Below are 72089 nucleotides of genomic sequence, written 5' to 3'. Positions count from 1 at the left end.
TCCCTCGCTCTCTGTATCTGGCACCTGTCCATCTATCTCTTTTATTTCGGGTGGAAATTCTCTCAACTTTTCATTAGGAATTTCTTTATCAAGAATCTCTGGGTTCTCTCTTGTTCTGTTGTCTTCAATATCAGATTCAGAGCTTGACTCTGATTCCTCAAAATATTCTCCTTCTTTGTTGTCTACTGGATTTGGAATTCGCAGTGTATGACTAGCATGGGTCCAGTTCTTTATTCCAGCACACTTTACAGCTGTGGTTGTGGTCAAAATCACTTGTCGTGGTTTTCCCCAATGTGGGACCAGACAGTTCCTTCTTCTGTGTACTTTGATTCTCACCCAGTCTCCTGGGCTCAGATCATGAGCTTGCTACTTTTCAAGGGTGGTGGCATCCGATCCAACCTGATGAAACACAGAATGAACTGCGTCAGCCAGTCCCTTACAGTAATCCAACACCAAGTCATCAGTTATAGGCAACAGCTTATTGACTGGAATAAAAACATGTCGCATTGCTCTTCCCATGACAATTTCATGGGGACTCAGACCTGTGGTTCTATCTGGAATAGATCTAATAGTCATGAGTACCAGAGGCAAGACATCAGGCCATTTCACACCTGTGGCTAAACACATTTTTCCCAATCTGTTTTTAATAGTGCCATTCATTTGTTCCACCACACCAGAAGCCTCTGGGCGATATGCACAATGTAGTTTTTGTTGTACATTCAATGCCACACAAATCAATTTCATGATCTCTTTATGGAAATGCTTTCCTCTATCTGATTCAGTTGTCACTGGGAACCCAAATCTAGGGATAAATTCCCTCAAAAGCAATTTTGCTATTGTAATTCCATCACTTCTTCTTGTGGGATATGCTTCTACCCATCTAGAAAATAAGCAGACCATCACTAGAACATACCTCAACCTGTTACAAGAAGGCATTTCAATGAAATCAATCTGCATTCTGGTAAAAGGCCCTCCTTCTCGACCTATTGTTCCTAGACTCACCACTGTCTTTCTTCCAGGATTGAACTGCTGATATATTAGGCATCTTTGACAAAGGCTCTCGGCTACCAGTCTGAATTTTGCATTGTACCACGTTTACTTAAACAACCTAATCATGGCATCTCTCCCTATGTGTGCTTGTCCATGATACATCCGTGCCATGGCAGACACCATACTGTCAGACATGACTGGTCTTCCATCTCGATAAACCCACACATGATCGGGTTCTTTGGGTGCACATCCTGCTTTTATCCACTGCCTCATTTCCTCATCTCCTGCTTCTTCCTGCAACTGCCTCACTTCTTCCCAAGTACTCACAATGTTAGTAAACAGTAGGGGGCAAGAATTCATCTCCCTTTCCTTAGCCCGATTAATCGAATTCTGGTTACGGGCACAATATTGAGCCACATCGTTGGCATATTTGTTACCAACTGCGACATAGTCTCCCGTATTTGAATGTGCAGCACACTTCACAACAGCCAATTGCTTAGGCAGCTGTATCGCCTCTAGCAATTTCCCAACAACTTCAGAATTCTTTATAGGGGTTCCACTTGGAGTCAGAAATCCTCTCTGCAGCCATATCTGACCAAAATCATGTACAACACCAAAGCCATACTGACTATCAGTTATCACAGTCACTCACAATCTTTCCTATCTTGCATGCTCTAGTTAAAGCTACTAGTTCAGCAACCTGAACTGATGTTACTCCCCTCAGGTAGAATGCTTCCATCACTGCTGCAACTATGTATACTGCATATGCTGCACTTAGCATTCCCTCTTCTGTTCTCAGGCATGACCCGTCCACAAACATCACAAAGTCACTTTCTGTCAATGGCACATCTTTTATATCAGGACGTGGTTTGGTACAGAAGTCAAGCACATCCAAACAATCATGATCTACTTAATCTCTGACTTCCACATTCTCTGCGTCAGGCAATAACGTTGAAGGATTTACATTCAAGCATCTCGTCAGCCTCACATTTGTTTTACCTAAAATGACTTTCTCATATTTAGTCAGCCGACTATGCGTCATGAATTGAGTGCGGCTCCTTGTTAATAAAATTGCCACATCATGAGGTACAAACACTCGCACAGGATATCCCATCACAATTCCTTCACTCTGTTCCAGACTCTTACAAGTAGCAGCTACTGCTTTCAAACAACCTGGCAATGCTACAGCTACAGGGTCTAGCATAGCTGAAAACTATGCAATTGGTCTTCTCAATTTTCCATGTTTCTGTATTAGTAAAGAAAGTGTAGATCCATTCCTGCAATACAACTCAAACTCTTTTTCATAATCAGGCATACCTAATGCTGGTGCTTCACACAAACTGTCTCTCAATTGCTTAAAAGCTGCTAACTCTTCTTTATTCAAATCAATGGGGTCTTTTACATCACTTCTTGTCAGGCGTACCAAAGATTTTGCTGTCAGGGAAAAGTTACTTATCCACTTTCGACAATATCCGACCATTCCAAGAAACATTCTCAATTCTCTTTGCGTCATTGGGGCTCTCATTCCTTTTATTATTTTGATTCGGTCTGTAGTTACTTTCCTCAGTCTTTTTTCAATTTTATGTCCTAAATATTGTACTTCTTTCTGACAAAATTGTAGTTTTGATGGGGATACCTTAAGTCCTCCATCTGCCAAATGGTTCAACAATGCTACTGTGTCCATTACACCAGCTTCTCGAGTTTTTGATGCTACTAGCAAATTGTCTATATATTGAACTAGCACTGAATTCTCGGGCATCTGCATATGTTCTAAGGATTTTTTCAAAATCTGATTAAATATCGAGGGGCTTTCTGTATACCCCTGTGGGATTCGGCACCATGCCAAAATACGTTCACCAAAACGGAACGCAAAAATGTGTTGGCTATCATGATGTAATGGGATGGAAAAGAAAGCGTGACACAACTCAATCACTGTATACCATTTTGCATCATGTGGAATCTGATACAAAATCACAGATGGATTTGGTACAATAGGACAACATAACACAAAGATTTTGTTTACCTTTCTCAAATCTTGTACTATTCTGAACTTTCCATTAAGCTTTTTCAGTCCCATAATTGGTGAATTACATGGACTACTCGTTATTTCTCTCAAAATACCTTGTTTAATCATTTTTTCAATTATATTTATATTGGGGAACATTTGGATAGCTTATTCCTTCCTTTAGTGTTATTTTTACAGGATCCACATTTCTCATTAATTCTACATCCTCTCCTGTGAAATCGCAGACTTCTGCTTTTACTGAGTTTTTCAATTCTTGCGGTAGTTCGTCAGGGTTCTGATGTCGTCGGTGGCTGCGATCAGGGCGGTCTTGGTGCTGTGGTTGGCCCGAAACCCGGACTGCGATGGGTCGAGAGAACCGTTCGTCTCGAGGAAGGCGGCGAGCTGTTTGTTGACGGTCTTCTCGATGACTTTGGCAGGAAAAGGAAGGAGCGAGATGGGACGGTAGTTCTTGAGGTCGGTGGGGCCTGCCGTTGGTTTCTTCAGGAGGGCGCTTAGCTCGGCGTGTTTCCAGCTCTCCGGGAAGGTGGCGGTGTGGAAGGAGGTATTAATGATGTCCCGGAGATGGGGTGCGATGATGGCGTCGGCCTTGTTGAAGACGTGGTGGGGGCAGGGGTCGGTGGGGGATCCGGAGTGGATGGTGTTCATCGTGTGGATGGTGTCTTCGGTGCTGATCGTGGTCCAGTTGCCGAGGGTGGTGGTGGCGGGTGTTGGTTCGGTGGTAGGGTGCGTGGTCTGTGCGTCGAAGCTGTTGTGTATGTCGGCGATCTTGCGGTGGAAGAACGAGGCGAGTGAGTCGCAGAGGTCTTGAGAGGGGGTGATGTTGTTTCCGGCGCTGGGGTTGGAGAACTCTTTGACGATGCTGAAGAGTTCCTTGCTGTCATGGGCGTTGTTGTCCAGTCGATTTTTGAGTGCTGTCTTCTTGGTGGCATGGATCAGCTGATGGTGTTTGCGGGTGGCGTGCTTGAGGGAGGTCCTGTTGTTTGTGGTCTGGTCGAGCCGCCAGGCTTTCTCGAGGGTGCGGCAGTTCTTCTTGGAATCCTTGAGTTCGTCTGTGAACCAGGGGGTTTTCTTGCTGCCGGGTCTGCTGGGAGGGTTCTTTAGTGGTGCAATGTCATCGGCGCATGTGGTCAGCCACTTGGTGAGGTTGCTGGCTGCTTCGTTGGGGTCCGTTGTGCTGGTGGGAGGGTTCTGGCTGAGGGAGGCGGTGAGCTGCTCGGCGGTGATCTTGCTCCAGCTCCGGCGAGGAACCTGTTGCGGGTGGTGGTAGTTCGTGGTTCTTCTGAAGCTGAAGTGAACACAGCTGTGGTCAGTCCAGTGGAGTCCAGTGGAGTGGCTGAAGGAGATGTGCTTGCTGGATGAGAAGACGGGGTCAAGCGTGTGGCCGGTGTAGTGGGTGGGGGTGTTCACCAGTTGCTTGAGTCCGAGGTTGGCGAGGTTGTCCAGCAGGGTGGTGGTGTTTCTGTCATTGTTGTTCTCCAGGTGAAAGTTGAGGTCCCCTAGGAGGATGTAGTCAGCGGAGGGAAGGGCGTGCGGGCTGATGAAGTCTGCGATGTCTTCGCTGAACTGTGTGCGTGGTCCCGGGGGTCTGTAGATGAGGGTGCCTCTGAGGGTGGTCTTGGGGTCGGTGTGTATCTGGAAGTGGAGGTGTTTGGCGGCGGTGAAGGTTTCTTCGGAGTTGGTCGAGATGCGGATGGTGTTCTTGTGTACGATGGCGATGCCTCCTCCCGTCTGGAGGTCCTTCCGGGTGATCTTGTATCCGTCCGGGATGGCTATGGCAATGTCGGGCGCTGAGGAGGCGTTCATCCAGGTTTCAGTGAGGAAGGCGACGTCTGGTGCTTTTGTGTCGAGCAGGTTCCAGAGTTCGACGGCGTGCCTGTAGACGGAGCGGGTGTTGAGCAGGATGCACTTGAGGTGGTTGTTGCTGGTGTCTGGCTTGGCGGAATCGGTGCAGGTCCGGAGGCAGGTGAATTTGCAGTCTTGGCAGGTGAAGGGTCCGTGGGTGCGTCTCGGGGTGGCCCGGTAGCAGGCGGGGTTCCGGCCGGTGTTGAGTGCGTAGAGGGTGGCGGGGTCGTAGGTCCGTCATGTTGTCTGGCGTTCTCGGGGGCCAGGGGTCCTGGCGCTGGGCGCGGTCCAGGCACGGACGGGCGCAGACGGGCTTGCCTTTGGCGCGCCCTCCATATAAGTGGGTGTGGGAGGGAGGGGCAGCTGGGAGGCGGGAGCGGGGTGGCGAATGGGGCAGCGAGGGGCGTGGCCGCAGGGTTCAGTGGCGGGTAAGTGGACGCTCGGGGGGGGCGCGGGCTGGAGCGGGGTACAGAATGAAGAGCGGGACAGTGGGGCACAAAGCAGGGCACAACAAAGCGGGGGAGCAGAAATAACGGGGTACAGAAAATCAAAGCAGGTTACTGGGGGACAGAGCAGGGCACAACAAAGCGGGGGGAGCAGAAATAACGGGGTACAGAAAAACAAGCAGGTTACTGGGGCACAGAGCAGGGCACAACAGAGCGGGGGAGCAGAAATAACAAGGTACAGAAAACAAAGTAGGTCACTGGGGCACAGAGCAGGGCACAACGAGCGGGGACTCACTCGGCAGCGGCGGCGGTGAGAACTTGTTTGGACTCATGTGTCAGATGTACACAGGTGACTGATTATTTCCTGTCTCTTCACCTTGCCCACAGCATCATCGGGGGACACCGAGGGAGACACCTGCACGGACGTGGTGGAGGGATCCAGCACCAGTGCCACCACTCCTGGCGAGTCGGAAGCATCGAGTGGCACGGAGGGCGAGGGGAGTGCGGCGGAGGACCTGGGTAGTACCAACACAGACTACGACGCTGACGGGTCCGAGGCTTAACTCCCTGAGGGGGCGGAGGCTGCTCCAACAGCTGGCAGCAGCACTACAATGTCACCGCCCCCTCCATTCCCATCACCGCCCTCCCAGTTGCTCCGGTCCCTTCTGTCTGTGTAGGGCAACATTGTGTCTCCTTCGTGCCAGGTACAGCACCCCCTGCCCCTGTCTCCCCTGCTGCCCTCACTGCCGAGTCTGTGGACATTCAGCGGCAGTTGCAGGTTGGGCAGACATCGATCCTGACTGTCCTCCATGGCCACACCACACTGCTGACACAGATGGTGTCGTGCATGGAGGGCATGTCATCAGCGATGTCTGATCAACGGATGTTGCTGAGGTCCATGGACTCGTCACTGACGGCAGCAGTGGGTCTCCTGCAGCGCTTGGTCCCCCCACCTACCCCTGCACCATCCACACTTCCCACTCCCATGCCTGTCCCAAGCACACACACACATTCCCAGGCAGGCACCACACCAGACACAGCCAGCACACCAACAGGGAAGGGCAAGCACACACCTCCAGTCACGCACACTCAGGGGGTAGAAGGCACACCCACTGGGTCTAGGGCACACAGGCAGACATGCAGCCACAGTCGGAGTCCGCATGCCTCACTCCCCAGTCCCTCCAATGTCACTCCCCTCGTCTCCCCTGCCCCACAGTCTGAGAAGGAGGCCTACTTGGCTGTGCTGGGCCTCAGCCCCACAGCTTCACCATCGCGCAAACGGGCAAGGCACTCCACGGGTAGGGGAGTTGAGTCCCCCCACTGTCCACCACCTCCCCCAGTAGCGCTGCAACCCATCCCTCCGCCCCCCCCTCCTTGGGGCCTGTGGTTCATTCGGGTGCAGGGGAGACGCTGGCAGAGCTTGCGGATGTGTGCAGCGCCATACTAGCCTCCAGCTTTGCCGCGGCCCCACCCCCTATGGTGGAGTCGTCCGTCCCTGCACCCACAACACCTACCCTTCCCCCTCCTGTCCCTGCGGTGCCTGGTCCTTACCCACATGATGACCCCACCCCAGTCGATGAACCAGAGGTTTCGAATGTGCAGGCAAGCTAGGGGAGATGCGTGGACATGTGTCCCCCCCAGGACATCGCAACTGGACTGGCCTATGGCCTTTGTACATAGTGTCCTTTTATACATTTTATTTTACTTCTGAATAAAGCATTTTGTTTTCCCTTTGAACACGATTGCTTTTCAGGTATTGATGTTGGTGCTGATGCTCCATGAGTTGAGGTGGTGATCATGTGTTAGGTGTCTGGGAAATGTTGTAGTATGGTGCTCATGGGGTGGACCCTGGTATCTGCGTGCCATCACAAGGTCTCTGCAAAGATTCTTTGCTCATGTATGCTCTTTGTGTTTGGAGCCATTGTCCCAAGGAGTGTTCCTTCCTCTGGCACCTGACATCTTCCCTGCAGGGAGTTGCACAATTGTTGTGCTGACCTGTGTCTACATTTCCTTGGTGGCTGAAGGATCACTTCAACTAGGCCCATGCCTGCTCAGCAATGTCTCCGCTGCATCGTCTGTGCCATCCTTGGTAGTCACTGTACTTGTGTATAGAGTATGTTGCCATGCCTCCATGTGGAAATTGTCACTTTTCCGCGCTATGCATGTGTGTACTCCCAGCCTAGCACACAATTGGTAATTGTTCTGCAGGGTATTTGGTCACCTGACTGACAATTGTGGTCATTGTATCTGTGGGAAGTCCACCCTATTCCTTCCATGGGAGACAACTACTTGGTGGCTGTGCCAGCACCTGTACATTCCTATCAGTCCTGGAATGTGCGTGACAGTGTGTATTCCCTTTGGCTCTCTTAGTTTAGTAGGCTTTCACATAACTATGCAGTCTTGTGACATATTCTCAGTGTGTGTATTGTGCTGCATCCGCCAGGGGTGGGTATGCATGTGTCATTTGTCCTCACACCCACATGTGGTGTGTCATGCCGTGGGGGAAGGACGTCCATCCTCATGGGAGTGGGACACTGCTGTCAGTGATGTGTTGATATGGCACTCTCAACATTTTCACACATTGGGGATGCGTTCATGAACCCATGGAGTTGTGATCATCTGAGGATGATGCACCCACCACTAATATGTCAGGACTATGCTGGAAATCCTCTGCACCCACCCCCATGTCTCTGTCCACTGCTGGTATTCCTCTACACCCACCCCCATGTCTCTGTCCACTACTGGTGTTCCTCTGCACCCACCCCTCATATGTGTGGGCACTGCTGGGAGTGATAGGCACCCACCCCTCACATGTCTCTGTCCACTGCTGGGAGTCCTCTGCACCCACCCCCATGTCTCTGTCCACTGCTGGTATTCCTCTGCACCCACCCCCATGTCTCTGTTCACTACTGGTGTTCCTCTGCACCCACCCCTCATATGTCTGGGCACTGCTGGGAGTGATAGGCACCCACCCCTCACATGTCTCTGTCCACTGCTGGGAGTCCTCTGCACCCACCCCCATGTCTCTGTCCACTGCTGGTATTCCTCTGCACCCACTACCATGTCTCTGTCCACTACTGGTGTTCCTCTGCACCCACCCCTCATATGTCTGGGCACTGCTGGGAGTGATAGGCACCCACCCCTCACATGTCTCGGTCCACTGCTGGGAGTCCTGGGCACCCACCCCCATGTCTCTGTCCACTGCTGGGAGTGATAGGCACCCACCCCTCACATGTCTCTGTCCACTGCTGGGAGTCCTCTGCACCCACCCCCGTGTCTCTGTCCACTGCTGGGAGTCCTCTGCACCCACCCCCATGTCTCTGTTCACTGCTGGTATTCCTCTGCACCCACCCCCATGTCTCTGTCCACTACTGGTGTTCCTCTGCACCCACCCCTCATATGTATGTCTGGGCACTGCTGGGAGTGATAGGCACCCACCCCTCACATGTCTCTGTCCACTGCTGGAAGTCCTCTGCACCCACCCCCATGTCTCTGTCCACTGCTGGTATTCCTCTGCACCCACCACCATGTCTCTGTCCACTACTGGTGTTCCTCTGCACCCACCCCTCATATGTCTGGGCACTACTGGGAGTGATAGGCACCCACACCTCACATGTCTCGGTCCACTGCTGGGAGTCCTGGGCACTCACCCCCATGTCTCTGTCCACTGCTGGGAGTGATAGGCACCCACCCCTCACATGTCTCTGTCCACTGCTGGGAGTTCTCTGCACCCACCCCCATGTCTCTGTCCACTGCTGGGAGTCCTCTGCACCCACCCCCATGTCTCTGTCCACTGCTGGTATTCCTCTGCACCCACCCCCATGTCTCTGTCCACTACTGGTGTTCCTCTGCACCCACCCCCATGTCTCTGTCCACTACTGGTGTTCCTCTGCACCCACCCCTCATATGTCTGGGCACTGCTGGGAGTGATAGGCATCCACCCCTCACATGTCTCTGTCCACTGCTGGGAGTCCTGGGCACCCACCCCCATGTCTCTATCCACTGCTGGGAGTGATAGGCACCCACCCCTCACATGTCTCTGTCCACTGCTGGGAGTCCTCTGCACCCACCCCCATGTCTCTGTCCACTGCTGGTATTCCTCTGCACCCACCCCCATGTCTCTGTACCCTACTGGTGTTCCTCTGCACCCACCCCTCATATGTCTGGGCACTGCTGGGAGTGATAGGCACCCACCCCTCACATGTCTCTGTCCACTGCTGGGAGTCCTGGGCACCCACCCCCATGTCTCTGTCCACTGCTGGGAGTGATAGGCACCCACCCCTCACATGTCTCTGTCCACTGCTGGGAGTCCTCTGCACCTACCCCCATGTCTCTGTCCACTGCTGGGAGTCCTCTGCACCCACCCCCATGTCTCTGTTCACTGCTGGTATTCCTCTGCACCCACCCCCATGTCTCTGTCCACTACTGGTGTTCCTCTGCACCCACCCCTCATATGTCTGGGCACTGCTGGGAGTGATAGGCACCCACCCCTCACATGTCTCTGTCCACTGCTGGAAGTCCTCTGCACCCACCCCCATGTCTCTGTCCACTGCTGGGAGTCCTCTGCACCCACCCCCATGTCTCTGTCCACTGTTGGGAGTTCTCTGCAGACACTCAGCCACCCACCCACCCACCCGCCCCCTTGGTGCAGTCCACTGCTGTCCTGTGCATACACACACACCAATATACTGCTTATATGCTGCACCAGGCCCTAAGCCAACATTCGTGGCATGTGTACGCCTTGTATCCATTCTGTACTAGTGCCGTAGGGGTACGGGTGGGATGGACCGTACGTCCACATTCATGGGGTGTACGAGCCGTACCCACGCTCTGGGGGCGTGTGTACGGTCCGTACTAGGCGTACCCCTTCATCCCCACTCCAATGGTGGTACGGGCCGTACCCACGCTCTGAGGGTGTGGGTACGGTGCATACCCCTACATTGCCACTCCAATGGTGGTATGGACCGTACACACGCCCCCAGAGCGTGGGTACGGCCCGTACCACCACTGGAGTGGGGATGTAGGGGTACGCGCCGTACCCACGCCCTCAGAGTGTGGGTACGGCCCGTACCACCATTGGAGTGGGGATGTAGAGGTACGTGCCGTAACCACGCCCCCAGAGTATGGGTACGGCCCGTACCACCATTATCGTGGTGATGGGTATGCGTCCATGTCCACTTCCGTTGCACGTACTCCTACGTCACCGTTCCAATGGTGGTACGGGCCGTACCCACACTCTGGGGGCGTGGGTATGACGCGTACCCCTACATCAACACACCAATGGTGGTACGGGCCGTACCCACGCTCTGGGGGCGTGGGTACGGCGCATACCCCTACATCCCCACCCCAATGGTGGTACGGGCCGTACCCACGCTCTGAGGGCGTGGGTACGGTCCATACCACCATTGTCGTGGTGACGGGTGCGCGTCCACGTCCACTTCCGTTGTGACGGTACGTAGGGGTTGGTGGACACGCTCCCCCGAAGTGACCAGACCCTGGAGGTCATGTATGTACAGGACATATTAACATTTTTACTTGGGTGGGGGTTATGTTTGCTGCCCCTGGCCCCCCCCCTTTGCCCCTGGGTGTTGTTCTGACCTTCTGCGGCGTCTGCGTTGGTTCTGTGCACCAGGTCGTAGGCTAGGAGGGCCGGGATGACACGTAGGATGGGGTCCATGGCTGTCCGACGCGTACCGGTGATCCTTTTTCGCGTCGTCCTCAATTTCCCGGGAGTTTTTGGCTGCCGTAAAAAATGAGCGGTGCGGAGTGACGTGGGCACGGATCGTACTTGCTGGTCCGTAAAACGCTGCCTGACTCCGTCCACACGTCACGTACGCGATGTTCCGGATCAGAATTGTGGGTATTTTTTTGCCGGTCGGTGTTTTGTACGACTCGTACGGAAATAGTATTTCTGTACAAATTGTACTTGCGGGTTTGTAAGGTGGTTTTCCCGGGTATGAGTCAGACGTAGAATACGCTCCATACGACCATTCGTACCTGGGTTTTACAGGATCGGAATCGGCACCAGAGTGTTAATACATAAATCAATACTTATCCACAGTCAATAATCAATAAGCAATTTACAAGCAAAAATCACCAAACCAAAACAATAAAAAGCATAAATCTGCTACCAGAAAAACTGTTACAGCGCAAGACCGTGAAACGTGGAATAACCTTTACCGATAACCTCCCTGCGTCGCAGACCCGACGTCACACTAGCTCATTCACACACGCAGTCATTGGTGGGGCCCATAACACCAACACTCTCACGTCTCTCTCACCGAGTCTGCACAGACAGGAGAGATGAGTAATTCAAGCGCTGGACATGTGGGGAAATACCTTATAACCTATAGGGAAGGAAAAGTCATTTACAAATATACATTAACTCCCTTTCGCCTATAGATCCTCAATCCCAAACATCAAAGCACTCCTCCCACTTCCGTCAATAGACCAAATTAGTTGGATTGGTTGATGATGATTTTAGAACCAGCTAAAACACATTTAAGATTCAGAATCCTTTCCTCCTTAGCTGAAAAACCACAAACTCGTTGTTTCTTGTTAATCAATAATAATTTATCTAAATTTCAGAAAGCTTTAGAATGCATTTATTTCGTAAAGTTTATATCAAATTTTCAGCAAGTCACAGAACTTCATATTTACCTAATCTTACTACTCTGGGGTCTTCTAATTCATTGGCTCTGTATAGATCGTCTGTAATAAACCAAAGCTCAGAGTTCTCTGCCTAGCACGTTACAGTTCCAAAGATCGGCAAAGGACCAGACGTGGAAGCGTCGGTCAAAAGTTCGCAGTCGTCAAAGAGTCAGGCAGCATCCAGGTCATCAAAGTAAGGGTAGGAGGTGGCATACGACAAGCGACCCTAGTCCGTATTCTGCTAAGCTTTTATAAAAAAACTTGAACATAGAAGTTACAATTTTAAAGTTTAGAGTGGTCATGATTGGTTGGTTAGGATCGTCCGATGTGTTCCCAGGATTTCAGTACAGTTCAAGGGGTGTGGTCACCGATAAAAATTGTATCAAGTCGTTCCGGTTCTCTGTAAAAGTTATTGTTCCTCTTTCTTGGAAGACGTCCAATGTGTCATCCTTGTTGCGGTACTGTGTTCAGAGGTCACTGCGAGGATCATGGAAGCTCTCGCGCAGGCGCTGTTTACTCCGCGCTACATGAGAAAATGGCCACTTCATCGTGGAGGCTCGGCAGCCATCTTTGATTTATGCCCAAATGCTAATTTAAACGAAACAAACATAAAAGAATAATTAATATAAAGAAATAACAAATCTAATGTTTACTCCTTACTAATCCCTTTATGTGCTTGTATTTATCTAGCGTATAGCAACATTTAAAGCATTTATATTCACCATTTCGATCCTCCTTCTGGGCAACATTACAGAACATTACAAAGCAACATATATCATGCAATTTTCTAATTACCACATTTACTATTGTTAATATGCGTACATATTTTAGTCATAAAAGTTATATTAGCCATGCAATTGCAAATCCCACATGTAATTTATTAATAAGTGTTGGTTAATAAACATGCAAACTCCTTTAATAATATTATAGTTAATAGATTATTTAATTAGTATTTTTAGGCAAAATGGGGGAGGTATACAACCTGCTCCAACAACTGCAAGTGCTGTTGTAAGTCATTGAAAGTTACCAACTCCTCAAAGGAGATGGTAACCCCTATGCAAATGGAAAGTTGTCTTCTCTGGAAAGCTACCCCATGGGAAATTGTGTTGTGTGGCCTGAGGGAGAGGAACCTCCTCTTGCACCATTCAGAGATTTTGTAATTTAGTTTCAATCTGGTCAGTAGTTATGAAGTTTTTAAAGGAAGAAAAATACAGATATCTAGGGGTGTGGAACCTTCGCGGAGCCACTCGGGAGGGGATAAGACGATCCAGGTGAAAAGCAAGGCCCTGATTGGCTGACCGAAACCTGAAAGGAAAGTTGCGGCTGCCATTTTACTTGTCGCTTATATGCAGAAACTATAACTCCTGCCGTTGAGTAACTTTAGGCCACAAGTTATAGTTTCTGAACATAAGTATAACTATAAGTGTACCTATAACTACAGAATTTCCATGGTTTTGTGTGGGTAAAACTTGTACGTATCTATAATATCCACGTAACTTTAGTTTTTTCAGTGAATAAATATATGTATATTTGCTATATTGGTTTCCTTGTATGGGGTGCACCATCCCAAGCACTTTTTCCTTTTATATATTTATTCCTATATATATAAATTTTCTCTCTATATTATCTACTGGCAGTCACCAGTAGGTAGTTATAGTTAGGACCTATTATCCATAGGAAATCCGCAACATTCTATTTGGAATAACTTTGGCGTCGGTTGACGAAACTTCGTGAAATTGTCAAAACTCGTGGCCAGCTCCGGTCCGCTCCTATCCTGAAAGTTTCAGGCTGATTCGTCAAGCGGGGGCCGAGAAAAAAGGGGGATCCCAAAATGTGTTTTCCCCATGCAAATTTCCATAGGGACCTTTAGTCACAGCTACAGCCCGAACTGCTTAACGGAATTACACCAAATATGGCAGAAAGGTAGACCTTGGTTCAGAGTCGTGCCTTTTGCTTGAATGGTGTAAATCCATTCTTGAGAAAATCAAAATCAAAATCACATATATATCTGGGCGGAGCCAAACCACGCATCTCATTGTGAAATATGATTGGCTGTCAGCACTTCATCCAAGAAGTGTTGGCAGCCATCTTGGGACCAATATACATAATAGCACCTCATTATAAAGCATTGCAGTTAATAAAAGGTTTTAAGACTTTATTTACATTATAAATCATTTGTTGATGGTACCATACTCATTTTAGGAATTGTGTTGTGTTCTAAGGCGATTTTACCATGTGAAAAAGGCTTCTGCTGGGATATCATGAATCATGTTTGAGAGAAAAATATGTTCTCATGCTTTTCCCACAGAGGTTTGGAAGGTGATCTATAAGCTAAACTAAGAGCATATTTTCTGTAAATAGACATTATCTTTCTCAGTCATGTGAGAATGAAGTCTGACATTCTCAGTAAAACATGTGCATCCAACAAGGGCATAGACTGTCAGTTGATTCCATTGTGTTCTACTGCAGCTTCCCAGAGTGTTCTAAAGAACAACTAGAGCGCTAACAGGCTTACTTATTGCAAAAGTATGGCACACCCGAAGGCATCTTGATGGAATCAAAGTAAAAAACTGAAAGTATTCCTACTGAGGAGACTGTAGTAAATGAGGAAATTAGGAAACTTCATAACAAATAAGTCTCCCAAGATGGCCACCAGAGACAAAAGAGCCCAAATGTAGCACAAATATCACCCAGATGTAGCCCAAGTATAGCCCAATGACAGAATGTCCCAGAGTGCTCTAAACAACAACTAGAACGCTAACAGTCTTACTTATTACAAAAGTATGGCACACCAGAAGCCATCTTGATTGGAATAAAGTGGTAACATTTAAAACATTTAATTTGCAAAGGAACAAAATGAGGGGGATCATTTTGCCATAGAAATTATGATTAGTGCTGCAGAAAGAAAAATTAGGGCACATTTTGAACTTCTCAAATCCTCTTCTATTTCATTAAAAAATTCTGACATGCAGACTGAAACATGCACTTTGAATACCAGCAGTAGACTTCCCTGGTGAGCAGTAGCTTTACTACAGTGATCTAATGAGCAACTAGAGTGCTAACATTCAGAATTTATGGCAATTGTGTGACACATCTGAATGCCTTCTTGATGGAACCAAAGTATACAAGCATTGAAAATGCAATAGGTCTCGCCCTCGTTTAAGTTAAAGCAATTCTGTTTGTAATTAGGTGGCTTTTTAGCTTTGCTTTTATTAGTGTTTTTCAAACTTTCATGTACATAACATGCATATGTATGCATATATGTATATGTATGCATGCATTTATATTTGTATATATATAGATATGCTGATTATATATATGTTTATATATATATGTATATATATATACACATACATATAAATAAATGCATATGCATATAAATGCATATATATATATGAGCACATGTGTGCATGTAGAGAGAGGTAGAGAGGTAGAGGTAGAGAGGTAGAGGTAGAGAGGTAGAGGCAGAGAGGTAGAGAGAAGTAGAGAGAGAGGTAGAGAGGGGTACAGAGTAGAGGATGAGTAATAGAGAATAGAGAGTAGAGAGTGAGTAGTAGAGAGTAGTAGAGAGTGAGTAATAGAGAGTAGTAGAGTGAGTAGTAGAGAGTAGTAGAGAGTGAGTAGTAGAAAGTAGTAGAGAGTGGGTAGTCGAGAGTGACAAGTAGAGAGGAGTAGAGAGTAGTAGAGAGTGAGTAGTAGAGTGAGTAGTAGAGAGTGTGTAGTAGAGAGTGAGTAGTAGAGAGGGAGTAGTAGAGAGTGAGTAGTAGAGTGAGTAGTAGAGAGAGTAGTAGAGAGAGAGTAGTACAGAGTGAGTAGTAGAGAGAGAGTAGTAGAGAGAGAGTAGTAGAGAGTGAGTAGTAGAGAGTAGTAGATAGTGAGTATTAGGGAGTGAGTAGTAGAGAGAGAGTAGTAGGGAGTAGTAGAGAGTGAGTAGTAGAGATTGAGTAGTAGAGGGTAGTGGAGTAGTGGACAGTGAGTAGTAGAGAGTAGTAGAGAGTGAGTAGTAGAGTGAGTGGTAGGGAGTAGTATGGAGTGAGTAGTAGAGAGTGACTAGTAGAGAGAAAGTAGTAGAGAGTGAGTAGTAGAGAGCAGTAGAGAGTGGGTAGTAGAGAGTGAGTAGTAGAGAGAGAGTAGTAGGGAGTAGTAGATTAGTAGAGAGTGAGTAGTAGATAGTGAGTAGTAGAGGGTGGTGGAGTAGTGAAGAGTGAGTAGTAGAGAGTAGTAGAGAGTGAGTAGTAGAGTGAGTAGTAGGGAGTAGTAGAGAGTGAGTAGTAGAGTGAGTAGTATAGAGTGAGTAGTAGAGAGCGAGTAGTAGAGAGCAAGTAGTAGAGAGTGTGTAGTAGAGAGTGAGTAGTAGAGAGTAGTAGAGAGTGAGTAATAGAGAGTGAGTAGTAGAGAGAGTAGTAGAGAGTAGTAGAGTAGTAGAGACTGAGTAGTGGAAAGTGAGTAGTAGAGAGTAGTAGAGAGCGAGTAGTAGAGAGTGAGTAGTAGAGAGTAGTAGAGAGTGAGTAGTAGAGAGAGAGTAGTAAAGAGAGAGTAGTAGAGAGTAGTAGAGTGAGTAGTAGAGAGTGAGTAGTAGAGAGAGAGTAGTAGAGAGTGAGTAGTAGAGTAGTAGAGAGTGAGTGGTAGAGATTAATAGAGTGAGTAGTAGAGAGTACTAGAGAGTGAGTAGTAGAGAGAGTAGTAGAGAGTAGTAGAGTAGTAGAGAGTGAGTAGTAGAGAGTGAGTAGTAGAGAGAGTAGTAGAGAGTAGTAGAGTAGTAGAGAGTGAGTAGTAGAGAGTGAGTAGTAGAGATTAGTAGAGAGTGAGTAGTAGAGAGTAGTAGAGAGTGAGTAGTAGAGAGTGAGTAGTAGAGCATGAATAGTAGAGAGCCAGTAGTAGAGAGAGTGTAGTAGAGAGTGAGTAGTAGAGAGTGAATAGTAGAGAGTGAACAGTAGAGAGAGAGTAGTAGAGAGTGAGTAGTAGAGAGTAGTAGAGTGAGTAGTAGAGAGTGAGTAGTAGAGAGGGAGTAGTAGAGAGAGAGTAGTAGAGAGAGAGTAGTAGAGTAGTAGAGAGTGAGTGGTAGAGAGTAGTAGAGCGTAGTAGAGAGTGAGTAGTAGAGAGTGAGCAGTAGAGAGCGAGAAGTAGAGAGTAGTAGACGGTAGTAGAGAGTGAGTAGTAGAGAGTGAGTAGTAGAGAGTAGTAGCGAGTGAGTAGTTTAATTTAAAAGGATCACAATGGGGGGTTCATTTTGCCATAGAAATTATGATTAGTGCTGAAAAAAGATAAATTAGGGCACATTTTGATTGACTTCTCAGATCCTCTTCTATTTCATTAAAAGATTCTGACATGCAGACTGAAACATGCACTTTCAATACCAGCAGCAGACTTCCCTGGTGAGCAGTAGCTTTACTACAGTGATCTAATAAGCAACTAGAGTGTTAACATTCCGAATTACTGGCAAATGTGTGACACATCTGAATGCCTTCTTGATGGAATCAAAGTAAAAAACTGAAAGTATTTCCTACTGAGGAGACATTAGCAAATGAGGAAATTAGGAAACTTCATAACAAATAAGTCTCCCAAGATGGCCACCAGAGACAAAAAAGCCCAAATGTAGCACAAAGATCACCCAGATGTAGCCCAACTATAGCCCAATGACAGAATGTCCCAGAGTGTTCTAAAGAACAACTAGAGCGCTAACAGCCTTACTTATGACAAAGGTATGGCACACCTGAAGCCATCTTGATTGGAATAAAGTGGTAACACATAAAAATTTAATTTACAAAGGAACAAAATGAGGGGGTTCATTTTGAAATAGAAATTATGGTTAATGCCACAGAAAGAAAAATTAGGGCACATTTTGACTTCTCAAATCCTCTTCTATTTCATTAAAAAATTCTGACATGCAGACTGAAACATGCACTAGAGTGCTACCATTCATAATTTATGGCAAATGTGTGATACATCTGTATGCCTTCTTGATGGAACAAAAGTAAACAAGCATTGAAAATGCAATAGGTCTCGCCCTCGTTTAAGTTAAAGCAATTCAGTTTGTAATTAGGTGGCTTTTTAGCTCTGCTTATATTAGTGTTTTTCAAACTTTCATGTCCATAACATGCATGTGTATGCATATATGTATATGTATATGTATGCATGCATTTATATTTGTATTTATATAGATATGCAGATTATATATATGTTTATATATGTATGTATATATATACACATACATATATATAAATACATCAGTTCAGTTGTATCCCTGGCAGGGCTGCCTCCTCGTAGCCTCCGCTCAACAACACAAACACGGACCACCTTCTGTAGTGCAAAGAGTTTTATTCTCTCAACAGCAACAATGTCGTCATAACGTTTCGGCTCTCCCTGAGCCTTGACCTTAAATACATATGCATATATATGTGCATATGTGTGCGTGTAGAGAGAGGTAGAGGTGAAGAGGTAGAGGTGTAGAGGTGTAGAGGTAGAGAGGTAGAGATAGAGAGGTAGAGATAGAGAGGTAGAGGTAGAGAGGTAGAGAGGTAGAGAGATGTAGAGAGGTAGAGAGTAGAGAGTGAGTAATAGAGAGTAGAGAGTGAGTAGCAGAGAGTAGTAGAGAGTAGTAGAGAGAGTAGCAGAGAGTGAGTAGCAGAGAGTGAGTAGCAGAGAGTAGTAGAGAGTGAGTAGTAGAGAGTGAGTAGTAGAGAGTAGTAGAGAGTGAGTAGTAGAGAGCGAGTAGTAGAGAGTAGTAGAGAGTGAGTAGTAGAGTGAGTATAGAGAGTAGTAGAGAGTGAGTAGTAGAGAGTAGCAGAGAGTGAGTAGTAGAGAGTGAGTAGTAGAGAGTGAGTAGCAGAGAGAGAGTAGTAGAGTGAGTAGTAGAGAGTAGTAGACAGAGAGTATTAGAGAGTGAGTAGTAAAGAGTAGTAGAGAGTGAGAAGTAGAGAGTGAGTAGTAGAGTGAGTAGTAGAATGAGTAGTAGAGAGTGAGTAGTAGAGAGTAGTAGCAGAGACAGTAGTAGAGGGTGAGAAGTAGAGAGTAGTAGAGAGTGAGTAGTAGAGAGTGAGTAGTAGAGAGAGAATAGTAGAGAGAGAATAGTAGAGAGTGAGTAGTAGAGAGTAGTAGAGAGTGAGTAGTAAAGAGTGAGTAGTAGAGAGTGAGTAGTATAGAGAGAGTAGCAGAGAGAGTAGTAGAGTAGTAGAGAGTGAGTAGTAGAGAGTGAGTAGTAGAGAGTAGTGGAGTAGTAGAAAGTGAGTAGTAGAGAGTAGTAGAGAGTGAGTAGTAGAGAGTTGTAGAGTGAGTAGTAGATTTGTCTTTTAGGCTGTCTATTATCCTTCCGTAAGGCCATTAAAACCCACTTATTTCCCACAGACTAGCCTGGCTCTCTCTGGACACTGCTGTTAGCGCCGGGACACCCCTTCACTGGGGCAGCTGCGCGCTCTACAAATGGCAATAAAATAACATAACATAACAGTAGCGAGTAGTAGAGAGCAAGTAGTAGAGAGTGTGTAGTAGAGAGTGAGAAGTAGAGAGTAGTAGAGAGTGAGTAGTAGGGAGAGTAGTAGAGAGTGATAAGTAGAGAGAGTAGTAGAGTAGTAGAGAGTGAGTTATAGAGTGAGTAGTTGAGAGTGAGTAGTAGAGAGTGAGTAGTGGAGAGAGGGCAGTAGAGAGTAGTAGAGAGCGAGTAGTAGAGAGTGAGTAGTAGATAGTGAGTTGTAGATAGTAGTAGAGAGTGAGTAGTACAGAGTAGTAGAGTGAGTAGTAGAGAGTAGTAGAGTAGTAGAGAGTGGGTAGTAGAGAGTGAGTAGTAGAGAGTGAGTAGTAGAGAGTAGTAGAGAGTGAGTAGTAGAGAGTGAGTAGTAGAGAGTGAGTAGTAGAGAATAGTAGAGAGCGAGTAGTAGAGAGTGAGTAGTGGAGAGTGAGTAGTAGAGAGTAGTAGAGAGCAAGTAGTAGAGAGTGAGTAGTAGAGAGTGAGCAGTAGAGAGTGAGTAGTAGAGAGTAGTAGAGTGAGTAGTAGAAAGTGAGTAGTAGAGAGAGAGTAGTAGAGAGTAGTAGAGAGTGAGCAGTAGAGTAGTAGAGAGTGAGTTGTAGAGAGTGGTAGAGAGTAGTAGAGTGAGTATTAGAGAGTAGTAGAGTGAGTAGTAGAGAGCAGTAGTAGAGAGTAGTCGTGAGTAGTAGAGAATAGTAGAGAGTGAGTTATAGAGTGAGTAGTTTAGAGTAGTTGAGAGTGAGTAGTAGAGAGTGAGTAGTGGAGAGAGGGCAGTAGAGGGTAGTAGAGAGCGAGTAGTAGAGAGTGAGTAGTAGATAGTGAGTTGTAGATAGTAGTAGAGAGTGAGTAGTACAGAGTAGTAGAGTGAGTAGTAGAGAGTAGTAGAGTAGTAGAGAGTGGGTAGTAGAGAGTGAGTAGTAGAGAGTGAGTAGTAGAGAGTAGTAGAGAGTGAGTAGTAGAGAGTGAGTAGTAGAGAATAGTAGAGAGCGAGTAGTAGAGAGTGAGTAGTGGAGAGTGAGTAGTAGAGAGTAGTAGAGAGCGAGTAGTAGAGAGTGAGTAATAGAGAGTGAGCAGTAGAGAGTGAGTAGTAGAGAGTAGTAGAGTGAGTAGTAGAAAGTGAGTAGTAGAGAGAGAGTAGTAGAGAGTAGTAGAGAGTGAGCAGTAGAGTAGTAAAGAGTGAGTTGTAGAGAGTGGTAGAGAGTAGTAGAGTGAGTATTAGAGAGTAGTAGAGAGTGAGTAGTAGAGCGTGAGTAGTAGAGAGTAGTAGCGAGTGAGTAGTAGAGAGTGAGTAGTAGAGAGAGAGTAGTAGAGAGTAGTAGAGCGTGAGTAGTAGAGAGTGAATAGTAGAGAGTAGTTGAGAGTGAGTAGTAAAGAGTAGTAGATCTACAACGGCTCGGCTGACCTGGTTTCTCTGGCTCTACAGCACCTCTGCTGACCTGGTTGTCTGCACTCACGATGCACGCACCAGACTTCGTGAAAATATATTTAAAAATAATATAAGTTTATTATAAGTACAAATATGTTATTTTTATGACTATCTTAGATAATCTCTTGCCCTAATATGTATATTAAAGACACATACATATCATTTTGGAACATCATTTTTTTTGTGGGAGTTGCGCACCCAGCGCGCCCCAGCACGTATATGACCTCACGCGGGACCCACCACCGCGCAAGCATCTCGTACCGTAATGCACATGTGTCACGAATGCGCGGGAGCAGGAATCATGGACTCATGGACTGGTCGCATACCAATCGCGCATATCATGTAATATTAAATGTATATGTTGTAACTGAAAAACAGAAAGAAAAACAAGGGGGGGAGTAGAGAGGTTCCTGTCATTTGAGATGTCATCAGTGATGTCACTGACCATGTCATGAATGATGCAATATGTGACATCATCAGCAGTGCATTGCGGGCGCGGGAGTTATAGTTAGCAGAACTAACTATAACGGGGACATTTCTATGGTTTTGTACGAGTGAAATGGCCAGCTAACTATAACACCCCTGAAACCTATGGTTTTTTCTGTGAATTTCTAAGGTTTTTTCAATGCTAATTTCTAACTATAACGTCTCTGAAACCTATGGTTTTTTCAGTGAATTTCAAAGCTTTTTTAAATGCTAATTTCTAACTATAACGTCTCTGAAACCTATGGTTTTTTCAGTGAATATATACATACATATATACTATACTATACAACAATATGTAGTTTTGACAGAACATTTGCTATTGTTGTAAAGGCATTTTTTGATTTGCCTACAACTTTTGACCTCATGGACAGACATGCATGAAGGGGCTTATTTACAAACCCATTGCGCCGTCGGTGCATCACTTGTTTTAGATGCACTGGCAGCGCAATAGGCTTGCCCATATTTACAAGGACATGTTAAGCCACCTTGCGTGAATATCGGCCCCTTTGACACATTACTCTGTGTGAAAGGGGCATTCCGTGGGTGTTGCTGTGGCTGTTCCCACGGAACATCCATGGAACTTGACACATTCCCAGATTTACAACTTTTTGTAAAACTGGGAATGCGTCAGAATCCCATGCCTCCCAATGGGAGGTGTAGGAAGGCACAACAAGAAAAAATACTCATTCCTCTAATTTTTTCCTCTCTCTATGCGTGCTGCATTTTGCAGCTCGCTTAGAAAGAGGAATATGCCATTAATTATTGTTTTTGTGTAGGAAGGTGTCATTTCCTGCACAAAAACTATCATCCCCCAACACAGACATCCTTGAAAAATGACGTAAGGCTGCCTGTGCTGGCTCATGGCAGCCAATTGTGCGTCAGCATAGGGGAAAGCAGAGGGATGCGTCGTATTGTTATTATTACCACACATCTCTGTGCTTTGAAAATGACTCAGCACAGAGCAGCTAAATGGCTTGCGGTGCTGCGCTGCATGATTTTATTGTAGAGAAGGGCCTAAATCTGTAAATTCCTTGGTGTAGACAGCTAAGGTCCTACTCAGCTGCAAATACAGGTGTAAATGGATTCACAGACTCTAGAAAGAATCACAAATCCAAGATAAGCTTCTTGTCCCTGTACAGCAAAACAGGCAAGTTTCTCTGACTTATGTATTGCCTTCGCCGAGTACTGATTTTAATATCGGAATCAGGAACCACCTAAAGGGCGGCATGGTGATGGAAGCTTGCAGAAAATTTGTGGTACTATGGCATGAAGCATACTATGGATTTAGCTTGAGGATGTGCACAGAGGGGGTTCTATTTTTTTATTTTGTTCTGACTCAATGGATCCTTATTGGGTCCTTTAACCTGTGGCGAATCAATGGGAGGGAGAGATGGGGAGAGGAGTTGGCCTAACGGCTAGGGCGGTCAACCTCGAATATGGGAAACTGGGTTCGAGTCTCAACAATGACGCTGAACATCCTGCGATTCTGGGCAAATCACTTAATCTCTCTGGGGCATATCAGCAAGGCGAGGCGATAAAATTATCGCCGCTTTTGCGGCTGTTTTCGGCCAAAATGCGGCGATAATTTTATCGCCTAATTAGCAAGCTCACGCTAACGCGTGAAACTTGCGTTAGCGTAGGAGTTCCTTACGCCCAGCTTTACATCTCTAATGAGATGCAAAGTGGGCGTTCCTGACCTGACATGACAGGAGAAATGTCGCTAAGCGACATTTCTCCTATCATCAAGCCCCACGCTATGAAGCACAGCGGCAAGAAAAGTAGCGATAACCCCTGTTATCGCTACTTTCTTTACGCCTGCTTCAGGACTGACTTAGCCATGATATCCTATGGAAGGTGGATATCATGGCTAAGTTTGTGAGTCCCTATCATCAAGCTAACGCCACATTGCGTGAGATTATCGCTGGGTTTCCAGCGATAATCTCACGTTAGGCAGTTAGCGTGAGGATTTTTATTGCTTTTGAGATAAGCGTTGCTGATAGCACGCTATCTCAGCGATAAAAATCCACACTAGCCGGCGATAATTATCCTAGCGCTAAGTGCGCTTAGCGATAATTATCGCCGGTTGTTGCTGATATGCCCCTCTGTGCCTAACAAAAATGAATGTGTCCTCATGTAATGCAACTGGTGCTATGTAAAGCGTTCTGATGCCAGATTCGGGTCAAGTTCGCGCTATATAAAACTCTGTAAAACAAAAAAAATGAACCCCCATGTAAGGGAAGTGCTAGGGTCTGTGGTTCCAGGTGTTAGATGCATTAATTTCATGGGAAAAACTATTTTTTTTAATTTTTTAGTCTGCTTGAGGGAGTAAAATGTGCTCACCATTCCTCCTTATGTGCACTTTCAAAAATATTTGCAGGACTCAGAGACCAAATTATGGCGGCTGCAACATTTTCCCATATGTTGCAGCCAATCCTTTTGGATCTGCAGAGCCAAAATGGTCAAAAGAAAAAAAGGCTTCGCTGACAATTGGATTTGTGCATCTTTTGGAACTTTGGATGTGATTATATTGGTGCATTCTTAACAGTCAAGATATATATATAGCAGCTCCACACTTCACCTCCTCCGTGAACTCGCGGACGGGTGCTCCTTAGTGGGGGTGCAACCGCAATTATGACAGCTTTGAATCTCGTGCTATTATTTACGAAATGAAGCACTCACAGGGGTGAGTTCAACCGTAGCTTATTCAGAACTCAAAACCAGACACGTTTCGGCAGTCGTCTTTTTCGGTGTAACCAGGCTCGCCGGAAACAGCCATCTTTTATGTCAAAACCATTTTAGATATCCCGACATGGGCATCGACACAATAGAGGGACCAAACATCGATGAAAATAATCGCCATCTTGTAAAATGATAATAACTCATTATTTGAGATCTTTCATATATAGTGTTGTTAAGCCCATCAACAATGTTACAAAGCATATTTACATATTCACAATTCGTTGTCATTCTCAAGCCCCATATGGGCAAATGTATCTACCGTACAATAAATCATCAACAAAAAGCAGTTTGTTATCCTGCCCTCAATGGGCATGTAAGCATGCTATCATCACCCCATCAATGACAGGGATACACACACACAAACACCAAGGGTGGGCACAAGACCCATTTTACCATATCTGGAAATTCCAAGATATTAACCTCTGATCTCCAGTGGGCCATCATACACGCAACTCCAACCATAGGAAATGCATCAATGTTTGGTCCCTCTATTGTGTCGATGCCCATGTCGGGATATCGGAAAAGCTTTTTACATAAAAGATGTCCGTTTCCGACACGCCCGGTTACACCGAAGAAGGCGACTGCCAAAACACGTCTGGTTTTGCTTTCTGAATTAACTACGTTTGGACTCACCCCTGTGAGTGCTTCATTTGGTACATAATAGCACGAGGTTGGAAGCTGTATATATATATATAAGATGAGGTAAATTTTAAAATATCTATCTATCTCTAGATAGATAGATAGATAGATAGATAGATAGATAGATAGATAGATAGATAGATAGATAGATAGATAGATAGATAGATAGATAGATATTTCAAAATTTACCTCATCATGCCCAGCCCAAGCACCTCTTTAAACACTAATTTCTAATTTTTTACACCAAACCAACAAAATGCACTTTCATGAGTTATAATTTCATGACTTATTTGGTAGAATTCTGTCCAGTCATTTTTCCTGTATCGAAGTGTAAAATATTCAATGGGAATTAAAATGGGGAAATGGCACACACTTTCACACATCTGTTACAATGTGGCAAAGCTAAATTTCCATGTTATTGCCACAGGACAGCAAAATTGAAATTGAAAGCTACTGTTTACCGCTTCAAATTTGGTATGTTATAAATGACATTGCACAGGGAAACATCTCTGCTAACAGAAAAGGTCTGTATAACATACAGCACAAATTGAACTCCTTGTAGCCTGTTTTTGGTTAAAAGCATTTTTTCAAAATACTGATGAAAATATGCCATAACAGAAATCATATATACAGATAAGAGCAGTGTAAGAAGCTATTTATTCTCATTGTTGAGGGGGGGAGAGGCATTCAGGACCGCCATCAGGCTTCCCCTTTCATGATCCATGCTGAGCAATGTCAAGCACCACTGAAATCTTCATAGCGGAAAGCCCCCAATTTCCTTATGCGAGTGATGGAAATGTACTTTACCAAGGTGCTCAGTCTCATAATTTGTTATTCACTTTTCTAAACTTACTTCATACTCTTTTCAAACATGTTTCTGTGCTCTTCTAACCTATGTCAAGAAAGGAAACATTTTAATGAAATCTTGAACTTTCAACAATATCTTAATTCATGTTTGGAAATTCTGTAATGGTAAAGCTACTGTGAAATGTGTCAAGAAGCCTTATAAATAAGCAGAAAATGTTATCATTTATCTGCAGTGAAAATTAAAGACCCATTGATGCCAATATAAAATATATTTAATAAAATACTTATTTTTTTGTTGTGAAATTTTTATCATTATATCATGACAATTAGCATTCCCCTTTCGTTCCCATTTATTGATAAAAAAAATAATGTATTTTCATCCCAGTTCCAATGTATTTTGGCTTGCAAAACTCCTAGACTATTTGGTGTCATATATTAAATGTTGTTAGAATTGGAATTTCTGGTTGGCTGAGGTATGCACACAGGCCAGACAGGGACCACAACTCTAGTCATGGTAAGCTAGATAAGCGATAACCTGTGCTTACCCTCTGATAGCTTGGCACAGAGCAGTCAGGCTTTTCTAAAGAGGCAATGTGTAAAGTATTTGTGCAACATACACACACAGTAACACAATTAATACACCACAAAAAGACTCCACCCAGGTTTATAAAAATAGAGCATATTTATCTGAGTAAAATTAGACCAGAAAGGCAAAAATCGAAACAGTAGAAGTCGAGATATTAATTTTTAAAGATTAAATGTAAAAAAGAGCTTAGAAGTCACTAGCGGTCAAAAGGTTACTTGAGGTTGCGAGGGACAGGTGCAAATCTAAAGTTCAAGCTGACAGCGATCGACACAGGCCAGCTACAATACCCAGACAGGTCCCACTGAAGAAAAACCTTGGATGGAGCTTTTGTCGACGTTGAGAGTCTATTGTGTCATCTACGAGCCACACCAAGGGGCTCTCACGTAGTCGTTGAGCCCCGCTGGAGTGATTGCAGTGGAACGTCTTCAAGCCACAAGCTGTGGCAGCACTGTCATTGGGCAGCCTCTGCATCAGTCGTCGAAGATCTATGCACCGGAATTTCTCACACAGTCGATACAAAGCATCGTTTTTTGATGGAAACAGCTGCAGAACCCACATCTGAGGCCCAGTGCTTGTAGGGGGAACACAGGCAGGGTAGGGCTCACAGAAGGCTGATCCAGCAGCACTAGCCTAATTGTAGGAAGTATTTTGTGTCCTTGAGACTTTGGAAAACAGGAGGCAAGGCAGCAAGCTTGTGGAGATCACTTGGGGGGAAGGCAGAGCTCTCCCAGCAGAGTCAGGGAACATCAGGTAGCAAGGCAACAAGCATAAATCCAGTCCTTCCAGAAAAGCAGTCCTGTTGAGTCTTTTAAGCAGCGCCACAGTCCTTCTGAAAGAGGTTCAGTTCAAGTTCAAGATCCATAAGTGCCTGATTTTAGGGGGTCAGAGACCCAGTCTATATGAGTTATTGATTGCTTGTCTCAGTATCTGTATGGGTTCCTGAGTGTTTGTGTGGGTAGGGTGTGTGTGACTCTATGCATAGATGTGTGAGTGGGTGATTCTATGGGTGCATGGTTTTAAGAGTGCATCTGTGATGGACTGTATGGTTCAGTGAGTGTATGTATGGGTGTGTTAGGGATTGAATGTATATGTCAGTGGTACATTTGTGACTAACTACATATGTGAAAGGCAGTATATATACGTGTAAGAGTATATAAGTGGGTAGATGTGATAGTGTGTGATTGTGAGAGTGACTGTATGGATAAGTGTGTGCTTGAATCAATGATTCTATAAGAGCGTAAGAATGTGGTACTAATTTTATGATTAAGTGAACTTGAGTGTGCATAACCGCATAGGTGAGTAAATGGGAGTGTAATTATTTGCATGACTGACTAGGTGTGAGAGTACCTCTATGGATGATTGGTGGTGTGTGAGTGTCTATATACGTGTATAAATGCATATGATATTCTTGCATGGAGTGATTGTAAGTATGAGTGACTGTACAGGTGAATGAGTGGAGGTGTATGTAGATCTAACAGTTAATAAGTGGGTATGTAGTTATTGGTATTGGAGTATGTATGGTTTTGAGAATGGAACTCTGAAATTTTGAGTCAGTGTATCAAAGGTTATATTAGGGTGTGAGAAGATGTGGTAATTTATCACATGGATGATGTCATCAGTGATGTCATCAGTGATGTAATTTGAGATGTCATCAGTGATGTCATGAGTGATGTCACTGACCATGTCATGAGAGATGTAATATGTGACGTCATCAGCAGTGGATTGCGGGCGCGCAAGTTATAGTTAGCTGAACTAACTATAACGGGGGAATTTCATTGGTTTTTTACGAGTGAAATGTCCAGCTAACTATAACATGTGTGAAACCTATGGTTTTTTCAGTGAATTTGCAAGGTTTTTTAAATGCTAATTCCTAACTATAACGTGTGTGAAACCTATGGTTTTTTCAGTGAATTTCAAAGGTTTTTTAAATGCTAATTCTTAACTATAACGTGTGTGAAACCTAAGGTTTTTTCAGTGAATTTCATTACAAGACCGGAGGCTACATTATGCATTAATCCTTTAATGCAGATCACAAGCAGCCGCTACATCATAAAGGCAAAACAGTTCTAGAATGCGGTGAGCAGAAGCAACAAAAGGCATGAGAGACAAACAGACTGCCTCTTTTAAATGCGGCTCACAAGCAGATAAGTCTATCTTTTACTTGCTTATTAATTTCTCAATGTCTTACTCATTGTACCCACCTTTATATGTTTCCTTGCCTTAATTTACCTAAAAGATATATTTCTTCAACCTTCTTACTTATATCTGGCGCTTGTTTTCCCCCTCGCCCTCATGGGTGACCATGTTTCCCCCTTCCCCGTCACCCCTCCTCACACGACTTCCTATTAAGGTCGTCGCTTTCCTCCCCTTAACTCCTACCTTTCTCTTGTTTAACTCCGTGTGCGCTTTCGCTGCCAAACACGCTCATGTGGCAAACGCGCTTGTGTGTCCAACTCCCCTTGACACCTTCTCGTTTATTAGGCCAGCGCCCTCCTCGCCCTTGAAATCTTTCCTAATTCAGGCATTATTTTAGACGCGCTCGCTTCCCCCTCGCGAGCACGTCGCTAACAGGCTAAGCTAAGGAAAGAACCTTAGCAACGGCGCGTAAACGTCAGACTTCCCCTCACGGCCTTTTCTCTTCACCGGCAGCAGCTGATCTCGAGCGAAGTTTTTCAGTTACTTCGCTTTCTCGATCAGCTGCTGCCGGACAAACCTCAACTGCAAACAAGTTTCCTACTATATAAATAGGGTTCCACACCCCTAATATTTACTCCAGGGTCAAGGTGCTCCCTCTTACCCCCCCCCTTTTATATCTAATATATATATAAAAAAAAAAAAAGGGGATATTTAATTAATAATTTTAATATATATATTTACTTTACCAAAAAAAAAAAAAAAAGAGAGTATTTCAGCCTTTATCAGCTACTTTTAAAGCTTACCCTTATCCTTTCCCATTATGTCTGACTTAGACTCAGACGAGGCTACCGCAAGCTCTCCTATTCACGACGATAATTCCTTTAAAATGTTTCTACAGAAAGAAATGAGATCCTGTATGCTCTCTACCTTCAAGGAAGTTATGTGCTCAAAAAGATCTCTCTCCCTTCCCAATTCCGATTCTGCAGAGGATCCCAGTATTCATCGCAAAAAAAGTAAAAAATCTAAGAACTGCGATTATCCCTCTGATTGCAATTTGGGAGGTCAAAGCACCTCAAACGATATGGGAGGTCGTAGCGCCTCATTTATGATGGGAGGCCTTCGCGCCTCAAATGACTATGGTGTCCCTTGCGGCACAAATGTGATGGGTGCCTCCAGCGGCACAATTCTGATGGGTGTCCCTCGCGGCACAAACTACAATTCAAAGCAATCTGACGCAGTCTCCGACTCTGAAGAAGAGGAAGAAAATTTTAACAATCCCTACGATGAATTCGTTTTAGACTTGGATGACCAAGACCTTAAATTCAACAACACCCCTGACCTCGATTCCCCTTCCTCAAAAAACGTTATCCTTAACCCTCTTGGAGAGGAAATGTTCTCCCCCCCTTAATATTTCACATCCCAATAGTTCAAAATGGTTCCCACAAGAACATGTGTCTAAATTTATCACTAGGTGGCTGAGAAACTATCTCGAAAGAGAGACACGAAACACCCTGAGATCAGAGTGCCCTAGTCCCTCTATCCAAGATAAGGTCTCCCAAACCCCCAACCTTGACCCTGACCTTATTAAATTTCTATTTAAATTGGGAAAGGACCCTAGAAAAGGTCTAGAGAGAGCCCTCAAAGGTTGCCAAGACCGCCTACTCGACATCCTTGGTCCACTCACAAGGATCCTCGACCTTGCCGAGGAATCGCATATCTCCAATACCCCCCTTGACGTTAACCTCATTCGAGGCTGGAGCCAAAGGGCGATAGTTCTCCTGGGCAACGCAAACTCTAGCTTCAACATAGAAAGAAGGAGAACTATCCTCACCAAGATCAACCCGAAGCTGGGTGACCTGGCGGAAAAAGAACCCTCTGAGAACCCCAAAGGGCTCCTCTTCGGAGAGGACATGATTAAATCCATTGGGAAGTACGTTGCTACTTTTACCGCCCTGGACAGGGCTCAATCCAATATGAAAAGAGTCTTCAACGCAAACCTTTTTGGACAGGCCGGAAGAAGAGGGCGTTCTTTCGGCCGTGGTATCCAAAGGCCCTTCTCATCGTTCAGGGGTACCGGAAGAGGGTTCTTCCCATCTAACCAACAATTCTACCCACAACGAGGCAGAGGACCACGAAACAGAGGCTACAGGTCCAGAGGAAACGCCAACAACTCCAACCCTCAAAGTAAGTCTCCCTCTTTCTTCCGTTTCTTCCCAAGTAGGGGGAAGACTAAAATACTTCTACCACATATGGGAATCTATAACTCAAGATCCATGGGTTCTCGAAACCGTGCAGGGTTTCAAAATAGATTTTATAGATATTCCTCTTCAAACAATCCCCCCTCAACCACTAACACTTTCGGAAGAACATCAAAAGATTGGAGAAGAGGAAATCTCTTCAATGCTTCAAAAAGGAGCTATCGTTCAAGTGCCATGGTCACTAAAAACCTTTGTCAGCACTCTCTTCCTTGTACAAAAAAAGGAAAAAGGATGGAGACCGGTCATAAACCTTCGGGAAGTGAACAAATACCTAGTTTACAGACACTTCAAAATGGAAGGCATCCACCTTCTCAGAGATCTTCTCCTGAAAGGAGATTGGTTAGTCAAACTAGATTTAAAAGACGCATACTTTACCATCCCTATGGCCTTAGAACATCAACCCTACCTCCAATTTATATGAAAGAATCGCCTCTTTCAATTCAAGGCTCTTCCCTTCGGGCTTTCTTCTGCCCCATGGTGCTTTACCAAGATCATGAGGACTATCGTCTCTCTTCTGAGAGAAAGGGGTATTCGCCTCATCATCTATCTAGACGATATCCTCATCATGTCCCAGCTCCACTCCCAACTTTTAAAAGACCTCAATTCTACAATGAATCTCATCGAAAGTCTTGGTTTCATTATAAACAGGGAAAAATCTATTTTAACTCCCTCAAAATCTCTAGAATTCCTAGGGTTCACTGTAGATACCTCGAACTGCCTTCTCCTTCTCCCTTCCAAGAAAATTGCGAAAATTCGAAAAGAGATCAGATATGTCTTGAAACAAGAATCTCTAACACTCAGGGAATTAGCCAGACTACTAGGTTTACTTTCCTCTTCCATCCAAGCTATTTTTCCGGGCCCTCTGAATTACCGTGCACTTCAAAGAATAAAAGCCAAGGCGCTCAAACTTGGCCTCTGGTACGGAGATTCAGTGACCTTAGACCTGGAAGCCAAATCCGAGCTCTCATGGTGGCTAGAGAACTTGGATGCATGGAATGGCAAAGCTATCTTCGGTTCTTCACCGGAATTTATCCTGGAATCGGATGCCAGCCTTCACGGTTGGGGTGCTCGCCTCCTCGACCAAAACACTGGTGGCGCTTGGTCCCTCGAGGAATCTTCCCGTCATATAAATTTCCTAGAACTTACTGCAGGCATTTACGCTCTAATGAGTTTCAAACACTCTCTCCAAGGGAGATCTGTCCTTTTGAAGATGGACAACATCTCCGCAGTTTCTTATATCAACCGCCTCGGCGGTACCAAATCTGCAGACCTTTCCGCCTTAGCCAAGAAACTCTGGATGTTCTGTTTAGAACACAAGATCTCTCTCAAGGCGGAATACCTTCCTGGAAAGTCGAACCTTTCTGCGGACTGGAACTCAAGATTCCTTTCAGACCTTACCGATTGGAAACTCAACGTGAATGTTTTCAATCTTATCTTTCACCTTTGGGGTCCACTGGATGTGGACTTGTTCGCCAGCAGACTAACCTTCCAACTTCCGAAATATTTCAGCTGGATGCCGGACCCTGGAGCTCTAGCGGTGAATGCCTTCCTCCAATGCTGGTCGGACCTTCAGGGCTACGCCTTTCCCCCCTTTGTCATGATCCAAAGAGTCCTACAGAAGGTCAGAATAGACCAATGCACTCTGGTTCTGATAACTCCCTTTTGGCCTTCTCAAGCATGGTTCCCGACATCTCTGGAACTGTCCTGCGACATCCCCTTTCTCATCCCAGCGAGCCAAGGTCTGATTTCCAACGCAGACGGAGAAGATCATCACCTAATCACTTCAGGGAATTTGAACCTTCTTGCTTGGAAAGTGTCAGGCAATCCAACGAATTGTCTGGACTTTCGTCATCAGCTCTCACTCTCCTCGGTGAATCATGGGCACCTGGAACGCACTATAGGTACAATAACATCTGGAAAAGATGGGTCTGTTGGTGCATGGAGAGGAACCTGGATCCCGTGGAAGCTCCTATCGTCAATATAGTTAATTTTCTTGTCGAACAGTTCGATAGAGGATTAGCTTATAGATCTATCAATTGCTACAGATCAGCAATTTCCGCTGGACACTCCCTTGTCAACAATAAAACGGTAGGTAAAAATGTTATTATTTGTAGAGTCATGAAAAGCATGAGACTCAAAAGACCTCCTAGACCTAAATATCAGACTATTTGGGATGTTAAAGCTATCTTTGACCTTTTCTCTGCTTGGCCTGATAATGCTTTTCTCAACAGGAAATGCCTTTCGCTCAAACTTGCCACTCTCTTATGCCTAATTTCTTGTCGCAGAGTTTCTGATGTGAAATGCCTAGATATTTCTTATAGACAATATGATATGTTTGGAGTTAAGTTTGATATATTTAGAAGGACTAAAACCATGTCAGACTCTATTTTTTATCCTCGTTTTGATCTCTGCAAAAAATTGTGTGTTGTTGACTGTATGAAAGAATATGATCAGAGATTTAAAGACTTTCGCCCTTTAAATGCTAATCAACTCCTTATCTCTTTTGTTAAGCCTTTTAAACCTGTTTCTTCCTCGTCCATTGCTAGATGGGTCAAGTCAGTTATGAAGCTAGCTGGTATTGACCTTTCTAGATTCCAAGCACACTCTCTCAGAGGTTCCATGGCAAGCAAATCATTCTGGTCTGGTGGTAAGTTGAATGATATCCTTAAAGCTGCTGATTGGTCAAATGCTTCTACCTTCGCCAACCACTACTGTAAACCTATCAAGCACATGTCTGATGTTGTCCTTCAGGGCTACCAACATGCATAATGTAGCCTCCGGTCTTGTAATGAAATTGCGATTCTCATATTAACATGACTAGAGAATCTAGATTTCATTAAAGACACGGAGGCTATCATTATCCCTCCCGTCCCTCCCTTGGACGGAGCTGCTCTTGAACTATTGTACTTGGCTTATTTGTATTTACATGTGCTTGTAATTCTTTACATCTACCTCTTAGCGTATTTACATTTCTTCTTTCTTTTCAGACCACTCTGCATGATGTCCTGCTTCACTCCTTATCCAGGTTCAGACTTTTCTTCAGTCTCAAGTTACGTCTCTCCTTCTTCAGTCTCAAGTTCAAGTTGGATTTCTTCTTTGGACTTCCGCTGTTTCGCTTCATTTAAAAGAGGCAGTCTGTTTGTCTCTCATGCCTTTAGTTGCTTCTGCTCACCGCATTCTAGAACTGTTTTGCCTTTATGATGTAGCGGCTGCTTGTGATCTGCATTAAAGGGTTAATGCATAATGATAGCCTCCGTGTCTTTAATGAAATCTAGATTCTCTAGTCATGTTAATATGAGAATCGCAATTTCAAAGGTTTTTTAAATGCTAATTCCTAACTATAACGTGTGTGAAACCTATGTTTTTTTTTGTGAATTTGTAAGGTTTTTTAAATGCTAATTTATGTATGTATTTTTATATTTTTTATATAATTATTTTACAATAAACTACTTATGTATAGATTGACTGTATCCTGTAATATTGAATGGCTCAGCTCTTTTTTTTTTTATTTGGATAAAGTTGAACAGCATAGTTAATATCTTCTATAAACTTATAAACACTTAATTATTTTATTTTTTTATGGGTTTTTGACCGTGCGCGCACGGTGCGCGCACGGTATGCGCTCCACGTGCGCATGCGTACTTCGTGCGTGCTCTGTGCGCACGTGCTCCGTACGTGTATGCGCGCGTGCTCCCTACACGCATGCTTCGTACGCGCATGCGTGCGTGCACCGTGCGCGTACGGTGCGCGCACCTGTGTGTTCCGAGTGCGCATGCGTACGTTGTGCATGCTCCATACGCGCATGCGCGCATAGACGTGCACGGCAAGTCATGTGATTACAAAACAACACTTTTCATTGGTTCATATTAGATTCTGTTTCAGAATCATCAAACGCCACACCCACTACCCTCACTTTTTCTACTAATTTCCTGAGAGAAGGTTGCTGTAGAGCTACTCCAGTGAAATGGCAGAACACCAGTCATCTTCAGACAGTGAGGAGACCTTTCAAGAACCACCAAGAAAGAGCAAACAGAAGCACTCTTTCATTTGGAATTATTTCACTTTTCCAGACGGGCAAAAAAAAGTCAATGCGCCAAAGGTCACTTGTACAATTTGCGGCAGTGTCCTGTCTAGAGGGAATCCGGCCAAAAAATACTCCTTCAGCATTCATTGCATGCTCAAGCATTTTAAATCAATGCATCCAATTCGGTTTGCTCGTGAAACCACAAGAGCCCAAAGGGAGAACCCTCCACCTGGACCTTCTCAGCCGAGCACATCATCTGCGGCTGCAGATTCACCATGCACCAGGCCTCTTGACATCCGGCCCCTGTTCCAAAAAGTGCACATTCATTGCAATATGTGCAATGAGGTAATTTGCTACGGTGAGAGTAGCATATATATAATTGAAAACCGTATACAGCAGCACACATGCACCAGGTCATCTTTTTTTTTTGTTCCTGTTGAGCAGTTTTTTGATTCCCAGTTTTGTTTTGGTGCTGTAAAAAAATCCAAAAAAAATAAAAAATTGTTTGAAAACTAAAAAAAAAAAGAAAAAAAAAAAAAAGTAAGAGAAGTGGAGTGATGGTGAGATAAGGCTATGAGGATTAGAAAAGGGGGTAAGGGAAAGTGAGAGATGGGGAGTGAGGGGATGGAAGGATTTAGGAAACTGGAGTGAGAGAAAGGGAGTCAGGATTTCAATGGGCAAAGGAGAGTGAGGGAGAGTGAAGGAAAGAATGCGAAAAGATGAAGGGGTGTGAGATACAGACAGGAGGAAGTGAAGTAGGAGAATAGGAGTGACTATGAGTAAAGGATAGTGACAGTTAGGGAAGGTGAGGGAAGGAGAATGACGGAGAAGGTTAAAAAATTAACATAGATGGAAAATGAGTGATGGAGAGAGGAGGAGTGGTAGAAACAGAGATGTTAAGGAAATTAAGAGTAAGACAGAAAAAGGGAGAGAGACAGAAACAGAGAGCAAGGAACTGAGAAGGAGTAAGGCAGTTAGAATGACTGAGACATATAGAAACAGGGAGAGAAACATGGTTGAAAAAATAGTGATGGAGGCAGTAAACCTAGGGGAGTAGTAGAGAAGGAGTGAGGGAGTTACGAAAGAGCAGTAGAGGAAGAAGAGAGAGGGAAGGGGAATGAGAAAAGCAGAGTGAGTAGAAGTGAAGAAAAGGGAGCATGAAAGTGAAGGGGTGAGAAATACAGATATTTTATACTTACCTGACCAACAAAATGACTTAATTAGAAATAAATGTTTTTTTAATTGCTAGAAAAAAGGATTACATTTCCTAAATTTTCTTTCTTGATCTGAAAAAAAGGAAAAAAAGTATTAATATTTAACAATACATTTTAGAATACAGTACACATATTTTCATATTTAACAAAGATATTGTTTGCCCTTTTTTTGCTGTTTTCAGAATATATTGAATTTCACTGAAAATAGTGAAATCAATTGCATTCATCACTTAACAGCGGGCAAAAAAATTAACAATCTGAAAGATTGTTTAAAAAAAGCCCTGAATCTATCCTCAGTAAAACATACCTTGATAGAAATGTAACATTTATATTAAAAATATGTTCTAAGAACAATAACTATTTGCAATAAATATCGTCTGTAAATCGTGTTGCTTAAGCACATAACCCAAAATAATATCTATCAAAGCAGTCCACAATAGGAACAGTTACCTTTCCATGAGGCCAAATGGTAATTTTTAAATTCTTTTTTGGTGAAATATGCAATGGTAATCCAATAAAATCGAAATAATGGTTTCTTCAGATGCTGCAATTTGTATCTAAAATTTTGGTTTTAGAAAAACTAAGTAGGAATTTGGTAATTCTGCAGGCAAACGTTGCTTGAAAATCAATTGTGAATCATTATACAGTGTCCAGCCTTTTTCACATTTTAGATAAACTGTGTAATGACCAGAAGTTATACAAGGTCCATCATGGAAAATTATTGCAACTACAACAAAAGTCTTTCCCGATATTGATAATTGATTTCCTGTAAACTTCTTTATTAAAGTGTCCAATTTTGTTCCATCAGCTCTACAACGCTGCATCATTAAAATTACATACTGTCCATATTTCTTTAAAAATAACGTTGATAACATTTCTGATTTACATTGAGAACATTCCATGTTGTGATTTGCATCTTTAACTAATGTACTAAAAGTCACTGATTTACTCTATGGTAATGTTAAATATATGAACCTTTCAGAATCAACATTAGAGCTCCATGTGTTCAAACAGTTTTCACAACTATGTTCCCATTTATAAGAGAGACCAAACATATTTTCTATTTCTACCCCTTCATCTTCCAGTACCATAAGCATATACATTAAGAATTCCTGTGCATCTTGCTGGACATTTTGAGTAAACTGTGTACACCCAGAACATACATCTAAAAGATTTCTAACATCAGAAGCACTTTCTATTTTAGTTTTATCATTACTCAGCTTCTCATAAAGGAAACTCAGCAGAGAACAGAATCTTTTTTCATGATTTAGTATTATCTGCTCTTTCAAACTCTCAAGATAAAATACAACATTCAGCACTACATTAGCGTAGCAGTTGACACCAGAGCTATTTTCAAAATGACAACCAACAACCTCTTCAGCATTGTCCTTTTTCTTTTTGCTTGCAATCACATCAGTCTCTATTTGTTTACTCTTCTGTACATCCTCATTACAGATATTCTCAATTCTCCTTTTCCGACAAACACGTTTTTCAAACACAGGATACTGACCTAAATGAGGAGCATAGCTTCTTCTTAATCTATTATACTCCTTTACACAGTTTGCATCAGCACTAACTTTTGACTCATCAAAGTCTATCATGAATAAATCAGATATTTTTTTCACGCGTGACAAAGCAACATATGCCATACCTTCTTTAAACACACTAGATCCAATGTTTACAAAAGCACTATCTACAGTTAATCCTTGAGATTTGTGAATAGTTACAGCATATGCTAAAGAAAACGGAAACTGCTTCCTACGTACATATAAGTCTTTCACAAGCAAGAAATTAACTGAACAACGACTAATGTCTTTAACCTCTTCAATCTGATCAAATTTTATTTTTAAAAATTCAATTCCATCTTTTTTCTGGTAATTAACAAAACCCACAACTTTACCCATAGCTCCATTCACTAAACCTTTTTCTACATCCAAATTACGTCTTAAAATTACTCGACAGTTCATACATACATAAAGATTCTTTTCTAAACCAGCTGTTTGATATGTTTTTCTCTAGAGAATCCAATTTAGTTGTCAATTTGCTTGTCAATATAATAGTTATTCCTGTATGCTGTATTTTATCCACAGCTTCCAGTTTTATAATCTCTTCATTTTCCAATTTCAAAAGTTCTTGATTGAATATAGAGCATTCATGTAGTGTTGGCATTAAGCAGATTACAGTATTTTTTCCAGCAAATTTCTTGTATATTTTCACTGGAACTATTTGTTCTGTTGGAAACAAATGACATAGCAATCGACTCTGCCATGTTCTGTGAGTAGTCCAATTCTGATATCTTTGAGAATACTTGCATAATCATCATCATTTGCTTGCCGCATATTGGTAATGAGTCCTTTGTACTCAAAGTATGTCCAAATATTCACATTACCTATACTTCCTAACGACTTTTTCGTGTCTTCATGTGTAAGAGTATGAAATACTGGTTGTCCTTTAACTGGAGTGAGCTGCAGTAGATCCCCCAAAACTATAACATGTTTTCCTCCAAATAGCACGTCATAGTTTGTCTTTAGAATTTGCTGCATTCTTAAATGCACAAAGGCAAGCATTAAGTTTGATACCATGCTTACCTCATCAATAATGAGAACTTTAATTTTTTTCAATACTCTTGAAACTTCAAAACATGCTTCTCCTGTTAGCTTGTGGTATTGTATTTTGTTCTCATGCTCTACTGGTAACATTAGCAAACAATGGAGGGTAATTCATTTTATGTTATATGCTGCTAACCCAGTTGGAGCAGTGACAACACAAGACAAAGTTGAATCCGTTTTTTTCTGTAGGTAGCTTCTAATTACTTTAATTAAGACATTTTTTCCAGTTCCAGCTTGTCCACTCACATACATTCTGATTGGTTGAAATGATGTGCATGAGCACTCTTTATTTTCATGTAGTAATCCATGATCAATTTGTTTTGTGACTTCCTCATAAATTTGTTGTTGTTCATCATTCAGTTGTTGTTCCAAATTTGGTAAGTCTATTAAATCTTCCTGAGCTCGATTCATAGCTGTTTCCACTTCAGTCATGGTTATTGCAGCTTCATTTTCTACGATAGGTTGTCCTAGAGGATCTTGACTGAGCGTCCCAGAACTTTGACTGTCTTGAGAACTGTCTCTAGCTACTTCAGCTGCAATTGTTGCTTCTTGTTCAATTTCTTCATTTAACATTTGTACACAATTTGTGAAAGTACTGTATTCTATGGTATCTTTGCATGCATTTAAGGAATCTTCATAGCTTTGAAAATGTCCAAGTAATTCATCCTCTGAACGCCATGGTTTAAACAACTGTAAAAGTGCTAAGTAGTAAAAATCCTTCTTGTCAGTAGTGTCGCAACTCAGCTTTCTGTGATTAATCAAACTTCCTTTTGTTTGTTTTACCAAACATCCTTCCTCACCAATGACTTTATATTTTCCATTGTTGATGTCTTCTGTGGTATTCTGTTTAAAAATGTAGTTCTGCAGCACTTCATAGAGACACATGTTCTCAAGATGATGACTTCTCTTTGGGTAATATGTGTCCAACATGTTTGTTCTTAAAATGTCTGTACTTTCTGGTACGTACTCTGCTAAATATTCAATTTCTCGAATAGATTTCAATACCCGATTTCGCATTCCTGCAAGGCCTAAACTTACCCAAATTATTCTTCTGGATTTGGAGTACAGACGTGCAGATGATAACCTATCTGAGCATTCGTATGACACAATTTCTCAATGCGATAACATCTTTAAACTGAAACTGTATAGCTTGTTACTGACAGTCTTCTCGTGAGAAATCTCTTCCCACATTTCTTTCAATTCCATTCTCTCAGATTTAGTGATGTAAGATGTGACATACCGAGCAACAGCAATAGAATTGTCAGCTACATACTGAATATCCATGTTAGCATTCCACATGGATAAAATGACTGGGTTGTAGTCATTTATATATTTTGACTCTTCTTTTCTTCTTAGGTTGTAGGTATTTTTAGGCGATTTTCTTGTAATAGTATGTCGCACAGCTGACATAAAACTGTTTACTCTTCCTTTTGAAAGAACAGGTCGTGGAAATCCAAATCGACATTTTGTGTAGAATTTATCTTTACTCTTGTACTTTCGTCGACAGTATTTTCCACACCGATGACTTTGGAAACGTAAAACTTGCTCTTTTAAGTTTTTTTCTTCTGTGCTTTTAGGTATAGCACATGTTTCATATCCTTCAATGAAAGATAAAACTGCATCATCAGAATCTGTTCCAAATTTTGGGGCATCCTTGATCCACAACAGCATATGAATATGAGAAGCACCTCTTGCTTGGTACTCTTTTCTCCAAAAGAAATCCACAACTTCTCCAAGAGGTGGATTTTTTTTTATTGCAGATGAAGGACATCATAGCCACAAATCTATGATTGAAATATCTGCAAACATTAACTGGATCCAATGAGCACAATTCTCCTGCTGTCTTGTATTGGATGTTTTCAATATTTGAATTTGCCTCTCGAAGAAAATCCAGTAAATCATCCCAAGCGTACTCAGCACAGCTTAGGGTAAGGAACCATGTAGGAGTTCCTAAATTCCGTAACATACATTTCAATTCTCCATGGCGTCGGTACCAATATTCATTAGTCCCAGGCTGACAAGCCATCAGATTAATCAATTGAGATTCCAAATGATCATCTCGCTGTTGCACTTTGTTCAGAAAATCCTTTGCAGACACATTATGTAGATGTACTCCAGTTTTTAAAATGTGATTTACTGCATAAGATAGTGCAGACAAGTCACTTTTAAATAAAAGATGGAACAAATAAGGAATACTTTGACGAAATCTTGGATCTTCTGCATATAATCTTGTAGTCCGTTACTCAGAAGCAGGAATCTGTACTGGACGTTCATCATATCGTCCACCTTTTCCTGTGAAGCAGCTGGGGAAAACAACAAGCTTCCAAGCTCTCCTCCCATACACTCACGGGAGTTCCTTTTGCTTTTTTCATCTGAAACAAATCAATAGTGTTTCCCATAACTTCTTTAGAATGAAGAGGATGTATGCTGAAATGTTCATGAATTTCTTCTTCTTTTGACTTATCCACTTTTTCAATTTGCCCAGTTGGTATTCCTGTGTCTGCTAGTAAAACTTCTTCATCTTCATCCATATAAATTGATTCATACCATTTATTATTTCTTTTCAAATATAAATTTGCTCTTTGTACTTTTCCTACATCTACCAGCTCCTGCCAAATGTTCTTATTCCTTGTAGGTACACCATTAACCAGAATAACTAATGGTTCAGTTTCCAAACTATCTGCATCAATTGTTTCAATATTCTTTTTCAAATCTAATGGCAAATAGACAACTCTTCCTTTTAAACCTCTTTGTAAATCTGAAGGAGGTAATTTACCTGTTTTGGGCTCCATACGAACTATAGTCTGAAACGGATGGACACATTGAATGAGTATAGACTCATACGTATTTAAATCACTAAGTTCTGCAGGAATATCAACCAATTCTAAATTATTATGTACAGCTCTAGCTGGCATTTTATTTTCTTCTAACTTGTTATAACAGTATTTACAAATACGCTGATCTTCACCCAAATCACAACAATTTTCCAGAAATAAATATGTAGCAAAATCCTTCCACTTAGAATTATTTTCTTTTTTACTTTTTTTTATAGAGATCAACATTCCTTGTTTGAGTTTTATAATGGCTTCTCCGGCAACAAATACAAGTAATATTTGGTTTTTCATTAGAGATGATAGTACATTTTGTCATTTGATCTTCAAATGTTTTACTAACAGTGGGTTCTACATTCTCTTCCACATTTTCTTCAATAACTGTGTCATTTCCTGCACTTTCTTGCTCTGGACCAAAGTAACAAAACTCAATATCCTCACAAACCTTCTTCACATCTGATACAGATCCACGGAACAGAGCACTATTCAACTCATGTAACTTTAGTGCTGGACTTTTAGCAAAATACAATCTTCTCACAAACTTTCTCATTTCAGTATGATGAACTGCCAGCATCCTAAAATGGGGAAAAACACTTTGACAAACTTTCCTAGAAAGACAAGCCAGAGAATGTCCTTGCAAACCAGTATTCTCTCTCACTCTGCATGGATCTAGTCTTTGAAGCACCTTAATCTTCTGTTTAACACTTTTTTTTACTATATTCTCTTAGAAAGTCACGAAATTTATCAATAGATTCCTGTCGTACAGTACAAATACTACTACAATTCCAAGTGTACACTGGGGCTTTAGGACGTCTCCCCATAACCTCATCAGCTAACACTTCTTCCTCATTTCTTGGAACCATTTTCTCCTTTTCCATTACACAACCATCTTTAACTTCATATGCTCGACCACTGGTGTCAACTGCATGCAGCAAACTATTACTTTGAAGATAACTCTCTTCATTAAAAAATGGTTCAGTACTTGAACTATGCTTCCATTCTCCTAAGAACACTTTACTAAAGTTTTTTTTTTCACTTCTCTTTTTCTTTTTCTTTTTGACTTCATTACATTCACTAATTTATCTAATGTACGGATCCTGTTCACAATTAAAATGAATAGTTTTCTTTTTAAATCCAAAACCTTTGCAACAATTGATTCAATATGTTTCTTTTTCTTATAAAATTTGGCTTTCTTCCTATATTTTTTCACATCCTTTAGCAAATTGAACATCACTCTTCTCTGAAACATTTTTCTATGAATGTTTTTAAAATCTATTTTTCTTTTTAAGTCATTCTTTCTTACTTCTGATTGTACATTAGCATTTAGTATATTCTGTCGATTGTCTTGTTGTTTTCTACTTGAAACACTATTTCCAGTGGATATATTTTTTACATTTTTTCTTTGCTTGAGGATATTTTTTATAAAATCCTTAGTCTGCTTACCAGAAGGCTTTTTCTTTTTTCCAACATGAGGTTCTTCAACTAATTTAATTGTCCAGTTGTCTTCAAATATAGATGTTGTTGCTGTTCTTTTTTCTTTCTTGATTTTATAGGCATCTTTAATTTATTTCAGTGTTGTTCAGCAATACCTGAAAGACACTAAAAAAAAATACCTTTATGTAATTTAAATATATTACTATATTTATGAGCTTTTCAAATCCTATCATATGAGCTGTCCCTTTCCTACGACTGCAAGTCTTACAGAACCAGACCACCACGAATTAAATCTCTGACAACAATTCCTTTGTGCACACAGACTCATGGTGTGATTCTAGGCAGAAAACGATATTTGATTGGCAATTTCAAAGCACATTTACTACTGTGGTTTAGCAAGTGATAATTACTGTAACAGCCTGACACATTTTCCTTATAGTTTAGAGAGGCAGAAAAGAGCACATGTCCTAACAGCAACTTGAGAGCATGAGCATGTGGAACCTGGGTGAGTGATTAGACTAGAGCAAAGGAAATGAGCCTTGGTGATGTTGAATGTGGTAGCGTTACACACTACTATCTAAAATACCACACAGTGCTGAATAGTAAGCATGGGAGTGCAGGAGAAGCAGCTGCCTGTGTGCTAAGAGTGTGTTTCTGGAGACTGTGTATTGTCAGGTGCAAGAGAGATCTGCATGGACGCTTGCACAACTGCATGAAGACTGCAGAGATGTATGTAAGAGTACATGTATGGTAAGGGTTAATTGGAGTTTTGAACATGTAGGAACTACCTCACCCATGGCAGGAGCGGAAGGAAAATCTACCCTGTTGTTTTCAAATGTGTTTGCATTTGCCTTTCATCTGTGAGATAGTGATGTGGCTGTATGCTAACCATCACAGTTCAAGAAAACAAGCTGCCCCTTTCCTACGAGTGCTAGTTTTACAGAAGCACAGCAACACGAATTAAATCTCTGACAACAATTCCTGTGTGCACACAGACTCATGGTGTGATTCCAGGCAGAAAACAATATTTGATTGGCAATTTCAAAGCACATTTACTACTGTGGTAGAGCAAGTGATAATTACTGTAACAGCCTGACACATTTTCCTTATAGTTTAGAGAAGCAGAAAAGAACACATGTCCTACCAGCTACTTGAGACTATGAGCATGTGTAACCTGGGTGAGTGATTAGACTAGAGCAAAGGAAATGAGCCTTGGTGATGTTGAATGTGGTAGCGTTACACACTACTATCTAAAATACCACACAGTGCTGAATACTTAGCATGGGAGTGCAGGAGAAGCAGCTGCCTGTGTGCTAAGAGCATGCTTCTGGAGACTGTGTATTGTCAGGTGCAAGAGAGATCTGCATGGACGCTTGCACAAATGCATGAAGACTGCAGAGCGGTATGTAAGAGTACATGTGGGGTAAGGGTTAATTGGAGTTTTGAACATGTAGGATCTACCTCACCCATTGCAGGAGTGTAAGGAAAATCTACCCTGTTGTTTTCAAATGTGTTAGCATTCGCCTCTCATTTGTAAGATATTGATTTGTGCTGAATGCTAGCCATCACAGTTCAAGAAAACAAGCTGCCCCTTTCCTACGAATGCAAGTCTTACAGAACCAGACCACCACAAATTAAATCTCTGACAACAATTCCTTTGTGCACACAGACTCATGATGTGATTCTAGGCAGAAAACGATATTTGATTGGCAATTTCAAAGCACATTTACTACTGTGGTTTTGCAAGTGATAATTATTCTAACAGCCTGACACATTTTCCTTATAGTTTAGAGAGGCAGAAAAGAGCACATGTCCTAACAGCTACTTGAGACCATGAACATGTGGAACCTGGGTGAGTGATTAGACTAGAACAAAGGAAATGAGCATTGGTGATGTTGAATGTGGTATTGTTACACACTGCTATCTAAAATACCACACAGTGCTGAATACTTAGCATGGGAGTGCAGGAGAAGCAGCTGCCTGTGTGCTAAGAGCATGCTTCTGGAGACTGTGTATTGTCAGGTGCAAGAGAGATCTGCATGGACACTTGCACAACTGCATGAAGACTGCACAGATGTATGTAAGAGTACATGTGTGGTAAGTTTTAATTGGAGTTTGTAACATGTAGGAACTACCTCACCCATTGCAGGAGTGGAAGGAAAATCTACCATGTTGACTTCAAATGTGTTAGCATTTGCCTCTCATTTGTGAGATATTGATTTGTGCTGAATGCTAGCCATCACACTTCAAGAAAACAAGCTGCCCCTTTCCTACGAATGCAAGTCTTACAAAACCAGACCAACACGAATTAAATCTCTGACAACAATTCCTTTGTGCACACAGACTCATGGTGTGATTCTAAGCAGAAAACGATATTTGATTGGCAATTTCAAAGCACATTTACTACTGTGGTTTTGCAAGTGATAATTACTGTAACAGCCTGACACATTTTCCTTATAGTTTAGAGAAGCAGAAAAGAGCACATGTCCTAACAGCTACTTGAGACCATGAACACGTGGAACCTGAGTGAGTGATTAGACTAGAGCAAAGGAAATGAGCCTTGGTGATGTTGAATGTGGTAGCGTTACACACTACTATCTAAAATACCACACAGTGCTGAATACTTAGCATGGGAGTGCAAAGAGAAGCAGCTGCCTGTGTGCTAAGAGCGCACTTCTGGAGACTGTGAATTGTCAGGTGCAAGAGAGATCTGCATGGACACTTGCACAACTGCATGAAGACTGCACAGATGTATGTAAGAGTACATGTGTGGTAAGTTTTAATTGGAGTTTGTAACATGTAGGAACTACCTCACCCATTGCAGGAGTGGAAGGAAAATCTACCATGTTGATTGCAAATGTGTTAGCATTTGCCTCTCATTTGTGAGATATTGATTTGTGCTGAATGCTAGCCATCACACTTCAAGAAAACAAGCTGCCCCTTTCCTACCAATGCAAGTCTTACAGAACCAGACCAACACGAATTAAATCTCTGACAACAATTCCTTTGTGCACACAGACTCATGGTGTGATTCTAGACAGAAAACAGTATTCCTCGGTGATACCAGTACACCTTAACTTATGGTGAAGACATACTCCATAATATCTTACAAGTTCAAGGCAGTTAAATATCTTCCAAAACATGAAATGTAAAACACAACTTTAAAACAAGAATCACATTTCTGTTTTTTATATCAAAATACACCACATACATCCCCTCTCAAATGCATAACTCACCTTTAAAAGTAGTTAGTTGAGAAATGTGGCACTCACACAGCAGATTATCAGAGCCAGAATCTCTGAACTGTACACCTCTCAGCAGAACCAGTAAATGGCAATCTTTCCCTCTCTTTTTACACACATATACATGTTAACTTCAAATCACAGTGCTTCCCACATTTTTTCAAATGGAAACACACATTTCTATTGGATGCAAATTTCAACCCTTTCCAAATGATCCCTACCCCCAACATGACTTCTGCCTGCTACCATAGCAACAGGTCATGGAACACTGGTGTGAGCAGAGAGGTCAGAAGTTCAGTTCAGCACACAATGTTTCTAATCCAAAGAGCAAGAGTGCTTGACTTTTCAAACCTAACAGCAAATCCAAAGTAATGTTCTGTGGGAACACATTTTTCTGAACCAATACAAAACATGCTTTTAAAAATGTAAACATACAGCATAGTTTTTAGTGTTGAATGTCTGAAACAGCCAATGAGTTCTTTTTATTTAAAAAAAAGTATGTAAGCCTCCATTTTACAACTATCTTTCTTTTCATATTGCCATTCTACTGAAAGACACCTTCTGAGTGCATCCAGATCTCCTTGAAAGATGTTTCTTTCAAGCACAGGACAACTTGTTAGGAATACTTCACGCGGCAGTCCGGCTGCCGAAAGCTGCACCGCCCATCCGAAATTGTGGGACTGCGGGTTCGGTAACTCTCCGAGCCCAGCCAGCACAGAGGAAAGCTGCAAATTAAATCGGCTTGTCTGCCCTAAAGCCCACTGGAGGGCATTTGAACGAATAATGGACTGAAATGAAGCGACCCCCACCGGAGGGGAAAAAGCGTGTGCACTACGATTCCCAGAAGGCAGCTATTAATTACTCACCCGTGAAAGCTCACCAGAGAGCCAATAAAGAAGCGTGCTGAATAGAAATGCATCGTAGTGCTTGCCGTGGACTAACAGAACATTACCCTATGAAGAAGGAGCAGGTAGCTCCGAAACGCATCAGGATTGTAAATTTGGGGCAGCCTTGCCGGTTTTACAATAAAGTTTCTGTTGAAACAATCCTCTGTGGTGTCGCGCTTTCAAGCACAGGACAACTTGTTAGGAATACTTCACGCGGCAGTCCGGGTGCCGAAAGCTGCACCGCCCATCCGAAATTGTGGGACTGCTGGTTCGGTAACTCTCCGAGCCCAGCCAGCACAGAGGAAAGCTGCAAATTAAATCGGCTTCTCTGCCCTAAAGCCCACTGGAGGGCATTTGAACGAATAATGGACTGAAATGAAGCGACCCCCACCGGAGGGGAAAAAGCGTGTGCACTACGATTCCCAGAAGGCAGCTATTAATTACTCACCTGTGAAAGCTCACCAGAGAGCCAATAAAGAAGCGTGCTGAATAGAAATGCAACGTAGTGCTTGCCGTGGACTAACAGAACATTACCCTATGAAGAAGGAGCAGGTAGCTCCGAAACGCATCAGGATTGTAAATTTGGGGCAGCCTTGCCGGTTTTACAATAAAGTTTCTGTTGAAACAATCCTCTGTGGTGTCGCGCTTTCAAGCACAGGACAACTTGTTAGGAATACTTCACGCGGCACTCCGGCCGCCGAAAGCTGCACCGCCCATCCGAAATTGTGGGACTGCGGGTTCGGTAACTCTCCGAGCCCAGCCAGCACAGAGGAAAGCTGCAAATTAAATCGGCTTGTCTGTCCTAAAGCCCACTGGAGGGCATTTGAACGAATAATGGACTGAAATGAAGCGACCCCCACCGGAGGGGAAAAAGCGTATGCACTACGATTCCCAGACGGCAGCTGTTAATTACTCACCTGTGAAAGCTCACCAGAGAGCCAATAAAGTAGCGTGCTGAATAGAAATGCATCGTAGTGCTTGCCGTGGACTAACAGAACAGTACCCTATGAAGAAGGAGCAGGTAGCTCCGAAACGTGTCAGGGTTGTAAATTTGGGGCTGCCTTGCCGGTTTTACAATAAAGTTTCTGTTGAAACAATCCTCTGTGGTGTCGCGCTTTCAAGCACAGGACAACTTGTTAGGAATACTTCACGCGGCAGTCCGGCCGCCGAAAGCTGCACTGCCCATCTGAAATTGTGGGACTGTGGGTTCGGTAACTCTCCGAGCCCAGCCAGCACAGAGGAAAGCTGCAAATTAAATCGGCTTGTCTGCCCTAAAGCCCACTGGAGGGCATTTGAACGAATAATGGACTGAAATGAAGCGACCCCCACCGGAGGGGATATAGCGTGTGCACTACGATTCCCAGAAGGCAGCTGTTAATTACTCACCTGTGAAAGCTCACCAGAGAGCCAATAAAGAAGCGTGCTGAATAGAAATGCCTCGTAGTGCTTGCCGTGGACTAACCGAATATTACCCTATGAAGAAGGAGCAGGTAGCTCCGAAACGCTTCAGGGTTGTAAATTTGGGGCAGCCTTGCCGGTTTTACAATAAAGTTTCTGTTGAAACAATCCTCTGTGGGTGTCGCGCTTTCAAGCACAGGACAACTTGTTAGGAATATACATATACATATATATATATCTATATATATATCTATATCTATATCTATATTCACTGAAAAAACCATAGGTTTCACACACGTTATAGTTAGGATTTAGCATTTTAAAAACCTTGCAAATTCAGTGAAAAAACCATAGGTTTCACACACGTTATAGTTAGCGGACATTTCACTCATAAAAACCCATTGAAATTCCCCCGTTATAGTTAGTTAAGCTAACTATAACTCGCGCACCCGCAATCCACTGCTGATGACGTAACATATTACATCACTCATGACATGGTCAGTGACATCACTCATGACATCACTGATGACATCTCAAATGACATCAGTGATGACATCATCCAGTGAATGTGTATTTTTCTGAAAATTAAATATGTTTTATATATGTATATCTCAAGGTCGATGGAAAAATAAATGGGTATATAAGTGTCTAAAAGGATGATTTGTTTTTGAAAATTTGATTGTGTAACTGACTGATTAAGTGTATCTTAGTGAATACATGGCTTAGTGAGTAATGTTTAAATATGTAATTATCTGTATCAGTCTCTCACTTTGTGTATAAGTGTCTGCTTGGGTTGGTGAGTAGCTACATGAGTGTTTATATTGGATTTTAGGTTGTTTTTTGAGTATCAGTCTGAGTGTCTGCATGGTTCGGTGGGGGGTATTACGTAGTGCATAGGTGCATGTATGATTGACTCTCTGGTTGTATGTGTTGAAGACAGCATGTGTGCATGACTGTATGGTTGAATGAGTGTGTGTATGGGTGTGTTAGTGAGTGAATGACTGTCTCAATAGTGTCTTCATGAGTTACTAAATATGTTTTAAAGAAGTATATTTGACTATTGGTGTATATAAGTGAGTATGTGTGAGAGTGAGAGATTGAAACAGTTCCTGTATGAATAATTATGTGTTTTTATTAGGGATTATTTAAAAGAGTAAGTATGTGTAAGTTTCTGTAGAAGTACGTGATGAGGTGTGTGTATAACTGAATATGCAAGTAAATGGATGTTTGACTCTTTATTAGCATGAGTGACTATGTGTGTGAGTAACTCTATGGATGAGTGACAATGTGTAACAGGATGTATAGGTGTATGAGTACATATGATGAGTGAGTACATGTATGAGTGACTGTATAGGACTGTTGGTGAATGAGTGGATGTGTATGTGGATCTTGGAATTACTGAATAGGTTGTTGTAACTGATATTGGTATGTCCATTTTTTTGAAAATTTCAGTCTCTATTTTTGAATGTTTGTATCAAAGGTTATATTAGGGTGAGAGGAGGTCTGCCACTGTATCACAAGGATGATGTCATCAGTGATGTCATTTGAGATGTCATCAGTGATGTCATGAGTGATGTCACTGACCATGTCATGAGTGATGTAATATGTTACGTCATCAGCAGTGGATTGCGGGTGCGCGAGTTATAGTTAGCTTAACTAACTATAACGGGGGAATTTCAATGGTTTTTTATGAGTGAAATGTCCGCTAACTATAACGTGTGTGAAACCTATGGTTTTTTCACTGAATTTGCAAGGTTTTTTAAATGCTAAATCCTAACTATAACGTGTGTGAAACCTATGGTTTTTTCAGTGAATTTGCAAGGTTTTTTAAATGCTAATTCCTAACTATAACGTGTGTGAAACTCATGGTTTTTTCAGTGAATTTGTATGGTTTTTTAAATGCTAATTCCTAACTATAACGTGTGTGAAACTCATGGTTTTTTCAGTGAATTTGTATGGTTTTTTAAATGCTAATTCTTACCTATAACATGTGTGATTCCCATGGTTTTTTCATTGATTTTTTATGTTTTTTTTTTACAAATTCTTATATTAAACGTGTTTTTTTTTTTTGAATTTGCAAGTGTTTTTTTTTTTTTTTTTACTTTATATTCTCTTAAAACACTATGCTTAATTTAAAAAAATTCTGCAATATATAAATTTTTCTCATTTTTTTATTTTCCAAACAGGTAAGATATATTAGTATAACATAGAGATTCTTTTTTTCCTTTTGTTTTTTTTTTTTTTAAGTGCGCGTACGGTAAGCTTACGGTAAGCGTACGGTTTGCGTAATGTTCGTAATTTTTCTACTCTTTTTGCGTATGGTTACGCAATTTACGTAGCCGTGCGTACTGCGTACGTGGCGCGTAAGCGTGTACGCTACACGCGCACGTTACGCGGAAGTGTTGGGGCGTGCCCGTTATGCGCATGCGCGCGAGCGCGTGACTTTTTTACGCGCATGCGTACTTTTACCGTAAGCGATCCGTAAGCGCTCCGTAAGTGCACCGTAAGCGTAACGTACGCGCACGGTGGGTCATGTGATCAAGAAACAAAACTTTTGATTGGTTCAAAGTAGTTTCAGTTCTAGAACTCTCCTACACCACACCCATTCCCCTCATTTCTGCTTGTGATCCCTTAGGAGAAGGAGCTGACTTGTCTTTGGGATACGATGGCAGACCAGCACTCTTCTGCTGAGAGTGAGGCTAGCAGCACCACCATCAGGCAGAGAAAGAGGAAACAGAAGAGCTCTTTTATATGGGAGTATTTTACTTTTCCTGAGGGCGAGAAAAAAGTCAATGCTGCCTTGGTGACTTGCAAGCTGTGCCAGCGTGTACTTTCGAGAGGTAATCCCAACAAGAAGTATTCCTTCGGGAATCACACTATGTTGAGACACCTTGAGGATGTACATCCTAGGACACATGCACGACATACTAGAGGCAACCCTTCAGTAAGTCGAGCAAGCATATCCACAGCAGCTCAGCCGAGTCCTTCTTCGGAAGCTCAGCAGAGCCCTTCATCTGTGGGGGCAGATTCACCTCTTTCTGGTCCTGTGGAAACTAACCATCGGTTTGCGAGGGTTACTATGCGGTGTTCATTTTGCCATGGTCTAATTGTTCATAGGGAGACCAGTCTTCCCCTCATTAACAACAAAATAGACCAGCACATTTGTCCTACCAGCTAATGTTCCCATTCTTCCTTTCCTCTGTCCCTGCATGAACACAACGGCTCTTTTAAGAGCCAACCATACCTCTCAACTTTTTTAAATTTTTTCTTAAAAACTTTTTTTTTTTTTTTTTACCGTACGCGTACGGAAAGCGTATTTTTTTTTTTTTTTTTTTTTTAAAACACTAAAAAACAATTATCACATTACAAGGTCCTTGAGGGCTAATAACTAAATACTGAAAATCTGTTTGAGGAGAAGTGGAAGAAAGGGACCATCTAATTTCTGACTTACCTGACCCACCCAAAAATGTAATTATAATTTTAAATTTAATTGAAATTGATTATAAAAATGGCTTTATTTTTCGAAAATTTTCTTTCTCAATCTGGAAAAAAAGAAAAAAGTATTAATATTTAATAAAACATTTTATAATACAGTACACGTATTTACATATTTTCCCAAAAACAATTTTTTGCCTTTTTTTTTGCTGTTTTCAGAATATATTGCATTTCACTATAAATCGTGAAAGCAATTGCATTCATCACTTAACAGCGGGCAAAAAAAAATTAACAATCTCAAAGATTGTTTTAAAAAAGCCCAGAATCTCTTCTCACTAAAACATAACATTATAGAAATGCAAAATATTCCCAAAAAATTTCATCTAATAACAATAACTATTTCTTTAAAATACCGTCTGACAATTTTGTTACAGAAGCATAATCACAAAAATAATATATCTCAAATCACTCCACAAAACATCTGGTTACATTTCCTTTAGGCCAAATGGTAATTTTAAAATTCTTATTTGATTAAATTTCCAATGGTAATCCAATAAAATTCCAAAATTTAAATTGGACAGATGTTACCGATTCTCTCTAAAATGTTGGTTTCCGAAAGATTTATTAGGAATTAAATAAGTCCACAATACAATTGATTACCTTTCCTTTAGGCCAAATGGTATTTTTAAAAATCTTTTTTGATGAAATTTCCAATGGTAATCCAATAAAATTCCAAAATTTAAATTGTACAGATGTTACCGATTCTCTCTAAAATTTTTGGTTTCCGAAAGATTAATTAGGAATTAAATAAGTCCACAATACAATTGGTTACCTTTCCTTTAGGCCAAATGGTAATTTGAAAAATCTTTTTGTTTGTAAATTCCAATGGTAATCCAATAAAATGGTAAAATTGTTTTGTACAGATCTTGCCAAGTCTCTCTAAAATTTAGGTTTCAGGAAGATTAGATAGGAATTTGCTAAATCAAAAGGCAAACGTTGCTTGAAAATCAATTGGGAATCATTACACAGTGTCCAGCCTTTTTCACATTTAAGATAAACTGTGTAATGTCCAGAAGTTACAGTAGGTCCTTCATGGAAAATTATTGCAACTGTTACAAAAGTTTTTCCTGAAATTGATAATTGCTGTACTATAAACTTCTTAATTAAAGTATCCAATTTTGAACCATCAGCTCTACATCGTTGCATCATTAAAATTACATACTGTCCGTATTCCTTTAAAATTAACGTTGAAAACATGTCTGATTTACACTCACTGCATTCCATGCTATGATTAGCATCTTTAACTAATTTAGCAAAAGTGACTGTTTTACTGTCTGGCAATGTTAAATAAATAAACCTTTCAGAATCAACATTAGAGCCACATGTATTGAAACAGTTTTCACAACTATGTTCCCATTTATAAGAGACACCAAACATATTTTCAATTGGCACCCCTTCTTCTTCCAGTACCTCAAGAAAATACATCAAGAATTCCTGTACGTCTTGCTGTACATTTTGAGAAAACTGTGTTCGTCCTGAACATACATCTAAAAGTTTTCTAATTTCAGTAGCACTTTCTATTTGAGTTTTATCATTACTCAGCTTTTGAAAAAGGAGACTCAACTCAGAACAGAATCTTTTTGTCTGATTTACTATTATCTGCTCTTGCAAACTTTCCAGATAAAATGCAACATTCAGCACTACATTAGTGTAGCAGTTGACACCAGAGCTATTTTCAAAATGACAACCTACAACCTCTTCAACATTTTCCTTTTTCTTTTTGCTTGCAATTTCTTCACTCCTCTTTTTTTTCCTCCTCTCTACATCCTCATTACAGATATTCTCAATTCTCCTTTTTCGAGAAACTACACGTTTCTCCAACACAGGATACTGACCTAAATGAGGAGCATAGGTTCTTCTTAATCTATTATACTCCTTTACACAGTTTGTATCAGCACTAACTTTTGAATCATCAAAGTCTATCATAAATAAACCAGATAATGTTTTCACTCGTGACAAAGCTACATAAGCCATACCTTCTTTGAACACAGTTGATCCAATGTTTACAAATGCACAATCTACAGTCAATCCTTGAGACTTGTGAATAGTTACAGCATATGCTAGAGAAAACGGAAACTGTTTCCTTTGCACATATAAGTCTTTCACAAGCATGAAACGAACTGTACAACGACAAATGTCTATAACTTCTTCTATCTGATCAAATTTTATTTTTAAACATTCAATTCCATCTTTTTTCTGATAATTAATAAAACCCACAACTCTTCCCATAGCTCCATTTACTAAGCCTTTTTCAACATCCAAATTTCTCCTTAAAAATACTCTACAGTTCATGCAAACATGTAGATTTTTTTCTAATCCAGCAGTTTTGGAAATGTTCTTCTCTAGTGAATCCAATTTATTTTTCAGTTTGCCTGTTATTGTGATAGTAATTCTTCCATCCTGAATTTTGTCAACTGCTTCCAATTTCCTAATCTCTTCCTTTTCCAATTTCAAAAGCTCCTCATTGAATATTGAGCATTCACGTAGAGTTGGCATTAAGCAGATGACACTTTTCTTTTCTGCAATGTTCTTGTATATCTTCTCTGCAACTATTTCTTCCTTTGGAAATAAATTATGTAGCAACCGACTCTGTAATGCTTTTGTGCCAGCTTCAGTGAGTAGTCCAATTCTGATATCTTTCAGAATACTTCCATATTCTTCATCGTTTGCTTGCCTCATATTAGTAGTAAGTTCCTTGTACTCAAAGAAGGACCAAATATTTGCATTACCAATGCTTCCCAATGACTTCTTTGTGTCTTCATGTGTCACAGTATTAAACACTGGTTGTCCTTTAACTGGAGTAAGCTGTAGAAGATCCCCAAAAACTATGACATGTTTTCCACCAAATAACATGTCATAGTCTGTCCTTAGAATTTGCTGCATTCTTAAATGCACAAAGGCAAGCATTAAGTTTGATACCATGCTCACCTCATCAATAATGAGAACTTGCATCTTCTTCAATACTCTTGAAACTTCCAAGCATGCTTCTCCAGTTAGCTTGTGGTATTGTATTTTGTTCTCATGCTCCACTGGTAACATTAGCAAATGATGTAAGGTGATTCCTTTTATGTTATATGCTGCTAACCCAGTTGGAGCAGTAACCACACAACACAAAGTTGAATCCGTTTTTTGCTGTAGGTAGCTTCTGATGACTTTTATTAAGAAACTTTTTCCAGTTCCAGCTTGTCCACTTACATACATCCTGATTGGATGAAATGATGTGCATGAGCACTCTTTTTTTTCATGTAGTAATCCGTGATCAATTTTGTTTCTGATCTCTTCATAAATTTGTTGCTGTTCTTCATTCAGTTGTCTTTCCAAATTTGGTAAGTCTATAAATTCTTCTTGAGCTTGATTCATAGCCGTTTCCACTTCATTCATGGCTATTGCAGCTTCATTTTCAACGATTGGTTGTCCTAGGGGATCTTGACTGAGTGTTCCTGAACTTTGGCTGTCTTGAGAACTGTCTCTAGCTACTTCAGCTGCAATTGTAGTTTCCTGTTCAATTTCTTCATTTAACATTTGCACATAATTTGTGAAAGTACTGCATTCTATGGTGTCTTTGCAAGCATTAAAGCAGTGGTTCCCAAACTTTTTTGACCTGTGGCTCCCTTGACCTAATTGGCAGTTGGCCGTGACTCCCCGCCATTTTTTTACCGGTGGGCAGGTGGGGGGATGTAAGCCCGACCTTGGGAGTACTTCCTGTTGACTGTATTTCATTTTTCAAATTGTTGTCTAATTAATATGTTTTACTTTCTTAATTTGGAAACAGGGTAAAATTGGTAACAGAATCATCATTTTGGCCATGGGGATTAAGCATATTGAACCGCAAAGAGGAGGATAGTAATAAATGTAGCAAATTTGAATGGAGCACAAACATGCCAATACAGCATATATAACAGAGCTCACACATGCCTGCATGCACCAATGCTGCAAATATAGCAGACCAGAGACAAGCTGTAGCCGCAAATGCAGCAAAGCACGAATAATTTCTGCAAATGCTGAGTACACACGCATCCAAGGAGCAAATGCAGCAGAGCACATTCAAGTCATCGAAGGAAACACAAGAGAGCACACATACATACAATACCATTCACACATAAACACATGGAAATGCTCAAAATACAGCGCTGCTCACACATACACACCATGATCATGATAAGCCTTATTATGTGTAAAAGTGTCAAACGGATTTCCACATCAGGTGAAGCTAGTGCTTATTTGAGCCAGTGGTTGTTTGTGGAGCGCACAGGCACTCATGTTGGGGGAAGGCACTTATTTTTCCTCATCAGACATGACCCAGAGCAAAAGAGAAAAAAAACTCTAAATGGGAAAACCAAGAGGAAGAGAAAAGCGAAACAGCGAGGAAGAAAGCGAGATGAAAAACAGAGCCTGCAGGAGTGAGATAAAGAGGCAAATAGTGTCTGGTGGATGAGAGACATGAGGTGGAATCAAACCATGGCAGCCTTGGCGTTGAGCATGCCGACACCCAAGAGTGCCGGACTCATCATATTTCAAATTAAGCACTGGGACCTGCAGCCCGCCAACACTGGAGTGCAAGTTGCCCCCGAGCTGGACGCAGAGCAGCTGCGAAGGTGATGGAAAGGAACGCTGGGGCCTTGTTAGGTAATAAGGGTAAGGTTTGGTGATCTTTCTTTTCCTTTCACTTCCTGACAGAATAACGCGGTTTCTAAAACAGGGAAGGGTGTGGCGTCCAGGGGCTCAGGTATACCCGAGAAGGCTCTCTAGACTCTGTCATGTCCCTGAACCTGGGGAATGCTGGGCGCCATGTTTCTCTCACCCTGGCCGGTCCCATCCCTCCCAGCCCTGTAATTATCAGAGGGATTTGGATTTTAAGAATCACAAATGTCCACTCACAGGTATCGAATGGCCCAGGCTGCCCCCGCACCTGCGAGCGCTGACTAAGGCTGTGTAAGGCTGCCTTATGATTTCCTTAACGAGCTCCGTGGAGTCCGCCTTTTTAGTGTAAAAATAATGCCGGTGATACTACTATTAATCAAATGCCATGCCGATCTTCTGCCCAACCTCAGTTTTTTACTTGAACTAGATTTTACACCCATACTATTTTTTACACGATCTTGTCAGTATTTAAAATCTAGTTCAAGTAAAAAAACTGAGGTTGGGCAGAAGATCGGCATGGCATTTGATTAATAGTAGTATCACCATCATTATTTTTACACTAAAAAGGCGGGCTCCACGGAGCTCGTTAAAGAAATCATAAAAGCCAAGCCAAGGCCTTCTCTCTGGCTTATGGGGTTTTATGCCGGGGCTTCAAATTTAAAGAGGTAGAGGTCGAGAATGGGAGTCGGATGTAAAAGGAAAGGAGCCCAGAGCCCCAAGACACCAAAGGAAGACATGGAGAGTGATGAACAGAGATGAGAGCGAGAGCCAATGTTATCTGCGGAGGGAAGGAAGAAAGAGAGACTGCCTGCTTCTCAGAGACATTCCTCCCTACAAGAAAAGACGCAGACAGCCCGACTCCAAGTTGAGAGCGAGAACACTTTCCCAGACGCTGCCTTCTCAGCTATTACAAACGAACACAGGACCCGCCAGAGAAGTTACAGATCCCACCAGGGAGGAACGTGACTGTGCCAGGTGCGTGCTCGGGTGTGGGGCTGGAGGGGAAGGGGTAGGGGTAGGCCATAACACGAGAGGAGAACCAGAGGGTCTGAACTTACCTGTCCTACGTGAAGAGGGTCCCACAAGGCACGGCGGGCAGCAATAACGAATCAAACAGTCAGAGCTGCATCAGAGCTGCATGTGCATAATGCTAAGCCTGTGAAAGCGCGTACGTACGCACGCATGTATGGCGGCAGTGCTTGGGCCAAACCATGTTACCTGATTATGCAGGTGGCATTTCTCCCCGTATGTTGCGCTGTGACTGCAATTTCCCACAACTTGCCGTGGCGCCCCTGGCTACTCATAACGGCGCACCGGGGTGCCGCAGCGCACAGTTTGGGAACCACTGCATTAAAGGAATCTTCATAGCTTTGAAATTCTCCCAGTAGTTCATCCTCTGTACGCCATGGTTTAAACAGCTGTAAAAGAGCCAAGTAGTAAAATTCCTTTTTGTCATCAGTGTCGCAACTCAGCTTCCTGTGATTTATCAAACTTCCTTTTGTTTGCTTCACCAAACATCCTTCCTCACCAATGACTTTATATTTTCCATTGTTGATGTCTTCTGTGGCTTTCCGTGAATAAATGTAGTTCTGCAGCACTTCATAAAGACACATGTTCTCTAGATGAAGACTTCTCTTGGGATAATATGTGTCCAACATGTTTGATTTCAAAATATCTGTACTTTCTGGGTCATTCTCGGCCAAATATTCAATTTCTCCAACAGATTTCAGTACCCGATTTCTCATTGCTGCAAGGCCTAAACTTGCCCAAATTATTCTTCTTGATTTCGAGTAGAGACTTGCAGAAGATAACCTATCTGAACATTCGTAGGATCCAATTTCTCGATGCGATAACATCTTTAAACTGAAACTGTACAGCTTCTTACTGACAGTCTTCTCGTGAGAAATCTCTTCCCACATTTCTTTCAATTCAGTTTTTTCCGATTTAGTAATGTAAGACGTTACATATCGAGCAACAGCAATTGAATTGTCAGCTACATACTGTATATCCATGTTAGCATTCCACATGGATAAAATGACTGGGTTGTAGTCATTTATATTTTTTGATTCTTCTTTTCTTTTAAGGTTGTAGGTATTCTTAGGTGATTTTCTTGTAATAGTATGTCTCACAGATGACATAAAACTGTTTACTCTTCCATTTGAAAGAACAGGTCTAGGAAATCCAAATCGACATTTAGTGTAGTATTTATCTTTGCTCTTGTATTTCCGTCGACAGTATTTTCCACACCGATGACTTTGGAAACGTAAAACTTGCTCCTTTAACTTTTTCTCTTCTGTGCTTTTTGGTATAGCACAAGTTGCATATTCTTCAATGAAAGATAACACTGCTTCATCAGTATCTGTTCCAAACTTTGGGGCATCCTTGATCCACAACAGCATATGAATATGAGGAGCACCTCTTGCCTGGTACTCTTTTCTCCAAAAGAAATCCACTACTTCTCCAAGAGGTGGATTTTTTTTATTGCAGATGAAGGACATCATAGCCTCAAATCTATGATTGAAATATCTGCAAACATTAACCGGATCCAATGAGCACAGTTCTCCTGCTGTCTTGTATTCGATGTTTTTAATGTTTGAATTTGCCTCTCGTAGAAAATCCATTAAATCATCCCAAGCGTACTCAGCACAGCTTAGGGTAAGGAACCATGTTGGTGTTCCTAAATTCCGTAACATGCATTTTAATTCACCATGGCGTCGGTACCAATATTCATTTGTCCCACGCTGACAAGCCATCAGATTGATCAGTTGTGTTTCCAAATGATCATCTCGGTGCTGCACTTTCTCCATAAAATCCTTAGCAGACACATTTTGTAAATGTACTCCACTTTTTAAAATGTGATTTACTGCATATGATAATGCAGACAAGTCGCTTTCAAATAAAAGATGGAACAAATAAGGAATACTTTGTCGAAATCTGGGATCTTCTGCATATAGTCTTGTAGTTCGATACTCAGAAGCTGGAATCTGTTCTGGACGTTCATCGTATCGTCCTCCTTTTCCTGTAGGAAACAGCTGGGGAAAACATCGAGCTTCCAAGCTCTCCTCCCATACACTCACGGGAGTTCCTTTTGCTTTCTTCATCTGAAACAGATCAATATTGTCTCCCATAACGTCTTTTGAATGAAGAGGATGTATGCTAAAATCTTCATAAATTTCTTCTTCCTTTGACTTGTCCACTTTTTCAATTTGTCCAGTTGGTGTTTCTGTGTCTTCTTGTAAATCTTCTTCTTCTTCTTCTATATAAATTGATTCATACCATTTGTTATTCCTTTTCAAATACAAATTTGCTCTTTGTACTTTCCGTACATCTACCAGCTCCTGCCAAATCTTCTTATTCTTTGTAGGTACACCATTAACCAGAATAACTAATGGTTCAGTTTCCAAAGTATCTGCATCAATAGTTTCCATATTTTTTTTCAAATCCAAGGGCAAATACACCACTCTACCTTTTAAACCTCTCAGTAAATCTGAAGGAGGTAATTTACCAGTTTTGGGCTCCATACGTACTATGGTCTGGAAAGGATGAACACATTGAATAAGTATAGACTCATATGTATTTAATTCAGAAAGTTCGGCAGGAATAGCATCCAATTCTAAATTATTATGTACAGCTCTGGTCGGCATTCTATTTTCCTCTAACTTGTTGTAACAGTATTTACAAATACGCTGATCTTCACTCAATTCAAAACAATTTTCAAGAAATATATATGTGGCAACATCCTTCCACTTATAATTATCTTCATTTTCACTTTTTCTGTAGAGATCAACATTCCTGGTTTGTTTTCTATAATGAGTTCTGCGGCAACAAATACAAGTAATATTTGGTCTTTCATTAGAGATTATTGCAAATTTTGTTATGTGATCATTAAATGCCTTACTTACAGAGGGTTCTACATTCTCTTCCACTTCTTCCTCATTTACTGTGTCCTTTTCTGCACTTTCTTGTTCTGGACCAAAGTAACAAAACTGAATTTCATCAGTAACCTTCTCTACATCTGATACCGATCCACGGAACAGAGCCCTATTCAATTCATCTAACTTTATTGCTGGACTTTTAGCAAAATACAACCGTCTCACAAACTTTCTCATTTCAGTATGATGAACAGCCAGCATCCTAAAATGATGAAAAACACTTTTACACACTTTTCTAGATAGACAAGCCAGAGAATGTCCCTGCAAACCAGTATTCTCTCTCACTCTGCATGGATCTAGACTTTGAAGCACCTTAATCTTCTGTTTAACACTTTTTTTTACTATATTCTCTTAGAAACTCACGAAATTTATCAATAGATTCCTGACGCACAGTGCAAATACTACTACAATTCCAAGTGTACACTGGGGCTTTAGGACGTCTCCCCATAGCCTCATCCGCCATCACTTGTACCTCATCTCTTGGAACCATTTTCTCCTTCTCCATTATACAACCATTTTTCACTTCATAAGCACGACCTCTGGTGTCAACTGCATGCAGCAAACTATTACTTTGAAAATAACTCTCTTCATTAAAAAAAGGTTCACTACTTGAACTATGCATCCATTCTCCTAAAAACAGTTTGTTCTTTTCACTAGTCTTTTCCTTTTGCTTTGTGATTTCAGTACATTGACCATTTTATCTAATGTACGCATCCTGTTCAAAATTAAAATGAATAGTTTCCTTTTTAATTCTAAAGCCTTTGCTGCAATGGCTTCAATTTCTTTTTTTCTTTTATAAAATTTAGCTTTTTTCTTATATTTCTTCACATCCTTTATCAAATTGGACATAACTCTTCTCTGAAACATTTTTCTACGAATCTCTTTAAACGCTGTTTTTCTTTTTAAGTTAATCTTTATTGTTTCTGAAGGTACATTTGCATTAACTAAATGCTCAATTTTTTCCTGTTGTTTTCTATTTAAAACATTCTTTCCAGTACAGACATTTTGTACATTTTTCCTTTTTTTGAAGATATTGCTTAAAAAATCTTTTGTCTGCTTACCAGAAGACTTTCTCTTTTTCCCAACATGAGCATCTCCAACTAACTTAGGTCCTCCAGTTGTCTTCAAATATAGTTTTTTTTGTGGTTTTTCCTTAGTCTGGATTTTGTAGGCATCTTAAATTTTGGTCACTGCTCTTCAGCAATACCTGAAAAAAACTAAAAAAAAATTCCTTTATTTTATTTAAATATATTACTACATTTTTTATGATCTTTTCAAATCTTAAAATACTATGTACCCCTTTCCTACAAGTGAAAATCACAATAACACCATCACAAATTAAATATCTAAAAACAATTCCTGTGTGCACACAGAGTCATGGTTTGATATTAGTCAGAAAACGAAATTTCTTTGCCAATTGGAAAGCACACTTCCTACTGTTTTTTTTGGCAAGTGATAAGTACTTTTACAGTCTGACACATTTTGAATCCACTTTTCATATTCTGAAAAAAGCACATGTCCAAACAGCTTTTTGAGACCAGAAACATGTGTAACCTGAGTGACTGACTACACTCCAGCAAGGGCAACCAGCCTTAGTGATGCTGAATGTATTTGCATTACTGACTGCAACCTCAAACCCCACTCGGTTGTGAATACTATGCATGATTCCACAGGATAAGCAGCTGGGTGTGTGCTAAGAGTCTGCTTCTGCAGAAAAAATAGCTCCCCCTTTCCATCTAATGCAAATGTAAAATTACCAGAGTAATACGCAATAAATCTCTGTCTATAATTCCTCTTTGCACACAGAGTCATGGTTTGATATTAGTCAGAAAACGAAATTTCTTTGCCAATTTGAAAGCACACTTACTACTCTTTTTTTGGCAAGTGATAAGTACTTTTACAGTCTGACACATTTTGAATCCACTTTTCAGATTCTGAAAAAAGCACATGTCCAAACAGCTTTTTGAGACCAGAAACATGTGTAACCTGGGTAACTGACTACACTCCAGCAAGGGCAACCAGCCTTAGTGATGCTGAATGTATTTGCATTACTGACTGCAACCTCAAACCCCACTCGGTTGTGAATACTATGCATGATTCCACAGGATAAGCAGCTGGGTGTGTGCTAAGAGTCTGCTTCTGCAGAAAAATAGCTCCCCCTTTCCTACTAATGCAATTGTAAAATTACCAGAGTAACACGCAATAAATCTCTGTCTATAATTCCTCTTTGCACACAGGGTCATGGTTTGATATTAGTCAGAAAACGAAATTTCTTTGCCAATTGGAAAGCACACTTCCTACTGTTTTTTTTGGCAAGTGATAAGTACTTTTACAGTCTGACACATTTTGAATCCACTTTTCAGATTCTGAAAAAGCACATGTCCGAACAGCTTTTTGAGACCAGAAATATGTGTAACCTGGGTGACTGACTACACTCCAGCAAGGGCAACCAGCCTTAGTGTTGCTGAATGTATTTGCATTACTGACTGCAACCTCAAACCCCACTCGGTTGTGAATACTATGCATGATTCCACAGGATAAGCAGCTGGGTGTGTGCTAAGAGTCTGCTTCTGCAGAAAAAATAGCTCCCCCTTTCCTACTAATGCAACTGTAAAATTACCAGAGTAATACGCAATAAATCTCTGTCTATAATTCCTCTTTGCACACAGAGTCATGGTTTGATATTAGTCAGAAAACGAAATTTCTTTGCCAATTGGAAAGCACACTTACTACTCTTTTTTTTGGCAAATGATAAGTACTTTTACAGTCTGACACATTTTGAATCCACTTTTCAGATTCTGAAAAAAGCACATGTCCAAACAGCTTTTTGAGACCAGAAACATGTGTAACCTGGGTGACTGACTACACTCCAGCAAGGGCAACCAGCCTTAGTGTTGCTGAATGTATTTGCATTACTGACTGCAACCTCAAACCCCACTCGGTTGTGAATACTATGCATGATTCCACAGGATAAGCAGCTGGGTGTGTGCTAAGAGTCTGCTTCTGCAGAAAAAAATAGCTCCCCCTTTCCATCTAATGCAAATGTAAAATTACCAGAGTAATTCGCAATAAATCTCTGCCTATAATTCCTCTTTGCACACAGAGTCATGGTTTGATATTAGTCAGAAAACGAAATTTCTTTGCCAATTTGAAAGCACACTTACTACTCTTTTTTTGGCAAGTGATATGTACTTTTACAGTCTGACACATTTTGAATCCACTTTTCATATTCTGAAAAAAGCACATGTCCAAACAGCTTTTTGAGACCAGAAACATGTGTAACCTGGGTGACTGACTACACTCCAGCAAGGGCAACCAGCCTTAGTGTTGCTGAATGTATTTGCATTACTGACTGCAACCTCAAACCCTAAAAGTATTCCTCATTTATAACAATACACCTTATTTTATGGTGAAAACATAGTCCATATTATTTTACCTGTTCCTTACATTTAAATTTCTCCCAAAACACAAAACGATAAACACAACTTCAACAAAAGGAATTCCAATTCTATTATTCATTTCTTAATTTACCATATACATCCCCTCTCAAACTCATAACTCACCTTTAAAATTAGTTAGTTGTGAAAGAAATGTGGCACTCAAACAGCAGATTATCAGAGCCAGGATCTCTGTTCTGTACACCTCTCTCCTCTCAGCAGAACCAGATAATGGCAATGTTTCCCTCTCTTTTTCCACACATATACATGTTAATTTCAAATCTGTGCTTCCCCCTTTTTTCAAATGTAATCACACATTTCTATTGGTTGAAAACCAACCCTTTTCCAAAAGTACCCTTCCCCCAACTTGACTTCAGCCTAGTACCCTTTCCCCAACTTGACTTCTGCCTGCTACCATAGCAACAGCTCTTGAAACACTGCTGTGTAGAGTTAGGTCAGAAGTTCACCACACAAGGTTTCATTTCCAAAGAGCAAGAGTGCTTGACTTTTCAAACCTAACAGCAAATCCATAGTACTGTTCTTTGGTAACACATTTTTCTTTACCAATACAAAACATGCTTTTATATATTGACACATACAGCCTAGTTTTTAGTGTAGAATGGTATGAAACAGCCAATGAGTTATTTTTATTTTAAAAAAATATGTATGCCTCCATTTCCAAACTGTCTTTCATTTCTTTTTCCCATTCTACTGAAATACACCTCCTGAGTGCATCCCGATCTCCTTGGAAGATGTTCACAGTGTGGATTGTAGGGCACAGCTATGTCTTCTGGAGTGAAAAGTATGCAGAGAAAACAGGTATGGTGAGAGACCTTGCTTTGCCAAATGTAGACATTAAATGGATTGGTCAGAGAGGGTTAAAGTGGCACCAATTGATGCCATTGGTGAAATCCTTCATGCAAATCCAACACCCTGACCTCATAATAGTGCACTGTGGTGGCAATGACCTAGGCACTTTGACTGGGGTAGGTCTGGAAATGCTTATGAAGGAGACCTTTGCACAACTGTTTTCACTTTTCCCTAAAACTGCCTTTGCGTATTCTAACATATGCCAAAGGCAAAAATGGAACTGGTCCAATCATTTTTGTCCGCAGATTGACAAAGCAAGAAAGCACGTCAACAAATCTGTTTCTGCTTTCCTCCGAGACTATGGTATGGGTTCCATTTACCACAACAACTTGCGTTACGACATGCAAGACATTTATAGAGGAGATGGTGTACACTTCACTGATGAAGGGAACAGAGTCTTCCTCTTGAACCTTAGACTCTGCATCGGTACTTACTTGTAGGTACCACTAAAAAATCAAATCACTTCATAAACACAACGGCTCTTTTTAGAGCCCCCTAATATCTAAACACTTAAATCTGAATTTTATTTCTTTTTTTATTTTTTTTTTCTACCGTACGCGTACGGTAAGCTCACCGTAAGCTTACCATATGCGTACCCCGCGATTTTTTTTAAAAATTAATAAATGTTTTTTTTGTACTTTTCTGTCCTTCTTTGACCCCCTTTCTAATGTTAGGGGGTCTGTAACTCTCTTCCTTGCCCCCTTTTCAAGTTATCTCCATTTTTTTTTTCTGTGTGAAACACACGAAATGGCGGCCGACACTTCCTGATTTCGTCCGATTCGAATGTTTACAGTCATGTGACAACCAATCAGATTTGAGCTCGCGCACGGCACCGTACGCGTACGGTAAGCTTACGGTAAGCGCACGGTAAGCGCACCGTAAGCTGCCACAGATATATATATTGATTTAAATGCTATTTTCTCAGGAACTACTGAACAGATTTACACCAGACCTACAAAAGGCACTTCCTTGACCTGTAGACTACCTCTCTGCCAAATTTCAAGTAACTCTGTTCAGCCGTTCAGGCTGTAGCTGTGTCTAAAGGTCCTATGGAAAAATGCATGGGAAAAACGCGCTTTGGGACCCCCCTTTTTTCTCAGCCCCCGCTTGACGAATCCCCCCGAGACTTTCAGGGTAGGAGCGGAGCGTAGCGCCCCATTAGTTTTGAAAATTTCGCGAGGATTCGTCGACCGGCGCCAAAGTTATTCCAAATAGAATGTTGCGGATTTCCTATGGAAACAGGGTCCTAACTATAACTACCTACTGGCGACCGCCAGTAGGTAATATATATATATATATATATATATATATATATATATATATATATATATATATATATATATATATATATATTTATATATATATATATATATATATTACCTACTGGCGGTCGCCAGTAGGTAGTTATAGTTAGGACCACGTTTCCATAGGAAAACCTCAACATTCTATTTTGAATAACTTTGGCGCCGGTCGACGAATCCTCGTGAATTTTTCAAAATAGGTGGGGCGCTACGCTCCGCTCCTACCCTGAAAGTCTCGGGGGGATTCGTCAAGCGGGGGCTGAGAAAAAAGGGGGGTCCCAAAACGCGTTTTCCCCATGCAATTTTCCATAGGACCTTTAGACAGGGCTACAGCCCGAACGGCTGAACAGAATTACTAGAAATTTGGCAGAGAGGTAGTCCCCAGGTCAAGGAAGTGCCTTTTGTAGGTTTGGTGTAAATCTGTTCAGTAGATTATGAGAAAATAGCCTTTAAATCAATATATATATATCTAAGCGCGCTCCGTGCGCGCTGGGTGCGCGCACCTCGTCGTGCGCGAGCGCAATTCTGATTGGTTGTTAGATCTTAGTAAACATTCGAATCGGTGGAAATCAGGAAGCGGCGGCCGCCATTTTGTCTATCGCATAAAGAGGGGGTGATAAACAAAGGGGGAGAACTTGAAAAGGGGGCAGAGTGGGTAGAAATAGACCCAGTAGGCATTGTAAGGGGGTCAAAGTAGGACCTTGTAGGGCAAAAAAAAAGATTAATATTTTGTTAAAAATATCGCCGAGTGCGCGCACCCAGCGCGCACCCGAAAAAAAACTTAATAAAACAAATTAAAAAAAAATCGCATTTAAGTGTTTAGATATAAGGTGGCTCTAAAAAGAGCCCTTGTGTTTATTGTTTGTTTTTTGGTACCTACAAGTAAGTACATGGCCCATCTAGCGTAACGTGGGCACGCGGTGCGCGTAGCGCACCGCGTGCCCACCGTGCGTGCACGCCACTAACTGCGTAAAGTGGGCGCGCGGTGCGCGTGCACGCCACTAACTGCGTAAAGTGGGCGCGCGGTGCGCAAAGCGCACCGTGCGCGCACGGAACGAACTGCGTTAAGTGGGCGCGCACGCCACAAATGGCGTAAAGTAACTTAGCATTTAAAAAAACGTACAAATTCACTGAAAAAACCATAGGTTTCACACACGTTATAGTTAGGAATTAGCATTTAAAAAACCTTGCAAATTCACTGAAAAAACCATAGGTTTCACACATGTTATAGTTAGCGGAAATTTTACTGATAAAAAACCAATGAAATTCCCCCGTTATAGTTAGTGCAGGCAACTATAACTCACGCGACCGCAATCTTCTGCTGATGACACATGTGTCTTTATGAAAAAAAAATATTTGTAATATATGTATAGCTAAAAATGTATGGAAGAAGACAAGGGCAAATAAGTGTCTAAATACAGTATTAGCATCAGCAGAGGATTGCGGTCGCGTGAGTTATAGTTGCCTGCACTAACTATAACGGGGGAATTTCATTGGTTTTTTATCAGTAAAATTTCCGCTAACTATAACATGTGTGAAACCTATGGTTTTTTCAGTGAATATATATATATATATATATATATATATATATATATATATATATATACACATATACATATATATATATATATATATATATATATATATTACCTACTGGCGGTCGCCAGTAGGTAGTTATAGTTAGGACCACGTTTCCATAGGAAAACCTCAACATTCTATTTTGAATAACTTTGGCGCCGGTCGACGAATCCTCGCGAATTTCTCAAAATAGGTGGGGCGCTACGCTCCGCTCCTACCCTGAAAGTCTCGGGGGGATTCGTCAAGCGGGGGCTGAGATAAAAGGGGGGTCCCAAAACGCGTTTTTCCCATGCATTTTTCCATAGGACCTTTAGACAGGGCTACAGCCCGAACGGCTGAACAGAATTACTAGAAATTTGGCAGAGAGGTAGTCCTCAGGTCAAGGAAGTGCCTTTTGTAGGTTTGGTGTAAATCTGTTCAGTAGATTCTGAGAAAATAGCCTTTAAATCAATATATATATCTGAGCCCGCTTACGGTACGCTTACCGTACGCTTACGGTAAGCGTATGGCGGCGTGCGCGAGCGCGATTCTGATTGGCTGTTAGATCTTAGTAAACATTCGAATCGGTCGAAACCAGGAAGCGGCGGCCGCCATTTTGTGTATTTCACTCTGAAAAAAAAGAGTGAAAACAAGGAAAGGGGGCAATGAGGAGAGTTACAGACCCCCTAACATTTGTAAGGGGGTCAAAGAAGGACTGAAAAGTACAAAAAAAACATTTATTGATTTAAAAAAAAATCACGGGGTACGCGTACGGTAAGCTTACGGTAAGCGTACGGTAAAAAAAAAAAAAAAATAGATAAATGAAAAGCAGATTTAAGAGTTTAGAAATTAGGGAGCTCTAAAAAGAGCTGTTTATGAAGTCATTTTTTTAGTGGTACCTACAAGTAAGTACCGATGCAGAGTCTAAGGTTCAAGAGGAAGACTCTGTTCCCTTCATCATTGAAGTGCACACCATCTCCTCTATAAATGTCTTGCATGTCATAACGCAAGTTGTTGTGGTAAATGGCACCCATACCATAGTCACGGAGGAAAGCAGAAACAGATTTGTTGACGTGCTTTCTTGCTTTGTCAATCTGTGGACAGAAATGATTGGACCAGTTCCATTTTTGCCTTTGGCATATGTTGGAAAACACAAAGGCAGTTTTAGGGAAAAGTGTAAACAGTTGTGCAAAGGTGTCCTTCATAAGCATTTCCAGACCTACCCCAGTCAAAGTGCCTAGGTCATTGCCACCACAGTGCACTATTATGAGGTCAGGGTGTTGGATTTGAATGAAGGATTTCACCAATGGCATCAATTGGTGCCACTTTAACCCTCTCTGACCAATCCATTTAATGTCTACATTTGGCAAAGCAAGGTCTCTCACCATATCTGTTTTCTCTGCAAACTTTTCACTCCAGAAGACATAGCTGTGCCCTACAATCCACACTGTGAACATCTTCAAAGGAGAACTGGATGCACTCAGGAGGTGTCTTTCAGTAGAATGGCAATAAGAAAAGAAAGACAGTTTGGAAATGGAGGCATACATATTTTTTTAAAACAAAAAGAACTGATTGGCTGTTTCATACCATTCTAGAATAAAAACTAGGCTGTATGTGAAAATTAATAGAAGCATGTTTTGTATTGGTACAAAAAAATGTGTAACCAAAGAACAGTACTATGGATTTGCTGTAAGGTTTGAAAAGTCAAGCACTCTTGCTCTGTGGAATTGAAACATTGTGTGTCGAACTTCTGACCTAACTGCACACAGCAGTGTTCCATGAGCTGTTGCTATGGTAGCAGGCAGAAGTCAAGTTGGGGGAAGGGTACTAGGCAGAAGTCAAGTTGGGGGCAGGGTACTTTTGGAAAAGGGTTGGTTTTCAACCAATAGAAATGTGTGAATACATGTGAAAAAAAGGGGGAAGCACTGAGATTTGAAACTTACATGTATATGTGTGGAAAAATAGAGGGAAAGTTTGCCATTATCTGGTTCTGCTGAGAGGAGAGAGGTGAACAGAACAGAGATCCTGGCTCTGATAATCTGCTGTTTGAGTGTCACATTTCTTTCACAACTAACTAATTTTAAAGGTGAGTTTACAGTTTGAGAGGGGATGTATGTGGTAACTTAAGAAATGAATAATAGAAATGGGAATTGTTTTTGTTGTAGTTACACATGGTGGTTTCATAATGTGTCAGTGTGTAAAAGTGATTTACACTTGCCCCGAAAAAAAAAAAGAGCAGTAAGTGTGCTTTCAAATTGGCAAAGAAATTTCGTTTTGGCACTAATGTGAAAACATGACTCTGTGTGCATAGAAGAATTATAGGCAGAGATTTATTGCGTCTTGCTCTGGTGATTTCACAGTTGCATTAGATGGAAAGGGGGAGCGAATTTTTTGGGGAAGAAGCAGAGGCTTAGCACACACCCATGTCCTTGCCGTGTATAGTCATGCACAGTATTTACAAGCGAGTGGGGTTTTCAGGTTTAAGTCTGTAATGCAAATACATTCAGCATCACTAAGGCTGGTTGCCCTTGGTGGAGTGTAGGCAGTCACAGAGAATGCACATGGTGGTGGTCTTAAAAAAAACCAGCTTGGACACGTGCAATTAAATAAATCAAAAATAGTGGTTTCATAATGTGTCAGTCTGTAAAAGTGATTTCAAATTGTAAAAAGAGATTTTCACTTGGCCCGAAAAAAAAAGAGCAGTAAGTGTGCTTTCAAATTGGCAAAGAAATTTCGTTGTGGGACTAATGTGAAAACATGACTCTGTGTGCATAGAAGAATTATAGGCAGAGATTTATTGCGTCTTGCTCTGGTGATTTCACAGTTGCATTAGATGGAAAGGGGGAGCGAATTATTGGGGGAAGAAGCAGAGGCTTAGCACACACCCATGTCCTTGCCGTGTATAGTCATGCACAGTATTTACAAGCCAGTGGGGTTTTCAGGTTTAAGTCTGTAATGCAAATACATTCAGCATCACTAAGGCTGGTTGCCCTTGCTGGAGTGTAGGCAGTCACAGAGAATGCACATGGTGGTGGTCTGAAAAAAAAACAGCTTGGACACGTGCAATTAAATAAATCAAAAATAGTGGTTTCATAATGTGTCAGTCTGTAAAAGTGATTTCAAATTGTAAAAAGAGATTTTCACTTGGCCCGAAAAAAAAAGAGCAGTAAGTGTGCTTTCAAATTGGCAAAGAAATTTCGTTTTGGCACTAATGTGAAAACATGACTCTGTGTGCATAGAAGAATTATAGGCAGAGATTTATTGCGTCTTGCTCTGGTGATTTCACAGTTGCATTAGATGGAAAGGGGGAGCGAATTTTTGGGGGAAGAAGCAGAGGCTTAGCACACACCCATGTCCTTGCCGTGTATAGTCATGCACAGTATTTACAAGCCAGTGGGGTTTTCAGGTTTAAGTCTGTAATGCAAATACATTCAGCATCACTAAGGCTGAATGCAATTGCTTTCACAATTAATAGTGAAATGCAATTTATTCTGAAAACAGCAAAAATAAGGCAAAAATATTTTTGGGTAAAAAATGTAAATATGTGTACTGTATTATTAAATGGTTTAAAAATATTAATACTTTTTTCTTTATTTTCAGATCGATATAGAAAATTTTCGGAAACTACAACCATTTTAAAAACTATTTTTTTAAAAAACAAATGAATAAATATTTTTTTGAGTGAGTATGGTAAGTCAATAATAAAAATTGTAGTCTCTCAAGGACTTTATAATGTGATAAATGATTTTTAGTGTTTTTTTTAAAAAAATAAAAAAAAGGTACGCTTACCGTACAAGTACGGTAAAAAAAAAAAAAAAAAAGTTTTTAAAAACAAGTAAAAAAAAGATGGAAGATAAGGTTGGCTCTTAAAAGAACCGTTGTGTTCATGCAGGGACAGAGGAAAGGAAGCATGGGAAAATCATTCAAAGCTACAAATGTGCTGATCTATTTTGTTGTTCACTAGGGAAACACTGGTCTCCCTATGACAAATTAGACCTTTACAAAATGTGCAATGAATATCAACCTTCCGAAATCGAAGGTTCATTTCCAGAGGGCCAGCAAAAGGAGATTCTCCCCCCACAGATGAAGGGCTCACCTGACCTGCAGAAGAAGGAGTAAGCCCTGCAGGTGATGGTCCAGGCTGAGCTGCTGTGGATGTACTGGCTCGTCTTTCTGAAGAGTTACCTCCAAAAAGATGACCATGTGTCCTTCTGTGTACATCCTGGAGGTGTCTCTTCATGGTGTGATTCCCAAAGGAATACTTCCTGTTAGGATTACCTCTAGAAAGTACACGCTTACACAGCTTGCAAGTAACTAAGGGTGCATTCACCTTTTGCTGGCCTTCTGGAAAAGTAAAATAATCCCAAACATAAGAAGGCTTTACTTTCCTCGCTCTCTGCCTCAAGACAGTGCTGCTGGTGCTAGCCTCACTCTCAGAAGAGCTCTGCTGTTCTGCCATCGTATCCCAAAGACAAACCAGCTCCTTCTCCCAAGGGATCACAAGCAGAAATGAGGGGAATGGGTGTGGTGTAGGAGAGTTCTAGAACTGAAAGTACTTTCAACCAATCAAAAGTTGTGTTTCATGATCACATGACCTACCGTACGCTTACGGTACGCTTACGGTACGCTTACGGCAAAAAGTACGCGTGCGCGTAAAAAAGACACGCGCTTCCGCGCATGCGCATTACAGTCACTCCCCGGCACTTCCGCGTAACGTGCGCGT

The sequence above is a fragment of the Triturus cristatus genome, chromosome 1_1, assembly GCF_964204655.1.
Source record: "Triturus cristatus chromosome 1_1, aTriCri1.1, whole genome shotgun sequence".
Classification (NCBI taxonomy): domain Eukaryota; kingdom Metazoa; phylum Chordata; class Amphibia; order Caudata; family Salamandridae; genus Triturus; species Triturus cristatus.
This window is presented reverse-complemented; position numbering follows the sequence as displayed.